The sequence below is a fragment of the Salvelinus namaycush genome, unplaced genomic scaffold (assembly GCF_016432855.1).
Source record: "Salvelinus namaycush isolate Seneca unplaced genomic scaffold, SaNama_1.0 Scaffold725, whole genome shotgun sequence".
NCBI classification, from domain to species: domain Eukaryota; kingdom Metazoa; phylum Chordata; class Actinopteri; order Salmoniformes; family Salmonidae; genus Salvelinus; species Salvelinus namaycush.
This window is the reverse complement of record NW_024061448.1, coordinates 1-70,088: the sequence shown is the minus strand read 5'-3', so window position 1 is coordinate 70,088 and position 70,088 is coordinate 1. Positions and strand designations below refer to the sequence as shown.

The 70,088-nt window shown below is 48.5% G+C and overlaps 3 protein-coding genes and 2 non-coding genes across 6 annotated transcripts in view; 4 read left to right on the top strand and 1 right to left on the bottom strand.

Annotated features, from left to right (window-relative positions):
- LOC120042593 (RNA-binding protein 26-like) overlaps positions 1-10,990 on the top strand; it is a 21,188-nt gene extending 10,198 nt beyond the window's left edge. Inside the window, exons 10-13 of the mRNA XM_038987416.1 lie at positions 3,932-4,043; positions 9,538-9,721; positions 10,415-10,729; positions 10,976-10,990. Of these exons, the coding sequence (XP_038843344.1) occupies positions 3,932-4,043; positions 9,538-9,721; positions 10,415-10,729; positions 10,976-10,990 (626 nt within the window). The remainder of the gene's footprint in view (positions 1-3,931; positions 4,044-9,537; positions 9,722-10,414; positions 10,730-10,975) is intronic.
- A 26,185-nt stretch (positions 10,991-37,175) lies between these two features.
- LOC120042598 (translationally-controlled tumor protein homolog) lies at positions 37,176-43,609 on the top strand. Its single transcript, XM_038987422.1, has 6 exons — positions 37,176-37,308; positions 37,782-37,855; positions 38,099-38,286; positions 39,065-39,170; positions 39,619-39,735; positions 43,133-43,609. The coding sequence occupies exons 1-6, from the start codon at positions 37,281-37,283 to the stop codon at positions 43,133-43,135; spliced, it is 516 nt and encodes a 171-aa protein (XP_038843350.1). The 5' UTR covers positions 37,176-37,280; the 3' UTR covers positions 43,136-43,609.
- LOC120042599 lies at positions 39,365-39,442 on the top strand. The gene has a single exon (XR_005476173.1). It is a non-coding gene; the product is annotated as a small nucleolar RNA SNORD58 (small nucleolar RNA).
- On the top strand, positions 41,591-41,726 carry LOC120042601. The gene has a single exon (XR_005476175.1). It is a non-coding gene; the product is annotated as a small nucleolar RNA SNORA31 (small nucleolar RNA).
- A 2,753-nt stretch (positions 43,610-46,362) lies between the features above and the next one.
- LOC120042594 (general transcription factor IIF subunit 2-like) lies at positions 46,363-63,359 on the bottom strand. Of its 2 annotated transcripts, XM_038987417.1 has the most exons (10): positions 63,175-63,359; positions 62,918-62,991; positions 62,765-62,783; positions 62,481-62,625; positions 62,012-62,023; positions 58,295-58,354; positions 54,366-54,447; positions 52,650-52,749; positions 52,149-52,292; positions 46,363-47,270 (listed from the first exon to the last, which is right to left on the bottom strand). In XM_038987417.1, the coding sequence occupies exons 1-10, from the start codon at positions 63,238-63,240 to the stop codon at positions 47,139-47,141; spliced, it is 834 nt and encodes a 277-aa protein (XP_038843345.1). In that variant the 5' UTR covers positions 63,241-63,359; the 3' UTR covers positions 46,363-47,138. The 2 variants fall into 2 exon arrangements, with proteins under 2 accessions (XP_038843345.1, XP_038843346.1); XM_038987418.1 differs by lacking the exon at positions 58,295-58,354.
- Positions 63,360-70,088: the final 6,729 nt, after the last annotated feature.

Genomic DNA, 70,088 nt, shown 5'->3' with positions numbered 1-70,088 from the left:
AGAGGGGAGGGGAGGAAGAGAGAGAGAGAGAGGGGAGGGGATGAGAGAGAGGATGAGAGAGGGGAGGGGAGGAGAGAGAGAGAGAGAGAGAGGGAGGGGAGAGGAAAGAGAGAGAGGGAAGAGAGAAGGGGAGGAAGAGAGAGAAGAGAGAGGGGGAGGAAGAGAGAGGGAAGAGAGAAGGGGAGGAAGAGAGAGAAGAGAGAGGGGGGGGAGGAAGGAGAGAGAGAGAGAGAGGGGAGGGAGGAAGAGAGAGAGAGAGAGAGGGGAGGGGAGGAAGAGAGAGGGGAGGGGAGGAAGGAGAGAGAGAGAGAGAGGGGAGGGGAAGAAGAGAGAGAGAGAGAGGGAGGAAGAGAGAGAGAGAGAGAGGGGAGGGGAGGAAGAGAGAGAGAGAGAGGGGAGGGGAGGAAGAGAGAGAGAGAGGGAGGGGAGGAAGAGGAGAGAGAGGGGAGGGGAGGAAGAGGGGGAGGGAGGGGGAGGGGGGGGAGGGAGGGGAGGAGGGGGAGAAGAGGGGAGGAGGGGGGAGGAGGGGAGGGAGGGGAGGAAGAGAGAGAGAGAGAGAGAGGGCGAGGGGAGGAAGAGAGAGAGAGAGAGGGGAGGGGGAGGAGAGAGAGAGAGAGAGGGAGGGGAGGAAGAGAGAGAGAGAGAGGGGAGGGGAGGAAGAGAGAGAGAGAGAGGGGAGGGGAGGAAGAGAGAGAGAGAGGGAGGGGAGGAAGAGAGAGAGAGAGGGAGGGGAGGAAGAGAGAGAGAGGGGAGGGGAGGAAGAGGGGGGGGGAGGGGGGAGGGGAGGAGGGAGGGGGAGGAAGGGGGGAGGAGGGGAGGAAGAGGAGGAGAGGGGAGGAAGAGAGAGGAGAGGGGGAGGAAGAGAGAGGGGAGGAAGAGAGAGGGAGGGGAGGAAGAGAGAGGGGAGGAAGAGGGGGAGGGAGGGGAGGAAGAGGGGGAGGGAGGGGAGGAAGAGGGGGAGGGAGGGGAGGAAGAGAAGAGGAGAGGGGAGGAAGAGAGGAGGAAGAGGGGAGGAAGAGAGAGGAGGGGGAGGAAGAGAGAGGGGAGGAAGAGAGAGGGGAGGAAGAGGGAGGAAGGGGAGGGAGGGAGGAAGGGGAGGGAGGAAGGGGAGGGAGGGAGGGAGGGGAGGAAGAGGGAGGGGAGGAAGAGGGAGAGAGAGGAGGAAGAGAGAGGAGAGGGGAGGGAGGGAGGGGACGAAGAGGGAGGGAGGGGAGGAAGAGAGAGAGGAGGAAGAGGGAGAGGGAGGGGAGGAAGAGGGAGGGAGGGAGGGGAGGAAGAGGAAGAGAGAGGGGAGGAAGAGAGAGGGGAGGAAGAGAGAGAGGAGGAAGAGGGGGAGGGAGGGGAGGAAGAGGGAGGGGAGGAAGAGAGAGAGGAGGAAGAGAGAGAGGAGAGAGAAGAGAGAGAGGAGGAAGAGAGAGAGGAGGAGGAGAGAGAGAGGAGAGGGAAGAGAGAGAGAGGAGAGGGAAGAGAGAGAGGGGAGGGGAGGAAGAGAGAGAGGGGAGGGGGAGAGAGAGGGGAGGAAGAGAGAGGGAGGGGAGGAAGAGAGAGAGGGGAGGGGAGGAAGAGAGAGAGGGGAGGGGAGGAAGAGAGAAGGGAGGGGAGGAGAGAGAGAAGAGAGAGGAGGGGAGGAAGAGGAGAGGGAGGGGAGGAAGAGAGAGAGGGGAGGGGAGGAAGAGAGAGAGGGGAGGGGGGAAGAGGGGAGGGAGGGAGGGGAGGAAGAGGGGGAGGAAGAGGGGGAGGGAGGGGAGGAAGAGAGAGAGGAGGAAGAGAGAGAGGAGGGGAGGAAGAGAGAGAGGGGAGGGGAGGAAGAGAGAGAGGGGAGGGGGAGGAAGAGGGAGGGGAGGAGAGAGGAGGGAGGGGGAGGAAGAGAGAGAGGGGAGGGGAGGAAGAGAGAGAGGGGAGGGGAGGAAGAGAGAGAGGGGAGGAAGAGAGAGAGGGGAGAAGAGAGAGGAGAGGGAGGAAGAGAGAGGAGAGGGGAGGAAGAGAGAGGGGAGGGGAGGAAGAGAGAGGGAGGGGAGGAAGAGAGAGGGGAGGGAGGAAAGAGGAGGGGAGGGGAGAGAGGAGAGAGAGGGGAGGGAGGGGAGGAGGAGCGAGAGAGGAGAGAGAAAGAGAGAGAGAGGGAGGAAGAGAGAGGGAGGAAAGAGAGAGAGGGGAGGAAGAGAGAGGGGAAGGAGAGAAGAGAGAGGGGGAGGAAGAGAGAGAGGAGGAAGAGAGAGGGGAGGAAGAGAGAGGGGGAGGAAGAGAGAGAGAGGAGGGGAGGAGAGAGAGAGGGGGGGAGGAAGAGAGAGAGGGGAGGGAGGAAGAGAGAGAGGGGAGGGGGAGGGGAGGAAGAGAGAGAGGGAGGGGAGGAGAGAGAGAGGGGAGGGGAGGAAGAGAGAGAGGGGAGGGGAGAAGAGAGAGAGAGAGGGAGGAAGAGAGAGGAGAGGGGAGAAGAGAGAGAGGGGAGGGGAGGAAGAGAGAGAGGGGAGGGAGGAGAGGAAGAGGGGGGGGGAGGGAGGGAGGGAGGGGAGGAAGAGAGAGGGGAGGGGAGGAGGAGAGAGGGGAGAAGAGAGAGGGGAGGGGAGGAGGAGAGAGAGAGAGAGGGGAGGGGAGGAAGAGAGAGAGAGAGGGGAGGAAGAGAGAGAGGGAGGAAGAGGAGAGGGAGGAAGAGAGAGGGGAGGAAGAGAGAGGGGAGGAAGAGAGAGGGGAGGAAGAGAGAGAGGAGGAAGAGAGAGGGAGGAAGAGAGAGAGAGGGGAGGAAGAGAGAGAGAGGAGGGGAGGAAGAGAGAGAGGGGAGGGGAGGAAGAGAGAGAGGGGAGGGGAGGAAGAGAGAGAGGGGAGGGAGGGGAGGAAGAGAGAGAGAGGGGAGGGGAGGAAGAGAGAGAGGGGAGGGGAGGAAGAGAGAGAGGGGAGGGGAGGAAGAAGAGAGGAGAGGGGAGGAAGAGAGAGGAGAGGGGAGGAAGAGAGAGAGGGGAGGGGAGGAAGAGAGAGAGGGGAGGGGAGGAGAGGAAGAGGGGGAGGGAGGGAGGGAGGGGAGGGAAGAGGGGGAGGAAGAGGGGGAGGGAGGGGAGGAAGAGAGAGGAGGGGAGAAGAGAGAGAGGAGGGGAGGAAGAGAGAGAGGGGAGGGGAGGAAGAGAGAGGGGAGGAAGAGAGAGGAGAGGGGAGGAAGAGAGAGGGGAGGGGAGGAAGAGAGAGAGGGGAGGGGAGGAAGAGAGAGAGGGGAGGGGAGGAGAGAGAGGAGGGAGGGAGGAAGGGAGAGAGCAGAGAGAGGAGGGAGAGAGGGGAGGGGAGGAAGAGAGAAGGGGAGGGGAGGAAGAGAGAGAGGAGGGGAGGAAGAGAGAGAGGAGAGGGAGGAGAGAGAGAGAGGAGGAAGAGAGAGGAGAGGGGAGAAGAGAGAGGGCAGGAGAAGAGGGAGGGAGGGGAGGAAGAGAGGGAGGGGAGGAAGAGAGGGAGGGGAGAAGAGAGAGAGGGAGGGGAGGAGAGAGAGAGGGGAGGGGGGAAGAGAGAGGGAGGGGAGGAAGAGCGAGAGGGAGAGAGGAAGAGAGAGCGAGAGGGAGGGGAGGAAGAGAGAGCGAGAGGGAGGGGAGGAAGAGAGAGCGAGAGGGAGGGGAGGAAGAGAGAGCGAGGGGAGGGGAGGAAGAGAGAGCGAGAGGGAGGGGAGAAGAGAGAGCGAGCGGGAGGGGGAGGGGAGGAAAGAGAGGGGGGGGAGGAAGAGAGAGGGAGGGGAGGAGAGAGAGGGAGGGGAGGAAGAGAGAGAGAGAGGGAGGGAGGAAGAGAGAGAGAGAGGGAGGGGGAGGAGAGAGAGAGAGAGGGAGGGGAGGGAGAGAGAGAGGGAGGGGAGGAAGAGAGAGAGAGGGGGGAGGGAGAAGAGGGAGAGGTTCTCTAACCTGACTGGTCAAGGCCTCGTCTGATCTAGCCAATCCCGTCACATCGTTGTTTAATGAATTCCCAGATCAGATGCCCAACAGCAACAGAATGAGGATCGTTCTGGACTCGGCCTCTAGGAAGAGATCTGATGTCTCACACCACGGAGCGATGCCCCTCAAGAAACCCTGGGCCGACAAGTAAGAACACACACACACACACACACACACACACACACCCTGATTCGTTATATACCTGGGGGTTCATACAGAACATTACACCATCATAGACCACAACAGGTAATATACCTGGGGGTTCATACAGAACATTACACCATCATAGACCACAACAGGTAATATACCTGGTGGTTCATACAGAGCATTACACCATCATAGACCACAACAGGTAATATACCTGGGGGTTCATACAGAGCATTACACCATCATAGACCACAACAGGTAATATACCTGGGGGTTCATACAGAGCATTACACCATCATAGACCACAACAGGTAATATACCTGGGGTGCATACAGACATTAACCATCATAGACCACAACAGGTAATATACCTGGGGGTCATACAGAGCATTACACCATCATAGACCACAACAGGTAATATACCTGGGGGTTCAACAGAGATTACCATCATAGACCACAACAGGTAATATACCTGGTGGTTCATACAGAACATTACACCATCATAGACCACAACAGGTAATATACCTGGGGGTTCATACAGAACATTACACCATCATAGACCACAACAGGTAATATACCTGGGGGTTCATACAGAACATTACACCATCATAGACCACAACAGGTAATATACCTGGGGGTTCATACAGAACATTACGCCATCATAGACCACAACAGGTAATATACTGGGGTTCTACAGAACATTACGCCATCATAGACCACAAAGGTATATACCGGGGGTTCATACAGACATTACACCATCATAGACCACAACAGTAATATACCTGGGGTTCATACAGGACATACACCATCATAGACCACAACAGGTAATTTACCTGGGGGTTCATACAGGAACATTACACCATCAAGACAACAACAGGTAATATACCTGGGGGTTCATACAGGACATTACACCATCATAGACCACAACAGGTAATATACTGGGGGTTATACAGGACATTACACCATCATAGACCACAACAGTAATATACCTGGGGGTTCATACAGGACATTACACACATCATAGACCAACAACAGGTAATATACCTGGGGGTTCATACAGGACATTACACCATCATAGACCACAACAGGTAATATACCTGGGGGTTCATACAGAACATTACACCATCATAGACCACAACAGGTAATATACCTGGGGGTTCATACAGAACATTACACCATCATAGACCACAACAGGTAATATACCTGGGGTTCATACAGAGCATTACACCATCATAGACCACAACAGGTAATATACCTGGGGGTTCATACAGAGCATTACACCATAGACACAACAGGTAATAACCTGGGGGTTCATACAGAACATTACACCATCATAGACCACAACAGGTAATATACCTGGGGGTTCATACAGAAACATTACACCATCATAGACCACAACAGGTAATATACCTGGGGGTTCATACAGAGCATTACACCATCATAGACCACAACAGGTAATATACCTGGGGGTTCATACAGGACATTACACCATCATAGACCACAACAGGTAATATACCTGGGGGTTCATACAGGACATTACACCATCATAGACCACAACAGGTAATATACCTGGGGGTTCATACAGAACATTACACCATCATAGACACAACAGGTAATATACCTGGGGGTTCATACAGAACATTACACCATCATAGACCACAACAGGTAATATACCTGGGGGTTCATACAGAACATTAAACCATCATAGACCACAACAGTAGAAGGACAACAGTTTTAAGTCCCATTTTCATTTTCAGTTCGTATACCATGTCAATAACCTTTTTACACAAAGAACCTTGTAAACAACAAGCAGTACAGGAGCTGTTCCTGTGTAAACAACAAGCAGTACAGGAGCTGTTCCTGTGTAAACAACAAGCAGTACAGGAGCTGTTTCTTGAAACAAAGCAGTACAGGAGTGTTACTGTGTAAACAACAAGCAGTAAGAGCTGTTCCTGTGTAAACAACAAGCAGTACAGGAGCTGTTCCTGTGTAACAACAAGCAGTACAGGAAGCTGTTCCTGTGTAAAAACAGCAGTACAGGAGCTGTTTCCTGTGTAAACAACAAGCAGTACAGGAGCTGTTTCCTGTGTAAACAACAAGCAGTACAGGAGCTGTTTCCTGTGTAAACAACAAGCAGTAAGGACTGTTTCCTGTGTAAACAACAAGCAGTACAGGAGCTGTTCCTGTGTAAACAACAACAGTACAGGAGCTGTTCCGTAAACAACAAGCATAAGGAGCTGTTCTGTGTAAACAACAAGCAGTACAGGAGCGTTTCCTGTGTAAACAACAAGCAGTACAGGAGCTGTTCCTGTGTTACAACAACATACAGAGAGTTTCCTTAGTAAAACAAAGTACAGGAGCTGTTTCCGTGTAACAACAAGCAGTACAGGAGCTGTTTCCTGTGTAAACAACAAGCAGTACAGGAGCTGTGTCCTGTGTAAACAACAAGCAGTACAGGAGCTGTTTCCTGTGTAAACAACAAGCAGTACAGGAGTGTCTGTGTAAACAACAAGCAGTACAGGAGCTGTTCCTGTGTAAACAACAAGCAGTACAGGAGCTGTTCCTGTGTAAACAACAAGCAGTACAGGAGCTGTTTCCTGTGTAAACAACAAGCAGTACAGGAGCTGTTCCTGTGTAAACAACAAGCAGTACAGGAGCTGTTCCTTTGTAAACAACAAGCAGTACAGGAGCTGTTCCTGTGTAAACAACAAGCAGTACAGGAGCTGTTCCTTTGTAAACAACAAGCAGTACAGGAGCTGTTTCCTGTGTAAAAACAAGCAGTACAGTAGCTGTTCCTGTGAAACAACAAGCAGTACAGGAGCTGTTCCTGTGTAAACAACAAGCAGTACAGGAGCTGTTCCTTTGTAAACAACAAGCAGTACAGGAGCTGTTTCCTGTTGTAAACAACAAGCAGTACAGGAGCTGTTTCCTGTGTAAACACACAAGCAGTACAGAGCTGTTCCTGTGTAAACAACAAGCAGTACAGGAGCTGTTCCTTTGTAAACAACAAGCAGTACAGGAGCTGTTCCTTTGTAAACAACAAGCAGTACAGTAGCTGTTTCCTGTGTAAACAACAAGCAGTACAGGAGCTGTTTCCTGTGTAAACAACAAGCAGTACAGGAGCTGTTCCTTTGTAAACAACAGCAGTACAGGAGCTGTTCTGTGTAAACAACAAGCAGTACAGGAGCTTTTCTGTGTAAAAACAAGCAGTACAGGAGACTGTTCCTGTGTAAACAACAAGCAGTACAGGAGCTGTTCCTGTGTAAACAACAAGCAGTACAGGAGCTGTTCCTGTGTAAACAACAAGCAGTACAGGAGCTGTTCCTTGTAAACAACAAGCAGTACAGGAGCTGTTCCTTGTAAACAACAAGCAGTACAGGAGCTGTTCCTTTGTAAACAACAAGCAGTACAGGAGCTGTTCCTTTGTAAACAACAAGCAGTACAAGAGCTGTTCCTGTGTAAACAACAAGCAGTACAGGAGCTGTTCCTGTGTAAACAACAAGCAGTACAGGAGCTGTTCCTGTGTAAACAACAAGCAGTACAGGAGCTTCCTGGTAACAACAAGCAGTACAGGAGCTGTTCCTGTGTAAACAACAAGCAGTACAGGAGCTGTTCCTTTGTAAACAACAAGCAGTACAGGAGCTGTTTCCTGTGTAAACAACAAGCAGTACAGTAGCTGTTTCCTGTGTAAACAACAAGCAGTACAGTAGCTGTTCCTTTGTAAACAACAAGCAGTACAGGAGCTGTTCCTGTGTAAACAACAAGCAGTACAGGAGCTGTTCCTTTGTAAACAACAAGCAGTACAGGAGCTGTTTCCTGTGTAAACAACAAGCAGTACAGGAGCTGTTTCCTGTGTAAACAACAAGCAGTACAGGAGCTGTTCCTGTGTAAACAACAAGCAGTACAGGAGCTGTTCCTTTGTAAACAACAAGCAGTACAGGAGCTGTTCCTTTGTAAACAACAAGCAGTACAGTAGCTGTTTCCTGTGTAAAACAACAAGCAGTACAGGAGCTGTTCCTTGTAAACAACAGCAGTACAGAGCTGTTCCTGTGTAAACAACAAGCAGTACAGGAGCTGTTCCTGTGTAAACAACAAGCAGTACAGGAGCTGTTCCTGTGTAAACAACAAGCAGTACAGGAGCTGTTCCTGTGTAAACAACAAGCAGTACAGGAGCTGTTCCTGTGTAAACAACAAGCAGTACAGGAGCTGTTCCTGTGTAAACAACAAAGCAGTACAGGAGCTGGTCCTGTGAAACAACAAGCAGTACAGGAGCTGTTCCTGTGTAAACAACAAGCAGTACAGGAGCTGTTCCTGTGTAAACAACAAGCAGTACAGGAGCTGTTCCTTGAAACAACAACAGTACGGAGCGTTCCTTCAAGCAGTACAAGAGCTGTTCCTTTGTAACAACAAGCAGTACAGGAGCTGTTCCTGTGTAAACAAACAAGCAGTACAGGAGCTGTTCCTTGTGTAAACAACAAGCAGTACAGGAGCTGTTCCTGTGTAAACAACAAGCAGTACAGGAGCTGTTCCTTTGTAAACAACAAGCAGTACAGGAGCTGTTCCTGTGTAAACAACAAGCAGTACAGGAGCTGTTTCCTGTGTAAACAACAAGCAGTACAGGAGCTGTTCCTGTGTAAACAACAAGCAGTACAGTAGCTGTTTCCTGTGTAAACAACAAGCAGTACAGTAGCTGTTTCCTGTGTAAACAACAAGCAGTACAGGAGCTGTTTCCTGTGTAAACAACAAGCAGTACAGGAGCTGTTTCCTGTGTAAACAACAAGCAGTACAGGAGCGTTTCTGTGTAAACAACAAGCAGTACAGGAGCTGTTTCCTGTGTAAAACAACAAGCAGTACAGGAGCTGTTTCCTGTGTAACAACAGCAGTACAGGAGCTTGTTTCCTGTGAAACAACAAGCAGTACAGTAGCTGTTTCCTGTGTAAACAACAAGCAGTGCAGTAGCTGTTTCCTGTGTAAACAACAAGCAGTACAGGAGCTGTTCCTGTGTAAACAACAAGCAGTACAGGAGCTGTTTCTGTGTAAACAACAAGCAGTACAGGAGCTGTTTCCTGTGTAAACAAACAAGCAGTACAGGAGCTGTTCCTTTGTAAAACAAACAAGCAGTACAGGATCTGTTCCTGTGTAAACAAAGCAGTACAGTAGCTGTTTCCTTGTAAACAACAAGCAGTACAGGAGCTGTTTCCTGTGTAAACAACAAGCAGTACGGAGCTGTTCCTGTTGTAAACAACAAGCAGTACAGGAGCTGTTTCCTGTGTAAACAACAAGCAGTACAGGAGCTGTTTCCTGTGTAAACAACAAGCAGTACAGGAGCTGTTTCCTGTGTAAACAACAAGCAGTACAGGAGCTGTTTCCTGTGTAAACAACAAGCAGTACAGGAGCTGTTTCCTGTGTAAACAACAAGCAGTACAGGAGCTGTTCCTGTGTAAACAACAAGCAGTACAGTAGCTGTTTCCTGTGTTCTCCATGTGTTCTGTCAGACCTAACTTCAACCAGCAGAACCTCCAGGGTGGGTTCCACAACAAGAACCCTCATCACCAGAACCAGAAGGCGTCGTTCGGGTCTAACACCAAGCTGGCGGTCCGTCAGATCCCTCAGGGTCTCAACAACATCTCCAAGCTCAACGAACACTTCAGCAAGTTCGGGACTATCGTCAACCTGCAGGTTAGACTGATTGGCTAACGATACCTTTCTGCTTTAAGCTGTCATGTTTTTTTGGGGCATTATTGGCACACTACTTCCTATTTAGTGCACTACTTCTTAGTGAGGTGAGGGTTAACATAACCCTATCTTCCGTGCTTCCTCTCTTGCTCCTTCCTTCCTCCCTCCCCCTGCTCACCCTCCTTCCTGTCTTCCTTCCTCTCCTCTCTCTCTCCTCTCTCTGTCTGTGTCTCTCCTCTCTTTCTCTCCTCACTCTCTCCTCTCTCTCTCTCCTTTCTCTGTCTGTGTCTCCCTCCTCTCTCTCTCTCCTCTCTCTCCTTTCTCTGTCTGTGTCTCTCCTCCTCGCTCTGTCTCCTCTCTCTCTCCTCTCTCGGTGTCTATCTCTCTCTCCTCTCTCTCCTCCTTGCTCTGTCTCCTCTCTCCTCTCTCTGTCTGTGTCTCTCTCTATCGCTCTCTCTCCTCTCTCCTGTCTCTGTCTCTCTCCTCTCTATCTCTCTCTCCTCTTTCTCTGTCTATCTCCCTCCTCTCTCTCTCTCCTCCTTACTCTGTCTCCTCTCTCTCTCCTCACTCTCTCCTCTCTCTCCTCTCTCTGTCTGTGTCTCTCTCTATCGCTCTCTCTCCTCTCTCCTGTCTCTGTCTCTGTCTCTCTCCTCTCTATCTCTCTCTCCTCTCTCTCTGTCTCTCTCCCCCCTCTAGGTAACCTATGGTAATGACCCGGAGGGGGCCCTGATCCAGTTTGACAGTCATGAGGAGGCTAAGCGTGCTCTGCAGAGTCCTGAGGCCGTTCTCAACAACCGTTTCATTAGAGTCCTCTGGCACTGTGAGGACGGGATGGGACCGCAGGGAATGGGACCGCAGGGAATGGGACCGCAGGGAATGGGACCGCAGGGAATGGGACCGCAGGGAATGGGACCGCAGGGAATGGGACCGCAGGGAATGGGACCGCAGGGAATGGGACCGCAGGGAATGGGACCGCAGGGACAGCAACACCATCAACCACAGTCACTCATGGTAAGTCTACATCCCAAATATGGCAGCCTATTCCCTTTAAAAGTGCACTACTTTTCTACCAGAGACCAATGGACCCCGGTCAAAAGTGGTGCACTTGGATTTAGGAAGCACCTTTCAGCCATTTTGTCCAATGGTCATTCATTTATTAGTGGCCTCAGATCCAGTGTTTTTGCTGCTGGTCGGGGCGTACTGCAACACAGTTGGTCTTCTGTTATGTCGTTGACCTAGCCTGTTGTCGTTGCCCAGGCCTGTTGTCGTTGACCTAGCCTGTTGTCGTTGACCTAGCCTGTTGTCGTTGACCTAGCCTGTTGTCGTTGACCTGGCCTGTTGTCGTTGACCTGGCCTGTTGTCGTTGACCTGGCCTGTTGTCGTTGACCTAGCCTGTTGTCGTTGACCTAGTCTGTTGTCGTTGACCTAGCCTGTTGTCGTTGACCTAGCCTGTTGTCGTTGACCTAGCCTGTTGTCGTTGACCTAGTCTGTTGTCGTTGACCTAGTCTGTTGTCGTTGACCTGGCCTGTTGTCGTTGACCTGGCCTGTTGTCGTTGACCTGGTCTGTTGTCGTTGACCTGGCCTGTTGTCGTTGACCTGGCCTGTTGTCGTTGACCTGGCCTGTTGTCGTTGACCTGGCCTGTTGTCGTTGACCTGGCCTGTTGTCGTTGACCTAGTCTGTTGTCGTTGACCTAGTCTGTTGTCGTTGACCTAGTCTGTTGTCGTTGACCTAGTCTGTTGTCGTTGCCCTAGCCTGTTGTCGTTGACCTAGTCTGTTGTCGTTGCCCTAGCCTGTTGTCGTTGCCCTAGCCTGTTGTCGTTGCCCTAGCCTGTTGTCGTTGCCCTAGTCTGTTGTCGTTGCCCTAGCCTGTTGTCGTTGCCCTAGCCTGTTGTCGTTGCCCTAGCCTGTTGTCGTTGCCCTAGCCTGTTGTCGTTGCCCTAGCCTGTTGTCGTTGACCTGGCCTGTTGTCGTTGACCTGGCCTGTTGACCTAGCCTGTTTGTTGTCGTTGCCCTGGCCTGTTTGTTGTCGTTGCCCTGGCCTGTTTGTTGTCGTTGCCCTGGCCTGTTTGTTGTCGTTGCCCTGGCCTGTTTGTTGTCGTTGCCCTGGCCTGTTTGTTGTCGTTGCCCTGGCCTGTTTGTCGTTGCCCTGGCCTGTTGTCGTTGCCCTGGCCTGTTGTCGTTGCCCTGGCCTGTTGTCGTTGCCCTGGCCTGTTGCCGTTGACCTGGCCTGTTGCCGTTGACCTGGCCTGTTGCCGTTGACCTGGCCTGTTGCCGTTGACCTGGCCTGTTGTCGTTGACCTGGCCTGTTGTCGTTGACCTGGCCTGTTGTCGTTGACCTGGCCTGTTGTCGTTGACCTGGCCTGTTGTCGTTGACCTGGCCTGTTGTCGTTGCCCTGGCCTGTTGCCGTTGACCTGGCCTGTTGCCGTTGACCTGGCCTGTTGCCGTTGACCTAGCCTGTTGCCGTTGACCTAGCCTGTGTCGGTGACCTAGCCGTGGTTGCGTTGACTGCAAGTTTACGTTGACCTGGCAGTTGCCTCTCTCTCTCCTTCCCCCCTCCCTCTCTGCTCTCTCTTCCTCCCCTCCCTCTCGCCTCTCTCTCCTCCCCTCTCCCTCTCGCTCTCTCTTCCTCCCCTCCCTCTCGCTCTCTCCTTCCTCCTCTCCCTCTGCTCTCTCTTCCTCCCCTCCCTCTCGCTCTCTCTTTCCTCCCTCCCTCTCTCTTTCTCTCTCGCTCTCTCCTCCCCTCCCTCTCGCTCTCTTCCTCCCCTCCCCTCTCTTCCTCCCCTCCTCTCTTCCTCCCCTCCCTCTCCTCTCCTCCCTCTCTCTTCCTCCCCTCTCCTCTCTCTTCCTCCTCTCTCTCTCTTCCTCCTCCCCTCCCTCTCTCTCTTCCTCCCCTCCCTCTCTCTCTTCTCCCCTCCCTCTCTCTCTCCTCCCCTCCCTCTCTCCCTCCCTCTCCTCTCTCTCTTCCTCCCCTCTCCTCTCTCTCTTCCTCCCCTCTCCTCTCTCTCTTCCTCCCCTCCCCTCTCTCTCTTCCTCCCCTCCCCTCTCTCTTCCTCCCCTCTCCTCTCTCTTCCTCCCCTCTCTCTTCCTCCCCTCCCCTCTCTCTCTTCCTCCCCTCCTCTCTCTCTTCCTCCCCTCCTCTCTCTTCCTCCCCTCCCTCCCCCTCTTCCTCCCCCTCTTCCTCCCCTCCCTCCCTCCCTCCCCCTCTTCCTCTCCTCCCCTCCCCTCTCTCTCTTCCTCCCCTCCCCTCTCTCTCTTCCTCCCTCTCTTCTCTCTTCCTCCCTCTCCTCTCTCTTCCTTCCGTCTTCTCCCCTTACCTCTCTCTTCCTCCCCTCCCCTCTCTCTCTTCCTCCCCTCCCCTCTCTCTCTTCCTCCCCTCCCTCCCCTCTCTCTCTTCCTCCCCTCCCCTCTCTCTCTTCCTCCCCTCCCCTCTCTCTCCTCCTCCCCTCCCCTCTCTCTTCTCCCCTCTCTCCTCCTCCCCTCTCTCTTCCTCCTCTCTCCTACCCTCCTCCCCTCTCTCTTCCTCCTCTCTCCTACCCTCCTCCCCTCTCTCTTCCTCCTCTCTCCTCCCCTCTCTCTTCCTCCTCTCTCTCTCTCTCCTCCCCTCCTCCCCTCTCTCTCTCTCTTCCTCCCCTCCCCTCTCTCTTCCTCCCCTCCCCTCTCTCTTCCTCCCCTCCCCTCTCTCTTCCTCCCCTCCCTCCCTCCCTCCCCCTCTTCCTCTCCTCCCCTCCCCTCTCTCTCTTCCTCCCCTCCCCTCTCTCTCTTCCTCCCCTCTCCTCTCTCTTCCTCCCCTCTCCTCTCTCTTCCTCCCCTCCCCTCTCTCTCTTCCTCCCCTCCCCTCTCTCTCTTCCTCCCCTCCCCTCTCTCTCTTCCTCCCCTCCCTCCCCTCTCTCTCTTCCTCCCCTCCCCTCTCTCTCTTCCTCCCCTCCCCTCTCTCTCTTCCTCCCCTCCTCTCTCTCTCTTCCTCCCCTCTCTCTCTCTTCCTCCCTCTCTCTTCTCCTCTCTCTTCCTCCTCTCTCTTCCTCCCCTCTCTCCTCCTCCCCTCTCTCTTCCTCCCCTCTCTCTTCCTCCCCTCTCCCTCCCTCTCTCTCCTTCCCTCTCTCTGTCTCTCTTCCTCCCTCTCTCCCCTCTCTCTCTCTCTTCCTCCCCTCCCCTCTCTCTTCCTCTCCTCCCCTCTCTCTTCCTCCTCTCTCCTCTCTCCTCCCCTCCTCCCCTCTCTCTTCCTCCTCTCTCCTCTCTCTTCCTCCCCTCTCCTCTCTCTTCCTCCCCTCTCTCTCTTCCTCCCCTCTCTCTCTTCCTCCCCTCCCCTCTCTCTCTTCCTCCCCTCCCCTCTCTCTCTTCCTCCCCTCCCTCCCTCTCTTCCTCCCCTCCCTCTTCCTCCCCTCCCCTCTCTCTCTTCCTCCCCTCCCCTCTCTCTCTTCCTCCCCTCCTCTCTCTCTTCCTCCTCTCTCTCTTCCTCCCCTCCCTCCCCCTCTTCCTCCCCCTCTTCCTCCCCTCCCTCCCTCCCCCTCTTCCTCCCCTCCCCTCTCTCTCTTCCTCCCCTCCCCTCTCTCTCTTCCTCCCCTCCCCTCTCTCTCTTCCTCCCCTCTCCTCTCTCTTCCTCCCCTCCCCTCTCTCTCTTCCTCCCCTCCCCTCTCTCTCTTCCTCCCCTCCCCTCTCTCTCTTCCTCCCCTCCCTCCCTCTCTTCCTCCCCTCTCTCTTCCTCCCCTCCCCTCTCTCTCTTCCTCCCCTCCCCTCTCTCTCTTCCCTCTCCTCTCTCTCTCTTCCTCCTCCTCTCTCTCTCTTCCTCCTCCTCTCTCTCTTCCTCCTCCTCTCTCCCCTCTCTCTCTCTTCCTCTCTCTCTCTTCCTCCCCTCCCTCTTCCTCCCCTCCCTCCCCCTCTTCCTCCTCTCTCTCTTCCTCCCCTCTCTCTTCCTCCCCTCTCTCTTCCTCTTCCTCCCCTCCCTCCCTCTCCCTCTTCCTCCCCTCCCTCTCCCTCTTCCTCCTCTCTCTCTTCCTCCCCTCCCTCCCTCTTCGTCCCCTCCCTCCCTCCCCTCTCCTCTCTCTTCCTCCTCTCTCTCCCTCTTCCTCCCCTCCCTCTTCCTCCCCTCCCTCCCTCCCTCCCCTTCCTCCCTCCCCTTCCTCCCTCCCTCCCCTTCCTCCCTCTCCTCCTCCCCTCTCTCTTCCTCCCCTCTCTCTTCCTCCCCTCTCCTCTCTCTTCCTCCCCTCTCCTCTCTCTTCCTCCCCTCTCCTCTCTCTTCCTCCCCTCCCTCCCCCTCTTCCTCCCCTCCCTCCCCCTCTTCCTCCCCTCCCTCCCCCTCTTCCTCCCCTCTCTCTTCCTCCCCTCTCCTCTCTCTTCCTCCCCTCTCTCTTCCTCCCCTCTCCTCTCTCTTCCTCCCCTCTCCTCTCTCTTCCTCCCCTCCTCCCCCTCTTCCTCCCCCTCCCTCCTCCTCCCCTCCCCCCCCTCTTCCTCCCCTCCCCTCTCTCTCTCTTCCTCCCCTCCCCTCTCTCTCTCTCTTCCTCCCCTCCCCTCTCTCTCTCTCTCTTCCTCCCCTCCCCTCTCTCTCTCTCTCTTCCTCCCCTCCCCTCTCTCTCTCTCTCTTCCTCCCCTCCCCTCTCTCTCTCTCTCTTCCTCCCCTCCCCTCTCTCTCTCTCTCTCTTCCTCCCCTCCCCTCTCTCTCTCTCTCTCTCTTCCTCCCCTCCCTCCCCTCCTCCCCTCCCTCCCCCTCTTCCTCCCCCTCCTCCCCTCCCTCCCCCCCCTCCCCCTCCCCTCCCCCTCTTCCTCCCCTCCCCTCTCTCTCTCTTCCTCCCCTCCCCTCTCTCTCTCTCTTCCTCCCCTCCCCTCTCTCTCTCTCTCTTCCTCCCCTCCCCTCTCTCTCTCTCTCTTCCTCCCCTCTCTCTCTCTCTCTTCCTCCCTCCCCTCTCTCTCTCTCTCTCTTCCTCCCCTCCCCTCTCTCTTCCTCCCCTCCCCTCTCTCTCTCTCTCTCTTCCTCCCCTCCCCTCTCTCTCTCTCTCTCTTCCTCCCCTCCCTCTCTCTCTCTCTCTTCCTCCCCTCCCCTCTCTCTCTCTCTCTTCCTCCCCTCCCCTCTCTCTCTCTCTCTCTTCCTCCCCTCCCCTCTCTCTCTCTCTCTCTTCCTCCCCTCCCCTCTCTCTCTCTCTCTCTTCCTCCCCTCCCCTCTCTCTCTCTCTCTCTTCCTCCCCTCCCCTCTCTCTCTCTCTCTTCCTCCCCTCCCCTCTCTCTCTCTCTCTTCCTCCCCTCCCCTCTCTCTCTTCCTCCCCTCCCCTCTCTCTCTCTCTCTTCCTCCCCTCCCCTCTCTCTCTCTCTCTTCCTCCCCTCCCCTCTCTCTCTCTCTCTTCCTCCCCTCCCCTCTCTCTCTCTCTCTTCCTCCCCTCCCCTCTCTCTCTCTCTCTTCCTCCCCTCCCCTCTCTCTTCCTCCCCTCCCCTCTCTCTTCCTCCCCTCCCCTCTCTCTTCCTCCCCTCCCCTCTCTCTTCCTCCCCTCCCCTCTCTCTCTCTCTTCCTCCCCTCCCCTCTCTCTCTCCTCTAAGTAACTAATATAACAACATCCACAGTTTACACTTTGACCAGTCAGGTTAGAGAACCTCATCTCTATTCTCTCTTCCCTATATTTTATATTTGAGATTCTTCAAAGTAGCCACCCTTTGCCTTGACAGCTTTGCACACTTGGCATTCTCTCAACCAGCTTCATGAGGTAGTCACCTGGAATGCATTTCAATTAACATTTGTGCCTTTCTGGAATTTCTTTCCTTCTTAATGCGTTTGAGCCAATCTCTCTTCTCCCTCTCCTCCCTCTCTAATATAACAACACATTGCAGTCCCACCTTCCCTCTGAATCCACATCCAGACTGGTTGTGTTTAGGTGTTGTACCTCTGTGAGGCAGGTCGTCCCCCATCGTCAGTCCTATGAGGTTGGGTCTTTGGGCGTTGACTCTGTGGCGATATACAGGCCTGGATGTGTTGGTGAGGCTGGGGTCTTCAGGGTTATACATGTCAGAGTCATACTGGTCTGGGAGAGAGACCACAACACAGACTTAACAGAGAGACAAAACATTTCCCCTTCCCCTCTGAAAGACACACGGATACAGAGGTTGGAGAGGTAGATAACAACGGTACAATGTGGCCTATAGTTAACTTCTTATGGCTGCAGGGGCAGTATTGAGTAGCTTGGATGAAAGGTGCACAGAGGTGCCCAGAGTAAACAGCCTGCTCCTCAGTCATAATTGCTAATATTTGCATATTATTATTAGTATTGGATAGAAAACACTCTAATGTTTCTAAAACTGTTTGAATTATGTCTGTGAGTATAACAGAACTCATATGGCAGGCAAAAATCTGAGAAAAAATCCAAACCGGAAGTGAGAAATCTGAGGCTGGACGATTTTCAACCAAGATCCTATTGAAATTACAGCGAGATACGGATGAGTTTGCACTTCCTATGGCTTCCACTAGATGTCAACAGTCTGTAGAACCTTGTCTGATGCCTCTACTGTGAAGGGGGGCCGAATGAGAGGGGAATTAGTCAGGTCTGCCATGACCTGACCATGCTTTCACCATGCGCGTTCACATGAGAGGGAGCTCTGTTCCATCGCTCATCTGAAGTCAATGTAATTCTCCGGTTGGAACGTTATTCAAGATTTATGTTAAAAACATTCTAAAGATTGATTTAATACATTGTTTGACATGTTTCTACTGACTGTTACGGAACTTTTGGACATTTCGTCTGCTTTTAGTGAACGCGCTTCCTGACGTTGGATTTGTTTACCAAACACGCAAACAAAAATAGCTATTTGGACATAAATGATGGACATTACCGAACAAAACTAACATTTCTTGTGGAAGTGGGAGTCCATTCTGACGAAGATCAGCAAAGGTAAGATTTATTATGCTTTTATGAGTTTTGCTGACTGCACAATTTGGCGGGTAACTGTATTGCTTCCTTTTGTGGCTGAACGCTGTTCTCAGATGATTGAATATTGTGTTTTGCCATAAAGCTTTTTGAAATCTGACACAGCGGTTGCATTAAGAACAAGTGTATCTTTAATTCTATGTAAAACATGTATCTTTCATCAAAGTTTATGATGAGTATTTATGTTATTTGACGTGGCTCTGCAATTTCTCCGGATATTTTGGAGGCATTTCTGAACATGGCGCCAACGTAAACTGAGGTTTTTGGATATAAATATGAACTTTATCGAACAAGACATATATGTATTGTGTAACATGAAGTCCTATGAGTGTCATCTGATGAAGATCATCAAAGGTTAGTGATTAATTTTATCTCTATTTGTGCTTTTTGTGACTCCTCTTTGGCTGGAAAAATGGCTGAATTTTTCTGTGGTTTTGTGGTGACCTAACATAATCGTTTGTGGTGCTTTCGCTGAAAAGCCTATTTGTAATCGGACACTTTGGTGGGATTAACAACAAGATTACCTTTAAAATGATATAAGACACGTGAATGTCTGGCTGTTGTCATATCGGTCCCGATATCGGGACTGCAGCCATAAGAAGTTTTAAGAGGACTAAATGCTTTTGCTCAAGGGCACAACGGCAGGAGATTGCACCTAGGATTTGATACTTAGAGACAACCCCTCTGGTTGTCAACACACACACACACACACACACACACACACACACACACACACACACACACACACACACAGCTCCGTCTCATCCCTACCTGGTGAGAAGAGAGGAGGTGGAGGCTGGGGGATGGAGGGTCGTGTCCCTGTGGTTACAATAGTGGGAACAGAGCTGGTGATGGAGTTAGGAGGAGCGTCCATCCCTGATGCCTGGAGAGAGGGACCTGGGGGGGGGGACACAGAATTAAATAAAACACCAGAATGGTTCCTGACCAAGATGGCTGCCATTATCACAACATTCTAGAACGACATCAACACACTCCAGTGAATTATAGTCTCTAGGGAGATCTTTAAAAAAGGAAGGCTAACACCCTATTGGCTATGGTCAATAGCAGCTCACCCTATAGGGAAGAGGGTTCCATTTGGAATGCCAACAAACGTGTCTTAAGTCACGGACTCGTTATGACAAGATGGATCTACTGAATTCCTACCTGGTGGCAGGCTGGGTGGCAGGCTGGGTGGCAGGCTGGATGGCATGGGCACGGGGGGACGGAGGTTGACGGGCGGTGGGGTCATGAGAGGGGGAGGTCCTGGGGGGGGCGGTAGGCCGGGCGGGGGCTGGGCGACCCCCGGGATAGGGGGAGGGGCTTGGAACATGTTTGGTAGATTAACGTCCTCCACCACCACTGGATCGATGCCGTGGTCGAACGGGCAGATGTCTCCGCGCATACAGAAGCCCTTCTCTGGAACACATCGATGATATACAGGACCAGTCAAATGTTTGGACACACCAACTCAAAGGTTTTTCTTTATTTTTTACTATTTTCTACATTGTAGAATAATAGTGAAGACATCAAAACTATGAAATAACACATATGGAATCATGTAGTAACCAACAACAGTGTTAAACAAATCGAAATATATTTTAGATTTTATATTCTTCACAGTAGCCACCCTTTGCCTTGATGACAGCTTTGCACACTTGGCATTCTCTCAACCAGCTTCATGAGGTAGTCACCTGGAATGCATTTCAATTAATCTACTTGGTACTCATCCCGGATCCGGGAGCACCCTCATCAGTAAAAAAGCTGACTAGCATAGCCTAGCATAGCGCCACAAGTAAATACTAGCATCTAAATATCATGAAATCACAAGTCCAAGACACCAGATGAAAGATACACATCTTGTGAATCCAGCCATCATTTCCGATTTTTAAAATGTTTTACAGGGAAAACACAATATGTATTTTATTAGCTAACCACCATAGCAAAAGACTCAACCGCATATTTTCACAATTTTTTTACTGCATAGGTAGCTATCACAAATTCGACCAAATAAAGATATAAATAGTCACTAACCAAGAAACTTCATCAGATGACAGTCTGATAATATATTTATTGTATAGCATATGTTTTGTTAGAAAAAATTTCATATTTCAGGTATAAATCATAGTTTTACATTGCAGCCACCATCACAAATCTAACCAAAGCAGCTAGAATAACTACAGAGACCAACGTGAAATTCCTAAATACTCATCATAAAACATTTATGAAAAATACACAGTGTACAGCAAATGAAAGACAAACATCTTGTGAATCCAGCCAATATTTCAGATTTTTTAAGTGTTTTACAGCGAAAACAAAATATAGCGTTATATTAGCTTACTACAATAGCCTACCACACAACCGCATTCATTCAAGGCAACGTTAGCGATAGCGAATAAACCAGCAAAATATAAATTTTTTCACTAACCTTCTCAAACTTCATCAGATGACAGTCCTATAACATCATATTACACAATACATATATGGTTTGTTCGAAAATGTGCATATTTAGCGGCACAAATCGTGGTTGAACAATGTGAATACGTAGCCAAAATGCACAAAATTATCCGGATATATTTCTGACACACATCATCTAATCAAATAACTAATCATAAACTTTACTAAAAATACAGGTTGGACAGCAAATGAAAGATACACTAGTTCTTAATGCAACCGCTGTGTTAGATTTTTAAAAATAACTTCAGTACGACATACAGCTTACGTTATAGCGAGACAGCGCCCAAAATCGGGGCGGAATATACGTCTAAACATTTGACAGAAATACGAAATAACATCATAAATGGTTCCTACTATTTGATGAGCTTCCATCAGAATCTTGTACAAGGTGTCCTTTTTCCAGAATAATCGTTGTTCGGTTGTAGAATGTCGTCTTCATCTGTCGATTTAGCTAACGGCGGGCCATGCGGCACAGAAGTGTCCAACTCACCATAACGCATAAAAGAAAATCGCAATAAACTGATATAAGTCGGTTTAATATAACTAGTTTATGATGTTTTTAACACATATATCAAATAAAATCAGAGCCGGATATATCTAACGTCTATAACGAAAGCTTTTCAGAACGCAATCCTGAGGTCCCTCTCGCGCCAAGCTGAACGGTGAAAAGACTAGACCCAATGTTCCAAGAGGTCTTGTTCGGCCTCAGATAGAGCTATACACCCCATTCCAACTCTCACTGCCTACTGACATCTAGTGGAAGGCGTATGCAGTGCATGTAGACCCATAGATTCCATGCAAATTAATAGGCTGACCCTGGAACAGAGCCCCCGATTTCAGATTTCTCACTTCCTGACAGGAAGTTTGCTGCAAAATGAGTTGTTTTACTCACAGATATAATTCAAACGGTTTTAGAAACTAGAGAGTGTTTTCTATCCAATAGTAATAATAATATGCATATTGTACGAGCAAGAATTGAGTACGAGGCAGTTTAATTTGGGAACGATTTTTTACAAAGTGAAAACAGCACCCCCCCTATTGAGAAAAGGTTAACAGGTGTGCCTTGTCTAAAGTACATTTGTGGAATTTCTTTCCTTCTTAATGCATTTGAGCCAATCAGGTGTGTTGTGACAAGGTAGGGGTGGTATACAGAACATTGCCTTATTTGGTGAAAGACCAAGTCCATATTATGGCAAGAACAGCTCAAATAAGCAAAGAGAAACGACAGTCCATCAATACTTTAAGACATGAAGGTCAGTCAATACGGAACATTTCAAGAACTTTGAACGTTTCTTCAAGTGCCTTCGCAAAAACCATCAAGCACTATGATGAAACTGGCTCTCATGAGGACCACCACAGGAAAGGAAGACCCAGAGTTACCTCTGCTGCAGAGGACAAGTTCATGAGAGTTACCAGCCTCAGAAATTGCAGCCCAAATAAATGCTTCACAGAGTTCAAGTAACAGACACATCTCAACATCAACTGTTCAGAGGAGACTGTGTGAATCAGGCCTTCATGGTCGAATTGCTGCAAAGAAACCACTACTAAACCACTCCCATCTGGTTTGCGCTTAGTGGGACTATCGTTTGTTTTTCAACAGGACAATGACCCAACACACCTCCAGGCTGTGTAAGGGCTATTTGACCAAGAAGGAGAGTGATGGAGTGCTGCATCAGATGACCTGGCCTCCACAATCACACGACCTCAACCCAATTTTAGATGGTTTGGGATGAGTTGGACCGCAGAGTGAATGAAAAGCAACCAACAAGTGCTCAGCATATGTGGGAACTCCTTCAAGACTGTTGGAAAACCATTCCAGATGAAGCTGGTTGAGAGAATGCCAAGAGTGTGCAAAGCTGTCATCAAGGCAAAGGGTGGCTACTTTGAAAAATGTCAAATATATAGGTTTGATTTGTTAAACACTTTTTTTGGTTACTACATGATTCCATAATGTGTTATTTCATAGTGTTGATGTCTTCACTATTATTCTACAATGTAGAAAATAGTAAAAATTAAAGAAAAACCCTTGAATGAGCAGGTGTGTCAAAACTTTTGACTGGTACTGTACATTAAACAGATAGAGGATAGTTAGATACCAATCTGTTATATCTCCATACATACAGAAGTCCTTCTCTGGAAGACAACAATAATATATAGTAACACAGCTAAAGGACAGTTAGATACCATCTGTTAGACACCAGCTGTTACATCTCCACACATACACAACAACCCATTGTGAAGAAGCACAAATAGAGTTAGATACAGAAGGCCTTTTCCAGGAACAGACAGACAGAAAGAAAACAAAAATCCCTCCAAACATCCTCCTTGTCCTGCACATCTGTCAGTCATACTGATCCCGGGACACTAAAAGACACGTCTCGCTGTAAAAACTAAAAAAAAAAACATCTCAGGCGCGTCAACTTCCTTCCTGCTTACCGTCGTAGTCACGGCAACGTTTCCTTTGCTGAGGGGGCGGACCCCGGTTGAAGGGCGGTGGCGGAAGAGGCCGGTCCAGTGACTGATCCGGGTGGAAGTCCGACCAGCTGTCCGTCACCGAGGTGATGCTGTTGCTGTGGTTACCCTGAGGGGCGATCACCGTGATGGTGCTGCTGAGGGTCGGCACGGGGAACGTGGTGGTTGCCGTGGGGATCGGCAGGAGGCCTTCGCCAGCTCCAACCTCCGTCCCCCGGTCTCCTCGGTCGGGCTCATACTTTGACTTCCCAGCATCCCGCTCTGTGATCAGAAGGATTAGTGGCAGGAAACAGGAAACAGGAAACAGTCATCTAGAGCAGGTGTAGAGCTGTTGGATGTGCATGCTTTTGTTCCACCCCAACACTAGTCTAACAGCCGGACATACTGACTTACAATATAAATCAACAAATTATAGTCTTATGTGTAAACCTTGATTATTTGAATCAGGTGTGCTGGGCAGGAACAAAAACCTGCACACAACCAGCGTTGTTCTGTCTCCCTCTCACCTCTGCTCTTGGAGTGGCTCCTGCTGTGACTCCTGCTACCGCGGTCTCTGTCTCTCTCCCGGTCCCTGGCCCGGTCCTTGCTCCTGCTGTGACTCCTGCTACTGCGGTCTCGGTCTCTCTCCCGGTCCCTGGCCCGGTCCTTGCTCCTGCTCCTACTGCGGCTGTAGCTACCGCTACGACCCCTCCTCCGGTTGTAACGGTCCCGGTACGAGTCCCGTCTCGGGGGGATGCGGTCGTAATCATTTCGCTTCCTGGTACGGTCCTCCCTTTTACGGCCATCCCCTCGTCTGACAAATGACAGAGAAGGGGAGAAGGGGAAGAGAGAGAAGGGTGGACAGAGAGAGAGAAGGGTGGAGAGAGAGAGAGAAGGGTGGAGAGAGAGAGAGAGAAGGGTGGAGAGAGAGAGAGAGAAGGGTGGAGAGAGAGAGAGAAGGGTGGAGAGAGAGAGAGAAGGGTGGAGAGAGAGAAGTCACTTAGCCAACATCCCAGTGAACAGTAGTGGAGGACAGAGACCGGTAGACAGGAACATTTAAGGATCCGTCTCATATAGCACCCTATATAATATAGATAGTGTACTACTATTGACCAGGTCCAGTAGAGCAATTTAAAAAGGGAACTATGTCCCTCACCTGTTGTCAATGGGGGGCTGTAGTTCACACTGACCTGCTGTCTCTGCTGTAGTTCACACTGACCTGCTGTCTCTGCTGTAGTTCACACTGACCTGTCGTCTCTGCTGTAGTTCACACTGACCTGCTGTCTCTGCTGTAGTTCACACTGACCTGCTGTCTCTGCTGTAGTTCACACTGACCTGCTGTCTCTGCTGTAGTTCACACTGACCTGCTGTCTCTGCTGTAGTTCACACTGACCTGCTGTCTCTGCTGTAGTTCACACTGACCTGCTGTCTCTGCTGTAGTTCACACTGACCTGCTGTCTCTGCTGTAGTTCACACTGACCTGCTGTCTCTGCTGTAGTTCACACTGACCTGCTGTCTCTGCTGTAGTTCACACTGACCTGCCGTCTCTGCTGTAGTTCACACTGACCTGCCGTCTCTGCTGTAGTTCACACTGACTTGCTGTCTCTGCTGTAGCGGGAGCTGCACGGGGGGCTGTAGTTCACACTGACCTGCTGTCTCTGCTGTAGCGGGAGCTGGACGGGGGGCTGTAGTTCACTCTCCTGGAGAACTTCTTGCCCCAGTCCTCCTCACGACTTGGCTGGAAAACACAAGTTTGAACTCTAAGATCCTGAAAGTAACAGTAGATAAACTGCATTGATCTCATCCTGTTTACAAATATCCCACTTGCTGTTTACAAAGAATACGATTGGACAATAGATGTCTACTGTCAGACTGTGGTGTGTAACCTTCCATGCCAGTTGTGTGGAGGCACTAAACTCTACCACAGCTGTTTCCTGTAGCATCACTGTTAAGGTAAACATGAGTAAACATTCCCTTTAAGTGGCGGTGCCTTTAAACATGACTCTGCCAGTCACCTCGTCTTTCCTCTGGTCGTCTTTGTCCGTCCTGGTCAGGTGTACCGCCGCTTTGGCCCCGGGGCCTGGCTGATGGTCCTGCTGCTGAGGTAGGTAGTAGCTTTTGGTGTTGACAGCTTCAAACAGTCTATCGACAAAGGTCTGCGTCTCTGGGGAGAAGACAGGAGAGGGAACGAAGGGTGGTTGATGAAGGGGAGGAGGACAAGGGGGCATGAATAGTGGGGCTGACACCAACACATTGCATATTAGGTAACCAATGAGTATCAGTCACTGTGTGTATAGTTCCAAATGGAACACTATGACCAATTTAGTGCACTACTTTTAACCAATGTAATGCACTATAAAAAGAGAATAGGATGCATCCCCAGTCACAGTCTGTGAAAAAAAGTACCTCTGCTTTTCTTGACTTAAGAGGCAGATGACGGCAACGTCACCACCACTTATTGTCACAACTATAAAAATGTGTTTTAAATAAGTAACGTTACCTTTCTGTAGAAATACGTCCAACTGGTCGATACACAGGGCTTTGAGTTCCGTCTCACTTTTGTCTTTCTTCACCAAGGCAACGACGTATTTAGCGAGGGCAGAAGGATCCGCATCACAACTATAACAGGGACAGTGTCAACACAAACACACAGTTAGCCATGCCAACTCTAGCTATACAACAACAAATTAGCTAGAATATATCCTTACCATACTAAGAAGACCAATCTATTACAAGATTTCAATCAATTTATCAACTATAAACTGCTATTTTGTTTTGAAATATCTAGTCACACGATAGAAACATTAACGAGCTAGTCAGTTAGCATCCAAACGATACTAGCCTTGTCTTCAGTCGTGTTGTTGCATCTGATGCTTGCAAGCTAATGTTGCTAAACGGTTAGCCACCTAAGTTAGCTACTTACATGGGTTCGAGGGTTTTGAAAAGCCACGTTTTCAAGGAATCTAGGTTTTCAATGATCATTTTCAGACACCGGTCAACTTCTGTTCCACTCAGTAGCCAGGGTTAATTCTCCCTCGGGAATGTCTCTTAATGACAAGATACTGTAAGTCCAAAGACAAGAAGTCAACAAGCTAACGTTAGCTGTTAGTTACCGCCTTCTCTCTCAAACCTGCATGACTACTCAACACAAAAGGCCCAACGACTTGTTGTAGCTAGCTAGATTGTCTTGAGTGTGTTTCTTGCTTTTTAAATTCTTGCAATACAAAGGGGGAAGACAATTTGTTCACTGTTAAACTATTCCCTCAACTAGTTTGAATGTTCAGGCAATGCAGGCCTTCCCTCATTGCAAATAAATGGAGAATATTTACTCTCGTGTATTCCCGCTGATAGATATCGCGAGAATAAGAACGGACATGTCACATTGTAACTTGGCGTAGTTGGTATTTATTAGGATCCCCATTGGCCGCTTCAAAAGCATCAGCTACTCTTCCTGGGGTCCACATGAAACATAATGACATAATACATAGTACATAACATTAATAGTCAAGGACTGAAATACATACATTTAAAATGTCACACATAGCCTCCATGTACATCTAAGTGTGATACGTGCTGCTTTGTTTCTGGACCAACTGCAATTTACCAATGTCCTTCTTTGCTGCACATAACCACACAGCTGGGCCTGTAGTCCAGGAGTGACAAAACTAGGGCCTGTAGGACCTGTCTGGTCGACTGAGACGTCAAGAAGGCAGAGCAACGGCCTAACATGGACAGACCTCTTCCCATCTTATCAACCATTGAGTCTATATGTTTTGGCCATGACAGCTTGCTATCTAGGGTGACACCCAGCAGTTTAGTCTCCTCAACTTGCTCAAAAGCCACATTATTCAGATCTACACGAGGTTTAACGTTGAGCGAGGGATTTGTCCCAAAAATTATGATTATAGGTTTTTATTTATTTAGCACCAGCCTGTTTCTAGTTACCCGTTCTAAAACTGACTGGAGCTCTATGTTAAACCTGTTTCTAGTTACCCGTTCTAAAACTGACTGGAGCTCTATGTTAAACCTGTTTCTAGTTACCCGTTCTAAAACTGACTGGAGCTCTATGTTAAACCTGTTTCTAGTTACCCGTTCTAAAACTGACTGGAGCTCTATGTTAAACCTGTTTCTAGTTACCCGTTCTAAAACTGACTGGAGCTCTATGTTAAACCTGTTTCTAGTTACCCGTTCTAAAACTGACTGGAGCTCTATGTTAAACCTGTTTCTAGTTACCCGTTCTAAACTGGCTGGAGCTCTATGTTAAACCTGTTTCTAGTTACCCGTTCTAAAACTGACTGGAGCTCTATGTTAAACCTGTTTCTAGTTACCCGTTCTAAAACTGACTGGAGCTCTATGTTAAACCTGTTTCTAGTTACCCGTTCTAAAACTGACTGGAGCTCTATGTTAAACCTGTTTCTAGTTACCCGTTCTAAACTGACTGGAGCTCTATGTTAAACCTGTTTCTAGTTACCCGTTCTAAAACTGACTGGAGCTCTATGTTAAACCTGTTTCTAGTTACCCGTTCTAAAACTGACTGGAGCTCTATGTTAAACCTGTTTCTAGTTACCCGTTCTAAAACTGACTGGAGCTCTATGTTAAACCTGTTTCTAGTTACCCGTTCTAAAACTGACTGGAGCTCTATGTTAAACCTGTTTCTAGTTACCCGTTCTAAACTGGCTGGAGCTCTATGTTAAACCTGTTTCTAGTTACCCGTTCTAAACTGACTGGAGCTCTATGTTAAACCTGTTTCTAGTTACCCGTTCTAAAACTGACTGGAGCTCTATGTTAAACCTGTTTCTAGTTACCCGTTCTAAAACTGACTGGAGCTCTATGTTAAACCTGTTTCTAGTTACCCGTTCTAAAACTGACTGGAGCTCTATGTTAAACCTGTTTCTAGTTACCCGTTCTAAAACTGACTGGAGCTCTATGTTAAACCTGTTTCTAGTTACCCGTTCTAAACTGACTGGAGCTCTATGTTAAACCTGTTTCTAGTTACCCGTTCTAAACTGGCTGGAGCTCTATGTTAAACCTGTTTCTAGTTACCCGTTCTAAAACTGACTGGAGCTCTATGTTAAACCTGTTTCTAGTTACCCGTTCTAAAACTGACTGGAGCTCTATGTTAAACCTGTTTCTAGTTACCCGTTCTAAAACTGACTGGAGCTCTATGTTAAACCTGTTTCTAGTTACCCGTTCTAAAACTGACTGGAGCTCTATGTTAAACCTGTTTCTAGTTACCCGTTCTAAAACTGACTGGAGCTCTATGTTAAACCTGTTTCTAGTTACCCGTTCTAAACTGACTGGAGCTCTATGTTAAACCTGTTTCTAGTTACCCGTTCTAAAACTGACTGGAGCTCTATGTTAAACCTGTTTCTAGTTACCCGTTCTAAAACTGACTGGAGCTCTATGTTAAACCTGTTTCTAGTTACCCGTTCTAAAACTGACTGGAGCTCTATGTTAAACCTGTTTCTAGTTACCCGTTCTAAAACTGACTGGAGCTCTATGTTAAACCTGTTTCTAGTTACCCGTTCTAAACTGACTGGAGCTCTATGTTAAACCTGTTTCTAGTTACCCGTTCTAAACTGGCTGGAGCTCTATGTTAAACCTGTTTCTAGTTACCCGTTCTAAAACTGACTGGAGCTCTATGTTAAACCTGTTTCTAGTTACCCGTTCTAAAACTGACTGGAGCTCTATGTTAAACCTGTTTCTAGTTACCCGTTCTAAAACTGACTGGAGCTCTATGTTAAACCTGTTTCTAGTTACCCGTTCTAAACTGACTGGAGCTCTATGTTAAACCTGTTTCTAGTTACCGTTCTAAAACTGACTGGAGCTCTATGTTAAACCTGTTTCTAGTTACCCGTTCTAAAACTGACTGGAGCTCTATGTTAAACCTGTTTCTAGTTACCCGTTCTAAAACTGACTGGAGCTCTATGTTAAACCTGTTTCTAGTTACCCGTTCTAAAACTGACTGGAGCTCTATGTTAAACCTGTTTCTAGTTACCCGTTCTAAAACTGACTGGAGCTCTATGTTAAACCTGTTTCTAGTTACCCGTTCTAAACTGACTGGAGCTCTATGTTAAACCTGTTTCTAGTTACCCGTTCTAAAACTGACTGGAGCTATATGTTAAACCTGTTTCTAGTTACCCGTTCTAAAACTGACTGGAGCTCTATGTTAAACCTGTTTCTAGTTACCCGTTCTAAAACTGACTGGAGCTCTATGTTAAACCTGTTTCTAGTTACCCGTTCTAAAACTGACTGGAGCTCTATGTTAAACCTGTTTCTAGTTACCCGTTCTAAAACTGACTGGAGCTCTATGTAAAACCTGTTTCTAGTTACCCGTTCTAAAACTGACTGGAGCTCTATGTTAGACCTGTTTCTAGTTACCCGTTCTAAACTGACTGGAACTCTATGTTAAACCTGTTTCTAGTTACCCGTTCTAAAACTGACTGGAGCTCTATGTTAAACCTGTTTCTAGTTACCCGTTCTAAAACTGACTGGAGCTCTATGTTAAACCTGTTTCTAGTTACCCGTTCTAAAACTGACTGGAGCTCTATGTTAAACCTGTTTCTAGTTACCCGTTCTAAAACTGACTGGAGCTCTATGTTAAACCTGTTTCTAGTTACCCGTTCTAAAACTGACTGGAACTCTATGTTAAACCTGTTTCTAGTTACCCGTTCTAAAACTGACTGGAGCTCTATGTTAAACCTGTTTCTAGTTACCCGTTCTAAAACTGACTGGAGCTCTATGTAAAACCTGTTTCTAGTTACCCGTTCTAAAACTGACTGGAGCTCTATGTTAAACCTGTTTCTAGTTACCCGTTCTAAAACTGACTGGAGCTCTATGTTAAACCTGTTTCTAGTTACCCGTTCTAAACTGACTGGAGCTCTATGTTAAACCTGTTTCTAGTTACCCGTTCTAAACTGACTGGAGCTCTATGTTAAACCTGTTTCTAGTTACCCGTTCTAAAACTGACTGGAGCTCTATGTTAAACCTGTTTCTAGTTACCCGTTCTAAACTGACTGGAGCTCTATGTTAAACCTGTTTCTAGTTACCCGTTCTAAAACTGACTGGAGCTCTATGTTAAACCTGTTTCTAGTTACCCGTTCTAAAACTGACTGGAGCTCTATGTTAAACCTGTTTCTAGTTACCCGTTCTAAAACTGACTGGAGCTCTATGTTAAACCTGTTTCTAGTTACCCGTTCTAAAACTGACTGGAGCTCTATGTTAAACCTGTTTCTAGTTACCCGTTCTAAAACTGACTGGAGCTCTATGTTAAACCTGTTTCTAGTTACCCGTTCTAAAACTGACTGGAGCTCTATGTTAAACCTGTTTCTAGTTACCCGTTCTAAAACTGACTGGAGCTCTATGTAAAACCTGTTTCTAGTTACCCGTTCTAAAACTGACTGGAGCTCTATGTAAAACCTGTTTCTAGTTACCCGTTCTAAAACTGACTGGAGCTCTATGTTAAACCTGTTTCTAGTTACCCGTTCTAAAATTGACTGGAGCTCTATGTTAAACCTGTTTCTAGTTACCCGTTCTAAAACTGACTGGAGCTCTATGTTAAACCTGTTTCTAGTTACTCATTCTAAAACTGACTGGAGCTCTATGTTAAACCTGTTTCTAGTTACCCGTTCTAAACTGACTGGAGCTCTATGTTAAACCTGTTTCTAGTTACCCGTTCTAAAACTGGCTGGAGCTCTATGTTAAACCTGTTTCTAGTTACCCGTTCTAAAACTGACTGGAGCTCTATGTAAAACCTGTTTCTAGTTACCCGTTCTAAACTGACTGGAGCTCTATGTTAAACCTGTTTCTAGTTACCCGTTCTAAAACTGACTGGAGCTCTATGTTAAACCTGTTTCTAGTTACCCGTTCTAAAACTGACTGGAGCTCTATGTTAAACCTGTTTCTAGTTACCCGTTCTAAAACTGACTGGAGCTCTATGTTAAACCTGTTTCTAGTTACCCGTTCTAAAACTGACTGGAGCTCTATGTAAAACCTGTTTCTAGTTACCCGTTCTAAACTGACTGGAGCTCTATGTTAAACCTGTTTTTAGTTACCCGTTCTAAAACTGACTGGAGCTCTATGTTAAACCTGTTTCTAATCCACACTACCTATCTTACTAGTTCAACTAGTTAACCAGTTATTCACTACCTAGCTTACTAGTTCAACTAGTTAACCAGTTATTCACTACCTAGGTTACTAGTTCAACTAGTTAACAAGTTATTCACTACCTAGTTTACTAGTTCAACTACTTAACCAGTTATTCACTACCTAGCTTACTAGTTAAACTAGTTAACCAGTTATTCACTACCCAGGTTACTAGTTCAACTACTTAACCAGTTATGCACTACCTACCTTACTAGTTCAACTAGCTAACCAGTTATTCACTACCTATCTTACTAGTTCAACTAGTTAACCAGTTATTCACTACCTAGGTTACTAGTTCAACTAGTTAACCTGTTATTCACTACCTAGGTTACTAGTTCAACTAGTTAACCAGTTGTTAACTAGTAAATACAAGTAAATACAATATAGCAAGTAAAACACTGGAATGGCTGATTTGCAGTGGAAGAATGTGCAAAGTAGAGAGAAATAATGGGGTGCAAAGGAGCAAAATAAATAAATAAATACAGTAGGGAAAGAGGTAGTTGTTTGGGCTAAATTATAGATGGGCTATGTACCGGTGCAGTAATCTGTGAGCTGCTCTGACAGCTGGTGCTTAAAGCTAGTGAGGGAGATAAGTGTTTCCAGTTTCAGAGATTTTTGTAGTTCGTTCCAGTCATTGGCAGCAGAGAACTGGAAGGAAACTGTCCAAATTTCACTAACAAACCTTTTAGCCTGGAAACGATGTTATGTCCATAACCTCATGCAAAACACTTCTGTGGAAAAAACAAAGATATTATTGTTAAAAACTATTTCTTATTCTTCCCTAAGTGGTTTGATAGAAATATTATATTTGCGGTAGATTTTTTCAGTGCTCCTGAACGGTGCAGCGGTCTGCTTTACATATAACTTCCCAATACATTATAAAAGATCGCAATACCTTCTGGCGTTACTCAATTAATGAAATCTCATTCGTGTTTTGGAGACCATTTTCAAGATCGATGCACACGTTATGTTAGAAGGTCGCCCCCTGCTGGATAAGACATGTAATTACACATTCTTAATAAGGGAACTTTTTCTCTCCTACAGGGAAACTCTTCTGGAACGCACATATTACTGAAATCGAATGAAAGAACGCTCGGTTGCTTCCTCACAAATTTTGTATATAAAATAAAGTAACATTTATTCTCTTTAAAAAAAATCTTGCTCAATATATACCCTTGTAATAACTTGTCTAAATGTATGAACTTAAAGGACATATTTATTTTTTGTTGATAAAGTGGAAACTATTGTACACGTTTTTTTTTATGATTGTGACTCTGACATTATCTTGAGAGAAAAAAAGTAATTACATTTTTAATTTCATTAATAAGACCCATGAATTTACAATGAAATATGTAATATGTTATTATTTAAATGAAAACAGGACTATTGAATTAGTGGTTCATGTCTTCATTCTCTCGGGTAAATTTAACATACACAGAAACAAGTGTTTGAAATCTGTCCCCTAAATGCAATATATTTTTTACTTGAAATCAAATATTTAATAAAATCTCTAGAAATAGTCAATAACAAAAAATACTATTCCTACAAGTCTATCATAGGTTTATACAGCTGTAACCCCTGACCTTCTGATAACTCATCATGGGTTTATATTAGCTGTAACCCCTGACCTTCTGATAACTCTATCATAGGTTTATACAGCTGTAACCCCTGACCTTCTGATAACTCATCATGGGTTTATATTAGCTGTAACCCCTGACCTTCTGACAACTCTATCATAGGTTTATACAGCTGTAACCCCTGACCTTCTGACAACTCTACCATAGGTTTATACAGCTGTAACCCCTGACCTTCTGATAACTCTACCATAGGTTTATACAGCTGTAACCCCTGAACTTCTGATAACTCTATCATAGGTTTATACAGCTGTAACCCCTGACCTTCTGATAACTCTATCACAGGTTTATACAGCTGTAACCCCTGACCTTCTGATAACTCTACCATAGGTTTATACAGCTGTAACCCCTGACCTTCTGATAACTCTATCATAGGTTTATACAGCTGTAACCCCTGACCTTCTGATAACTCTATCATAGGTTTATACAGCTGTAACCCCTGACCTTCTGACAACTCTATCATAGGTTTATACAGCTGTAACCCCTGACCTTCTGATAACTCTATCATAGGTTTATACAGCTGTAACCCCTGACCTTCTGATAACTCTATCATAGGTTTATACAGCTGTAACCCCTGACCTTCTGATATCTCTATCATAGGTTTATACAGCTGTAACCCCTGACATTCTGATAACTCTATCATAGGTTTATACAGCTGTAACCCCTGACCTTCTGACAACGCTATCATAGGTTTATACAGCTGTAACCCCTGACCTTCTGACAACTCTATCATAGGTTTATACAGCTGTAACCCCTGACCTTCTGACAACTCTATCATAGGTTTATACAGCTGTAACCCCTGACCTTCTGACAACTCTATCATAGGTTTATACAGCTGTAACCCCTGACCTTCTGATAACTCTATCATAGGTTTATACAGCTGTAACCGGGGGAGATTAGAAACAAAACTTGAGAACAGAAAACACTGGTATGACCTGACAAGACAAACAGGAAACACTGGTATGACCTGACAAGACAAACAGGAAACACACTGGTATGACCTGACAAGACAAACAGGAAACACTGGTATGACCTGACAAGACAAACAGGAAACACACTGGTATGACCTGACAATACAAACAGGAAACACTGGTATGACCTGACAAGACAAACAGGAAACACTGGTATGACCTGACAAGACAAACAGGAAACACACTGGTATGACCTGACAAGACAAACAGGAAACACACTGGTATGACCTGACAAGACAAACAGGAAACACACTGGTATGACCTGACAAGACAAACAGGAAACAGACAAACAGAAAACACAGGTATAAATACACAGGAGATAACGGAGAAAAATGGGAGACACCTGGTGGGCGCGGTGGAGACAAACACAAGACAGGTGAAACAGATCAGGGAGTGACAAAATACAGAGGTGAACTATCAATTCATAGAATTTATTTGCATAAATTTAACCTGCTATCTAATCAATAGACCAAGTAGTGGACATAAGTCATTACTGAAGTAGAATTGCAGGAAATTCATTGTAAAACTGCCATAAAATCAATCTTTTGGTGTTGGTGTATTCATTTATCTCAATAAACTATAACCTGAATGCATTATAACCTTTAACTTGGGACAATTCACATTGTCCACTTGTCCACCCTGACATATCAAGCTAGACTGGACCCTGCGTCTCAACCAATAGCCAGTAGAGGCTACATATCCCTACAGCAACTTCCAGAGAGGGTCAGGCTCCTTGGGCTTTGCAATGGCCACTCTGGTCTGGTCCGCTGCGGACGTGCCTTTTAAAGCTTGTGGTTGTGAACATGTTGTTTATAATGCTGGATGGGAACTGCTGGTGATTATTTTTTTTTCAACGTTCTGATTGGCCCAAGTGGTCAAGCCTCTGACAGGCGTCCGCAGCGCAACACGAACGTAGCCGACAGTTCTTCATCATTCTCGCCACGGCCAGAGAGAACACTGGGAAGAAACCACCGTTTACCGACACTTCCCATAGGACAAACCTTTTTGGCTCCGGGTAGAACACGTTTTGGTTCCAGGTAGAACCCTTTTGGATTCCATGTAAAACCCTCTGTGGAAAGGGTTCTACATGGAACCAAAAGGGTTATATTCCACCTGGAGTCAAATAGGGTTCTTCAAAGGGTTCTCCTATGGGGTACAACTGAGGTTCTAGATGGCACCTTTGTTTCTAAGAGTGTACCACTATGCTGATATACAGTCGTGGCCAAAAGTTTTGAGAATGACACAAATATTAATTTTCACAAAGTCTGCTGCCTCAGTTTGTATGATGGCAATTTGCATATACTCCAGAATGTTACGAAGAGTGATCAGATGAATTACAATTAATTGCAAAGTCCCTCTTTGCCATGCAAATGAACTGAATCCCCCCAAAAACATTTCCACTGCATTTCAGCACTGCCACAAAAGGACCAGCTGACATCATGTCAGTGATTCTCTCGTTAACACAGGTGTGAGTGTTGACGAGGACAAGGCTGGAGATCACTCTGTCATGCTGATTGAGTTCGAATAACAGACTGGAAGCTTCAAAAGGAGGGTGGTGCTTGGAATCATCGTTCTTCCTCTGTCAACCATGGTTTCCTGCAAGGAAACATGTGCCGTCATCATTGCTTTGCACAAAAAGGGCTTCACATGCAAGGATATTGCTGCCAGTAAGATTGCACCTAAATCAACCATTTATCGGATCATCAAGAACTTCAAGGAGAGCGGTTCAATTGTTGTGAAGAAGGCTTCAGGGCGCACAAGAAAGTCCAGCAAGCGCCAGGACCGTCTCCTAAAGTTGATTCAGCTGCGGGATCGGGGCACCACCAGTACAGAGCTTTCTCAGGAATGGCAGCAGGCAGGTGTGAGTGCATCTGCACGCACAGTGAGGCGAAGACTTTTGGAGGATGGCCTGGTGTCAATAAGGGCAGCAAAGAAGCCACTTCTCTCCAGGAAAAACATCAGGGACAGACTGATATTCTGCATGCCAGGGCGGATTGCAGAGGTCTTGAAAAAGAAGGGTCAACACTGCAAATATTGACTCAACTTCATGTAAAAGCCTTTGACATTTATGAAATGCTTGTAATTATACTTCAGTATTCCATGGTAACATCTGACAAAAATATCTAAAGACACTGAAGCAGCAAACTTTGTGGAAATTAATATTTGTGTCATTCTCAAAACTTTTGGCCACGACTGTACATAGGTTTTTGATTTTTCATTCTATTTGTCATTTTTCATGAAATTTTAGTGGTAATTAAGGCCAGGCACTACAGGCAAAAAAAAGTGATTTTGCTTCCATCTGTCAATTTTCAGACTTTGGGATATTTTGCAACCATACTTGCAACGGCAATAATGTATATAAATACTTTATTTTGTATCACGTCAACTACATCTTCCGTAAATGTCGTTCTTGATTTCATGTTTCATGTAGAACTTCATCCGCTATTTTTTAAAACTCTCCATGTTGAATCATCGATCATTCAAAACGCTCGTTTTCCGGACCACATCGTTAGCTCGTCCATATATGGCTATATCCTTTTGTAGACGTCGTGCTTCGTGCTGAAATATTAGTCATTTCCTGACATCCGATTGGTTACTGGCATTTAAATGCCCTTTCCGGGAACCTGATTGGTTAAAATGCCTCATGTCCCGCGCACTGCACTTCCTTGTTTGATCATTTTCCCCGCGAAGAATCAAAGTAAAGAGAGACAAAATGAGAAAACCTCGAAGAATATACCGACAGTATGTGAATAAAAATTAGCGATGCGAAGAAAATCAGTGAATGAAAGAAAAAATGTGCCTGATCCACCGATCGAGGTACATAATTAATGTGACATAAATGGTCATATTTATGGTAAGCACATTTTAATTGCACTATCTTTATCGGCCATTTTCTCAAAATGACATGTTCCCGGTGCGCCAATTCATTTTTCTCAGTCTTCAAAGTACGTACATTCCCATTATTCCACACAAAGGTTCTTAGGTCTTATAGTCAGACTTTTACAGAGGCTTTTTTTTAAATATCTTGTGTCGTTTTGATTTTAAGTGTCATTTTATGTGTAAATATATGCAAAATATGCATCCGTCATACATATGAATAGTGTTTTTAAATAATTCCATGAAATTACAATATTTTGATAAACCGATCTGTAGAAGTCTGACCATTGAGTGTCTTATCACAATAAAACAAAACAAAAAAATTCTGCCTTGAAGCAATGTGTTGAAAAACAGATTCTCATAATATGCAAATTCGCGCATATTTAAGGACTGTTTGCCTCATTTGCATATTTTAATTTTTAAATATCTTGTATTTATGTATACTTTCAACTGGTAAAGTTTCAGTCTGATGAGAGTAAAGAAAAAAATCCCTATTATCCTGTGGTGCCTGGCCTTAAATATAATTAATTTAAAATGTATCCGAATACAAATTTCAGAAATAGCACTGAGCTGGTAAAACTTTCTCAAATTGGAAAAAAAAATGGGGTGGCGACGCTTCCCGGCAGCACAATAAAACCTGACTGGGAGAGTACTGCAGGGTAGATTTTTATATTGTGTTATGTTTGTTTATTCCATGTGTAACTCTGTGTTGTTGTTTTTATCTTGACCAGGTCGCAGTTGTAAATTAGAACTTGTTCTCAACTAGCCTACGTGGTTAAATAAAGGTGAAATTTATATATATATATATAATAAATATATAATATATAAAATATATAAAAAAGGAGTGGCCAACACAACGTCAACCCGCCCGACTCCTCGACTGCTTAAAACCTGAGACTAAATAAGAAGTGCAGGCTGCAACGCACCCGGAGAAGCGGCACCGCGCAACATGTCCTCAAGGGGGCGACTGTGACCCATATTTGCAGACCGTTCGGCGTGACGTCACTAGTACCGCTGCTATCTAAGTTGGGGAACCGCTGTTTTCTGTCCTTTTCCATACGAGTCCTGAGACGGGTAGGGATCCAAAACCATCTTCCCTTGAACGTCACATCTACAATCCAACAAAAATGATAATCTACAAGGATATCATCACCGGTAAACTAACGTTTTTATTATCAGTACTCTGTTATTATTTTTTCATAAATATCACTTTTTTTGTTGTTGGTCTGCATTTGTAGTGTGTTTATTGGGGCCTACCGGAAGTTCTACGGCCTTTTGTGCCAACGATGTGGTGGAAATTACTTTTTAAACTTCGTCGTAGTCCCCGTGGTATTCTGTACCGTGATCTATCCAATTTATATTTTATATGTACTGTATAACGGAGTAAACCGGTAGACTGTGTTTAGGTTTACCGAAGAGTTAGCATTTCCCTGCTAGTTAGCGAGGCCTACCGGCATTTGGCTAACTAGCTAGCATTAACTGGCTAGCTAGGTAACAAGCTATACTAACTGCCCTGTTTCTATTGTAAACAGCTGATTTTTTTAGTTAGCCTACTAACTCACACAATAGTTATCTACCGTTTCAACTCCAAGTTTGGGTATGCGTTGGCTAATAATGATGTATTTCAGGAGATGAGCTATTCACCGAGGTTTACAAAATCACGGAGATCTGCGACGGTATGCTGTACGAGGTACAGGGAAAGGTACGTTAAACTAACGTCCACTAAGTTACTTTACCGTTTCAATACAGTTATCTTCCTTAGCTGTTAGCATCTTGGCTAGCTATTCCATTTATTTCACTAACTTAAAACAAATACAAGAGGGTTATGAAACACGTTTGGCAATTTCGGCTTGTTAAACGGACCTGCTAGGTAACTATGATGACGTGTTGATACCGTTGTAACGTTAGCCTGCTAGCCTAACCAGAATCTCCCCCCCCCTTCCAGCTCACTTCAAGATCGGAGGACGTCGACGGTGCTTTGATCGGTGCCAACGCCTCTGCAGAGGGCGGAGATGAGGGCAGTGAAGCAGCCACAGTCAGTGGAGTTGACATTGTGCTCAACAGCAAACTGCAGGAGACCTCAGCCTACAACAAGAAGGCCTACCAGAGCTACATCAAGGGCTATATGAAGGCGTAAGTGTCTTTTGTCATATAATCTGTTTTTACATTTCTTATTTACAACGACGGCCTATCGGGTTAACAGTGGGTTTAACTACCTTGTTCAGGGGCAGAAAGACACTTATTTACCATGTCAACTCTGGGATTCGATCCAGCAACCTTTCAGTTATGGGCCCAACGTCAGTAACAGGGCGAGAGTGATATTTAAACCGTAAATAAAACTTAACTGTCAGGCCAATAAATGCATGTTGACAACCTGGGCACCTTCTCTCTGGTGACACCCAGGGGGTTTTGGTAACTGTGTGATACTAGTGGCATCAAATGTCCCTTGCACTTTCTACACGGCCTGCTAGGACATCTCGGATTGAATAGGGAAGGTGTTCCATTATGGGTCTCAAATGGGTGTTAATACCTGTTAAACCACGGGGAGTCGATATGGATCAGTCCAGTCTAAATGGGTGTAAATACCTGTTAAACCACGGGGAGTCGATATGGATCAGTCCAGTCTAAATGGGTGTAAATACCTGTTAAACCACAGGAAGTTGATATGGATCAGTCCCGTCTAAATGGGTGTTAAACCACAGGGGGTCTATATGGTCCATTTCCAGTCTCTCCTGTAACTATTCCCCGGGTCGTTGCTGTCAATGAGAATGTGTTCTCAGTCAACTTGACCCAGATAAAATATGGGTAATGAAATGAACAAGTGCACAAGCAGGGTTCTGTTTTCTGGGAGTATCAGGAAGCCCGTTGGGGAATGTTGTGAATGTAACATGTCTGTCCGTCCCCCCCCCAGAGTCAAGGCAAAGCTGGAGGAGCAGAATTCTAAGAGGGTCCAGGCCTTCGTGGCTGGAGCTCCAGCAGCTGTTAAGATGATCCTGGGTAACCTCGATAAATACCAGGTGAGAGAAACCTCCCCCCTGATCGCATGTCCGAGTCCCAAATGTATCCCTTTTCCCCTGTCCAAGGTCCATATTTAGTGCACTATAAAGGGGAAATGGGGGGGGGGGGGGCGGCATTTGGGACGTGTGTGTTATGAACACTCTCCCGTTTTTATATTGGATGAATGAGGGCGAGTTAAAATGGCCGCTGGAACGTACAGTGATGACAATCTTAGGACACCTTTAGAGGCTGTGACCTATGAAACTAACATCTGTAATTTAACCTGAGTACGTTGTCAAGTCACTGGCTTACACTTTGACTTTTGGAATAGAAGGACGGTGTGTGTGTGTGTGTGTGTGTGGTTTGTTCCAAAAGAAGGCCGCTCGTCTTCCTCATTTGTGTGAAACTATGAATGAACAGTGTCTCCTTGTATGTCCTCTTGAACACGTTGCCCGCTCCTCCTTCCAGTTTTTCACCGGTGAGTCCATGAACTGTGACGGCGCCATCGGCCTGCTAGACTACCGCGAGGACGGAGTCACACCGTTCTTCGTTTTCTTCAAAGACGGCATCGAGATCGAGAAATACGTAAGTTACCATGACGATGGATGACTGTCTGGTTTTCTATAGGGGATGTAGTTACCACCATGACGATGGAGGACTGTCTGGTTCTCTATAGGGGATGGAGGACTGTCTGGTTCTCTATAGGGGATGTAGTTACCACCATGACGATGGAGGACTGTCTGGTTCTCTATAGGGGATGTAGTTACCACCATGACGATGGAGGACTGTCTGGTTCTCTATAGGGGATGTAGTTACCACCATGACGATGGAGGACTGTCTGGTTCTCTATAGGGGATGTAGTTACCACCATGACGATGGAGGACTGTCTGGTTCTCTATAGGGGATGTAGTTACCACCATGACGATGGAGGACTGTCTGGTTCTCTATAGGGGATGTAGTTACCACCATGACGATGGAGGACTGTCTGGTTCTCTATAGGGGATGTAGTTACCATGACGATGGAGGACTGTCTGGTTCTCTATAGGGGATGTAGTTACCATGACGATGGAGGACTGTCTGGTTCTCTGTAGGGGATGTAGTTACCACCTTGACGATGGAGGACTGTCTGGTTCTCTATAGGGGATGTAGTTACCACCATGACGATGGAGGACTGTCTGATTCTCTATAGGGGATGTAGTTACCATGACAATGGAGGACTGTCTGATTCTCTATAGGGGATGTAGTTACCATGACGATGGGGGACTGTCTAGTTCTCTATAGGGGATGTAGTTACCACTGAATTCACATAGGAAATTACATGTGGCACCCTATTCCCTATATAGTGCACTACTTTAAACCAGGGCCCTATAGAACCCTATATAGTGCACTACTTCAGACCACTGGTGTGCCATTTGGGACAAAATAATTCAAAAACATTCTGATCGTTGCAGATAGAAATAGAATGACTAGAACAGACAAATCCCTGGGTTCTACACGCCAGATAAATCCCCCGCAACCCATTTCTATCGGAACTCTGTAACGTTACATATCCCCCATTAAAACACTCTGGCTCTGCCTGCCTAGTGAGTGGGGTTGGGAGTTTAAAATGCCTCATGACAATGAAACGCCAACACCCACGGGCACAGCCACGTCAGTCAGAGGGGAAGAATGCACAGGGTGTGGCATGTACATCCACTATTACTGCGTCAGGAACACAGAGGGGGTCACGGGTGGTTGAATGGTGGCTTTACCCTCAGCTTTAAGGGAGGGGGTCACGGGTGGTTGAATGGTGCATTTACCCTCAGCTTTAAGGGAGGGGGTCACGGGTGGTTGAATGGTGCATTTACCCTCAGCTTTAAGGGAGGGGGATCACGGGTGGTTGAATGGTGCCTTTACCCGTAGCTTTAAGGGAGGGGGTCACGGGTGGTTGAATGGTGCCTTTACCCTCAGCTTTAAGGGAGGGGGATCACGGGTGGTTGAATGGTGCCTTTACCCTCAGCTTTAAGGGAGGGGATCACGGGTGGTTGAATTGTGCCTTTACCCTCAGCTTTAAGGGAGGGGGATCACGGGTGGTTGAATGGTGCCTTTACCCGTAGCTTTAAGGGAGGGGGATCACGGGTGGTTGAATGGTGCCTTTACCCTCAGCTCTAAGGGAGGGGGTCACGGGTGGTTGAATGATGCCTTTACCCGTAGCTGTAAGGGAGAATATCACGGGTGGTTGAATGTTGCATTTACCCTCAGCTACAACTACTTTAGAGGAATGTGGTCCAATCAGCACTAGAAACAGCCATAGAACATGTAACTATGGGCTCTGATCTAAAGTAGTGCACTATATAGGGAATAGGGTTCTATAGGGCCCTGGTCTAAAGTAGTGCACTATATATAGGGAATAGGGTGCTATTTAAGATACCAGTCACACCACGCTCTGTCTACTAAGCCCACGCATTCATCTGATAGACCTGAAGTTCTCCACCGTGACTTCTGGGTTTGCAATTGGATGCTAAATGAAATCTTCCCTTGACTTTCCCCGACTGCCTGACTGAGTGGCTGTACGGATAGAGAAGAGGAACACACAAAGGTGTTTACCAGAGGCGGTACTGCCCCCGACAGAGGCGGTACTGCCCCCGGACAGAGGCGGTACTGCCCCCGACAGAGGCGGTACTGCCCCCGACAGAGGCGGTACTGCCCCCGACAGAGGCGGTACTGCCCCCGACAGAGGCGGTACTGCCCCCGACAGAGGCGGTACTGCCCCCGACAGAGGCGGTACTGCCCCCGACAGAGGCGGTACTGCCCCCGACAGAGGCGGTACTGCCCCCGACAGAGGCGGTACTGCCCCCGACAGAGGCGGTACTGCCCCCGACAGAGGCGGTACTGCCCCCGACAGAGGCGGTACTGCCCCCGACAGAGGCGGTACTGCCCCCGACAGAGGCGGTACTGCCCCCGACAGAGGCGGTACTGCCCCCGACAGAGGCGGTACTGCCCCCGACAGAGGCGGTACTGCCCCCGACAGAGGCGGTACTGCCCCCGACAGAGGCGGTACTGCCCCCGACAGAGGCGGTACTGCCCCCGACAGAGGCGGTACTGCCCCCGACAGAGGCGGTACTGCCCCCGACAGAGGCGGTACTGCCCCCGACAGAGGCGGTACTGCCCCCGACAGAGGCGGTACTGCCCCCGACAGAGGCGGGAGCCACACGTGCACGTTGATTAGGGGTTTTGTCCCAAATGGCACCCCTATTCACTTTCTAGTTGACTACTTTTGACTAGGGACCAATCAGACACACCTAATAGTGTCTCCTCTATCCATCTCCACATGGGTAATAGTCTCTCCTGTGTCTCCTCCATCCATCTCCACGTGGGTAATAGTCTCTCCTGTGTCTCCTCTATCCATCTCCACATGGGTAATAGTATCTCTGTCTCCTCTATCCATCTCCACGTGGGTAATAGTCTCCTGTGTCTCCTCTATCCATCTCCACGTGGGTAATAGTCTCTCCTGTGTCTCTCTATCCATCTCCACGTGGGTAATAGTCTCTCCTGTGTCTCTATCCATCTCCACGTGGGTAATAGTCTCTCCTCTCTCTATCCATCTCCACGTGGGTAATAGTCTCTCCTGTGTCTCCTCTATCCATCTCCACGTGGGTAATAGTCTCTCCTGTCTCCTCTATCCATCTCCACGTGTGTAATAGTCTCTCCTCTGTCTCTATCCATCTCCACGTGGGTAATAGTCTCTCCTGTGTCCTCTATCCATCTCCACGTGGGTAATAGCCTCTCCTGTGTGTCCTCTATCCATCTCCACGTGGGTAATAGCCTCTCCTGTGTCTCCTCTATCCATCTCCACGTGGGTAATAGTCTCTGTCTCCTCTATCCATCTCCACGTGGGTAATAGTCTCTGTCTCCTCTATCCATCTCCACGTGGGTAATAGTCTCTGTCTCCTCTATCCATCTCCACGTGGGTAATAGCCTCTCCTCTGTCTCCTCTGTGCAGTAAACCATCTGGACGTCTAACAGAAGTGCCTGGATCGGGAGGGAGCGTGTCTGCTTGTTACCATAGCTACAACCGCCCTGATCATGGACAGACTGACCCGACCCCGCCTGCTTGTTACCGTAGCGACCTCCGCCCTGATCATGGACAGACTGACCCTGCCTGTATCCCGCCCCAACACCTGGAACAGACTTTCTGTAATCAAGTTTTAACCAACCACCACCTTCTCTTCGTCCCCCGCATCTGGCCTCCGAGGGAGACGCCAGGCCTCTGTTTCTAAACGGACGGTCGCCGGGTCAGGACCGTCCCCCTCTCACCACCATGGATGGATGGATTGAACCGGCTTGGCTGCTGTGTGCGTGTGACGACTTCCCATCAGATGTCCAGCGACATTAAGCTCCCACCTTGCTCTCTCACACAATTGTAAAGGACTCATTGACACTATGTTGTGAAATAAATGGGCCTATTGGCCGAAATACATCCGTCCTCTGTGCAGTCTACGTTCACTCTGATACAGTACCTCCCCAGATTAACGTTGGGTTCTGGGCCCTGAGCAGCGGGTCAGGAAACCCTGTTCTGATGGGGTCTGTTTGGGTCCATTAACATTGGGGTCTGGTCCCTGAGCAGAGGGTCAGGAAACCCTGTTCTGGTTGGGTCCATACTGTGTTGATTAACATGGGGTTCTGGTCCCTGAGCAGAGGGTCGGGAAACCCTGTTCTGATGGGGTCTGGTCCCTGAGCAGCGGGTCAGGAAACCCTGTTCTGGTCCCTGAGCAGCGGGTCAGGAGACCCTGTTCTGATGGGGTCAGGAAAAACTGTTCTGGTCCCTGAGCAGCGGGTCAGGAAACCCTGTTCTGATGGGGTCTGGTCCCTGAGCAGCAGGTCAGGAAACCCTGTTCTGATGGGTTCTGGTCCCTGAGCAGCAGGTCAGGAAACCCTGTTCTGATGGGTTCTGGTCCCTGAGCAGCGGGTCAGGAAACCCTGTTCTGATGGGGTCTGGTCCCTGAGCAGAGGGTCAGGAAACCCTGTTCTGATGGGGTCTGGTCCCTGAGCAGCGGGTCAGGAAACCCTGTTCTGATGGGGTCTGGTCCCTGAGCAGCGGGTCAGGAAACCCTGTTCTGATGGGGTCTGGTCCCTGAGCAGCGGGTCAGGAAACCCTGTTCTGATGGGGTCTGGTCCCTGAGCAGCGGGTCAGGAAACCCTGTTCTGATGGGTTCTGGTCCCTGAGCAGAGGGTCAGGAAACCCTGTTCTGATGGGGTCTGGTCCCTGAGCAGTGGGTCAGGAAACCCTGTTCTGATGGGGTCTGGTCCCTGAGCAGCGGGTCAGGAAACCCTGTTCTGATGGGGTCTGGTCCCTGAGCAGCGGGTCAGGAAACCCTGTTCTGATGGGTTCTGGTCCATGAGCATAGGGTCAGGAAACCCTGTTCTGATGGGGTCTGGTCCATGAGCAGAGGGTCAGGAAACCCTGTTCTGATGGGGTCTGGTCCCTGAGCAGAGGGTCAGGAAACCCTGTTCTGATGGGGTCTGGTCCCTGAGCAGCGGGTCAGGAAACCCTGTTCTGATGGGGTCTGGTCCCTGAGCAGAGGGTCAGGAAACCCTGTTCTGATGGGGTCTGGTCCCTGAGCAGAGGGTCAGGAAACCCTGTTCTGATGGGGTCTGGTCCATGAGCAGCGGGTCAGGAAACCCTGTTCTGGTTGGGTCCATACTGTGTTGATTTAACATTGGGTGCGTTCGGCATGGCGGCTGACTGATCACTTTGCATCGTGTGTATAACTGCTCGATATTATTTGTACATCGGTCAGTCCCGATTTACCCATGATACATCAGTTTTGATGCTCTCAAACACGGCCATTCACTCTGGGCTGGGTTCAACCAGATATAAATCTATAGTTTTTAAAACATCTGACATGAAGGAATCCCATCCGGGGGCTGTATTTACCAACGTCTCAGTAGGACGGCTGGTCTCGGATCAGTTTCAGATTTCCACGGATAGGTGGGATCTGTTCCTGGGTCAGCGCTCCTACTGAGACACTTCATACAGATGACCTGCGTTCTATTGGTGGATTTTCTATCAGGAACAGTTCAGTTATCCTACTGCACACACCAAGTCATTCCACAGGTATCCTACTGCACACACAGCAAGGCATTCCACAGGTATCCTACTGCCCAGGACCTTCCACAGGTATCCTACTGCACACACCAAGTTATTCCACAGGCATCCTACTGCACACACCAAGTCATTCCACAGGTATCCTACTGCACACACCAAGTTATTCCACAGGTATCCTACTGCACACACCAAGTCATTCCACAGGTATCCTACTGCACACACCAAGTCATTCCACAGGTATCCTACTGCACACACCAAGTCATTCCACAGGTATCCTACTGCACACCCCAAGTCATTCCACAGGTATCCTACTGCACACCCCAAGTCATTCCACAGGTATCCTACTGCACACACCAAGTCATTCCACAGGTATCCTACTGCACACCCCAAGTCATTCCACAGGTATCCTACTGCACACACCAAGTCATTCCACAGGTATCCTACTGCACACACCAAGTCATTCCACAGGTATCCTACTGCACACACCAAGTTATTCCACAGGTATCCTACTGCACACACCAAGTCATTCCACAGGTATCCTACTGCACACACCAAGTCATTCCACAGGTATCCTACTGCACACACCAAGTTATTCCACAGGTATCCTACTGCACACACCAAGTTATTCCACAGGTATCCTACTGCACACACCAAGTTATTCCACAGGTATCCTACTGCACACACCAAGTTATTCCACAGGTATCCTACTGCACACACCAAGTTATTCCACAGGTATCCTACTGCACACACCAAGTCATTCCACAAGTATCCTACTGCACACACCAAGTCATTCCACAGGTATCCTACTGCACACACAGCAAGTCATTCCACAGGTATCCTACTGCACACACCAAGTCATTCCACAGGTATCCTACTGCACACACCAAGTCATTCCACAGGTATCCTACTGCACATGGATTTGTCATCTGACTGGGGTAACCTAAGTGTTTTAGTAGGGGTGTGTTGTGACTGGGGTAACCTAAGTGTTTTAGTAGGGGTGTGTTGTGACTGGGGTAACCTAAGTGTTTTAGTAGGGGTGTGTTGTGACTGGGGTAACCTAAGTGTTTTAGTAGGGGTGTGTTGTGACTGGGGTAACACCTCATTTCAAAAGGAAAGCAGACGAGTACATTTTTACAAAAAATGTTTATTCCAACAGTCATTAAATCCCATTTTAAAAACAACTTGTAGCTATTGACCCGTGGTTGCCGTGTTACAAGCCGTGTGTCTGTAAGCTGAACACGTCTGAAGGATCCCTGATTGAAAGTAACGGTCAGATCACACAAACACAGGAATAGACGTCAGTCAAACCGGCTCATAGTAGGAATCCCAGGTGAGATGAACCTAAAGCACCTCACTGCTCAGAATAGTAGGAATCCTTCAAAACGTGGCACCCTATTCTCTAAATAGTGCCCTAAATTTGACCAGGGTCCTGGTTTAAAGTAGTGCACTATATAGGGATTAGGGTGCCACTTGGGACTTCACCGACATGTAGTATAGGGCCAGTGATCCGGTCCTAACTGGCCAACTAAACACATCAGTAGCTTGACAACTTCTCTGCATCATTAAAAAAAACATTTTTGAAGTCTATAAAAAAACAAAACGACACTCCAATCTACTGGTGAGCTTTCTAGGGAGGTCCCAGACCAGGCTAGTGGTGAGCTCTCTAGGAGGCTGGAGGTCCCAGACCAGGCTAGTGGTGAGCTCTCTAGGAGGCTGGAGCTCCCAGACCAGGCTAGTCGTCAGTCTCCTAGTGGCGAACTCTCTAGGAGGCTGGAGCTCCCAGACCAGGCTAGTCGTCCTCCTCCTAGTGGTGAACTCTCTAGGAGGCTGGATCTCCCAGACCAGGCTAGTCGTCCTCCTAGTGGTGGGGCTCCAGCCTCCTAGAGAGCTCCAGACCAGGCTAGTCGTCAGTCTCCTTCTCCTCCTCTCCTCCCTGGTAGTGTCGGTACTCTGGCTTCAGCTCCCACGTGTTCTTGTGGGTTCCCTTCACGTTGTAGATGCCGATGTCACGCAGAATCTCTTTCAGGTAACTCTGAATGAGGGCGGAGGAGGAGAGACAAGCGAGAGTTAAGAGGTGTTGTATTATAATATAGACTGCGATCAGACAGGAATAGGGAGCCGGAAAGAGCGTTGAGTTTCCAGTCTAGAATTCCCTGTTGAATCTTCTACAAAAAGGAAATATTGTGTAGAAATTATTACATCACTAACTTGACAAAAATCCACCTGATTGAAACAAACCACCACAGACGACCCGTTTATTAGACAGCCGTCTCTACGGCGGCAGATTGACGAGGCCACCACAGTCGACCCGTTTATTAGACAGCCGTCTCTACGGCGGCAGATTGACGAGGCCACCACAGTCGACCCGTTTATTAGACAGCCGTCTCTACGGCGGCAGATTGACGAGGCCACCACAGTCGACCCGTTTATTAGACAGCCGTCTCTACGGCGGCAGATTGACGAGGCCACCACAGACGACCCGTTCAATAGACTGCCGTCTCTACGGCGGCAGATTGACGAGGCCACCACAGACGACCCGTTCAATAGACTGCCGTCTCTACGGCGGCAGATTGACGAGGCCACCACAGACGACCCGTTCAATAGACTGCCGTCTCTACGGCGGAAGATTGACGAGGCCACCACAGACGACCCGTTTATTAGACAGCCGTCTCTACGGCGGCAGATTGACGAGGCCACCACAGACGACCCGTTTATTAGACAGCCGTCTCTACGGCGGCAGATTGACGAGGCCACCACAGACGACCCGTTTATTAGACAGCCGTCTCTACGGCGGCAGATTGACGAGGCCACCACAGACGACCCGTTTATTAGACAGCCGTCTCTACGGCGGCAGATTGACGAGGCCACCACAGACGACCCGTTTATTAGACAGCCGTCTCTACGGCGGCAGATTGACGAGGCCACCACAGACGACCCGTTCAATAGACTGCCGTCTCTACGGCGGCAGATTGACGAGGCCACCACAGTCGACCCGTTTATTAGACAGCCGTCTCTACGGTGGCAGATTGACGAGGCCACCACAGACGACCCGTTTATTAGACAGCCGTCTCTACGGCGGCAGATTGACGAGGCCACCACAGACGACCCGTTCAATAGACTGCCGTCTCTACGGCGGAAGATTGACGAGGCCACCACAGACGACCCGTTTATTAGACAGCCGTCTCTACGGCGGCAGATTGACGAGGCCACCACAGTCGACCCGTTCATTAGACAGCCGTCTCTACGGCGGCAGATTGACGAGGCCACCACAGACGACCCGTTTATTAGACAGCCGTCTCTACGGCGGCAGATTGACGAGGCCACCACAGACGACCCGTTTATTAGACAGCCGTCTCTACGGCGGCAGATTGACGAGGCCACCACAGACGACCCGTTTATTAGACAGCCGTCTCTACGGCGGCAGATTGACGAGGCCACCACAGACGACCCGTTTATTAGACAGCCGTCTCTACGGCGGCAGATTGACGAGGCCACCACAGTCGACCCGTTCATTAGACAGCTGTCTCTCTTTTCTGTAGTCAATAGGCTGGACATAAAATGGATGACAATGTTTCACGAGAGACGGACACTTTTTAAATCCTGCATGTGTAACAGTATAACTTTAAACCGTCCCCTCGCCCCGACACGGGCGCGAACCAGGGACCCTCTGCACACATCAACAACTGACACCCACGAAGCGTCGTTACCCATCGCTCCACAAAAGCCGCGGCCCTTGCAGAGCAAGGGGCAACACTACTTCTAGGTTTCAGAGCAAGTGACGTAACTGATTGAAATGCTACTAGCGCGTACCCGCTAACTAGCTAGCCATTTCACATCCGTTACACGTTTCTCTGAAAAATAGCCTGTACCTAAAATGGCAACGAAAAAACAAGTTAAAATGGACAATCACAACTGTTGTCCAGGAGTTTCAGCCCATTGTCATGATCAGTGGCTTCAAGTTTGTATCTGTCAAATTATTTTTGACAAGTTGATTTATAGAGAAAATTAAATACGTCTGCATTTCCCGCTGTGTAAACACATTGTAAAATAAGCTTGCGATAACTCCTAATAAAGTTGGGTAGCTGATATTCAGAGTTTAAAATAGACGAAATTGATTAGTCACAGGAATCAGGACTAATAAAGCCAATGCAGCGGCCTGTTTTACAAACAGTGTGTCTGCCACATGGATGGACATTCATACAATTGAGGGGCGACATGGTTGGCTACACCCCAGTAAGCACAACGTCTTTCTGACGTTAAAAATACGTATTTTCCAGATGTTGATATCAGGTTCATTTTTGGTTCTGAATGAAAGTTGAAAATAAGTCATTTATAGACGTCAATGTTTGGGCCAAATCAAGGTTCCCCCACGGCGCCCCTCTCCCCCCCCCCACGGCGCCTCACTCCCCCCCCACGGCGCCTCACTCCCCCCCCCACGGCGCCTCACCCCCCCACAGTAAGTATCATTCCTCACCACAGGTTATTTGGTGACGTCCACCAGGTCCTTGATGTTGTAATACCGGGTGTTTCTAGTAGTAAACAGTATATAGTAGTATCTCACCACAGGTTGTTTGGTGACGTCCACCGGGTCCTTGACGTTGTAATACCGGGTGTTTCTAGTAGTAAACAGTATATAGTAGTATCTCACCACAGGTTGTTTGGTGACGTCCACCGGGTCCTTGACGTTGTAATACCGGGTGTTTCTAGTAGTAAACAGTATATAGTAGTATCTCACCACAGGTTGTTTGGTGACGTCCACCGGGTCCTTGATGTTGTAATACCGGGTGTTTCTAGTAGTAAACAGTATATAGTAGTATCTCACCACAGGTTGTTTGGTGACGTCCACCAGGTCCTTGATGTTGTAATACCGGGTGTTTCTAGTAGTAAACAGTATATAGTAGTATCTCACCACAGGTTGTTTGGTGACGTCCACCAGGTCCTTGATGTTGTAATACCGGGTGTTTCTAGTAGTAAACAGTATATAGTAGTATCTCACCACAGGTTGTTTGGTGACGTCCACCAGGTCCTTGATGTTGTAATACCGGGTGTTTCTAGTAGTAAACAGTATATAGTAGTATCTCACCACAGGTTGTTTGGTGACGTCCACCAGGTCCTTGATGTTGTAATACCGGGTGTTTCTAGTAGTAAACAGTATATAGTAGTATCTCACCACAGGTTGTTTGGTGACGTCCACCGGGTCCTTGATGTTGTAATACCGGGTGTTTCTAGTAGTAAACAGTATATAGTAGTATCTCACCACAGGTTGTTTGGTGACGTCCACCGGGTCCTTGATGTTGTAATACCGGGTGTTTCTAGTAGTAAACAGTATATAGTAGTATCTCACCACAGGTTGTTTGGTGACGTCCACCAGGTCCTTGATGTTGTAATACCGGGTGTTTCTAGTAGTAAACAGTATATAGTAGTATCTCACCACAGGTTGTTTGGTGACGTCCACCGGGTCCTTGATGTTGTAATACCGGGTGTTTCTAGTAGTAAACAGTATATAGTAGTATCTCACCACAGGTTGTTTGGTGACGTCCACCAGGTCCTTGATGTTGTAATACCGGGTGTTTCTAGTAGTAAACAGTATATAGTAGTATCTCACCACAGGTTGTTTGGTGACGTCCACCGGGTCCTTGATGTTGTAATACCGGGTGTTTCTAGTAGTAAACAGTATATAGTAGTATCTCACCACAGGTTGTTTGGTGACGTCCACCAGGTCCTTGATGTTGTAATACCGGGTGTTTCTAGTAGTAAACAGTATATAGTAGTATCTCACCACAGGTTGTTTGGTGACGTCCACCAGGTCCTTGATGTTGTAATACCGGGTGTTTCTAGTAGTAAACAGTATATAGTAGTATCTCACCACAGGTTGTTTGGTGACGTCCACCAGGTCCTTGATGTTGTAATACCGGGTGTTTCTAGTAGTAAACAGTATATAGTAGTATCTCACCACAGGTTGTTTGGTGACGTCCACCAGGTCCTTGATGTTGTAATACCGGGTGTTTCTAGTAGTAAACAGTATATAGTAGTATCTCACCACAGGTTGTTTGGTGACGTCCACCGGGTCCTTGATGTTGTAATACCGGGTGTTTCTAGTAGTAAACAGTATATAGTAGTATCTCACCACAGGTTGCTTGGTGACGTCCACCAGGTCCTTGATGTTGTAATACCGGGTGTTTCTAGTAGTAAACAGTATATAGTAGTATCTCACCACAGGTTGTTTGGTGACGTCCACCAGGTCCTTGATGTTGTAATACCGGGTGTTTCTAGTAGTAAACAGTATATAGTAGTATCTCACCACAGGTTGTTTGGTGACGTCCACCAGGTCCTTGATGTTGTAATACCGGGTGTTTCTAGTAGTAAACAGTATATAGTAGTATCTCACCACAGGTTGTTTGGTGACGTCCACCAGGTCCTTGATGTTGTAATACCGGGTGTTTCTAGTAGTAAACAGTATATAGTAGTATCTCACCACAGGTTGTTTGGTGACGTCCACCAGGTCCTTGATGTTGTAATACCGGGTGTTTCTAGTAGTAAACAGTATATAGTAGTATCTCACCACAGGTTGTTTGGTGACGTCCACCGGGTCCTTGATGTTGTAATACCGGGTGTTTCTAGTAGTAAACAGTATATAGTAGTATCTCACCACAGGTTGCTTGGTGACGTCCACCAGGTCCTTGATGTTGTAATACCGGGTGTTTCTAGTAGTAAACAGTATATAGTAGTATCTCACCACAGGTTGTTTGGTGACGTCCACCAGGTCCTTGATGTTGTAATACCGGGTGTTTCTAGTAGTAAACAGTATATAGTAGTATCTCACCACAGGTTGTTTGGTGACGTCCACCAGGTCCTTGATGTTGTAATACCGGGTGTTTCTAGTAGTAAACAGTATATAGTAGTATCTCACCACAGGTTGTTTGGTGACGTCCACCAGGTCCTTGATGTTGTAATATTGATGTTTCTCAAAAGCCGAGAACAACATGTCCAACACCTGCTGCTTGTCGGCCCTCGCTCTTTTACCTTCGTCCTTCTTCTTCCTGTCATACTCCAGCTGGACACACACACACACACTGTATTAGTCCAACTCAGGGGAGGGAGGGAGGGAGGGAGGGAGGGGGGGGAGGGAGGGAGGGGGAGAGAGGGGGGAGAGAGGGAGGGAGGGGGAGAGAGGGAGGGGGAGAGAGGGAGGGAGAGGGAAAGAGGGAGGGAGAGAGGGAGAGAGGGAAAGAGGGAGGGAGGGAGGGAGGGAGGGAGGGAGGGAAAGAGGGAGGGAGGGAGGGAAAGAGAGAGGGAGGGAATGTCTGGCTGTTTTTTTTGTTGTTGTTGAAGGGGCATAAAATGTGTACAGACAGCGCACATCGTCGTAACAGAGAAACGACCGCTCGTGCAGCCAGCCAAGGCTCCTTACGTTGTAGGAATGGTTGGCCACTGGTTTGTAGTTGGTGGTAACAGCCTTTTCTAGTTGCTGAGACAATCTCACTGGCTTGGATAACTCTTCTATCTGCAGTCTGGGGACACGAGACAGCAGTGAGAGTCAGCGAGAGAGAGAGTCAGCAAGAGAGAGAGTCAGCAAGAGAGAGAGTCAGCAAGAGAGAGAGAGTCGGCGAGAGAGAGAGTCGGCGAGAGAGAGAGTCGGCGAGAGAGAGAGAGTCAGCGAGAGAGAGAGAGAGAGTCAGCGAGAGAGAGAGAGAGAGTCAGCGAGAGTCAGCGAGAGTCAGGGGAGAGTCAGAGAGTCAGCGAGAGAGAGAGAGAGTCAGCGAGAGAGAGAGAGAGTCAGCGAGAGAGAGAGTCAGCGAGAGAGAGAGTCAGCAAGAGAGAGAGAGAGAGAGAGAGAGAGAGAGAGAGAGAGAGTCAGCAAGAGAGAGAGTCAGAGAGAGAGAGAGAAAGAGAGAGAGAGAGTCAGCAAGAGAGAGAGTCAGCAAGAGAGAGAGTCAGCAAGAGAGAGAGAGAGAGAGAGAGAGAGAGTCGGCGAGAGAGAGAGTCGGCGAGAGAGAGAGTCGGCGAGAGAGAGAGAGTCAGCGAGAGAGAGAGAGAGAGTCAGCGAGAGAGAGAGAGAGAGTCAGCGAGAGAGAGAGAGAGAGTCAGCGAGAGAGAGAGAGAGAGTCAGCGAGAGTCAGAGAGAGTCAGCGAGAGTCAGCGAGAGAGTCAGAGAGTCAGCGAGAGAGAGAGAGAGTCAGCGAGAGAGAGAGAGAGTCAGCGAGAGAGAGAGAGAGAGTCAGCGAGAGAGAGAGAGTCAGCGAGAGAGAGAGAGTCAGCGAGAGAGAGAGAGTCAGCGAGAGAGAGAGAGAGTCAGCGAGAGAGAGAGAGAGTCAGCGAGAGAGAGAGAGAGTCAGCGAGAGAGAGAGAGAGTCAGCGAGAGAGAGAGAGAGTCAGCGAGAGAGAGAGAGAGTCAGCGAGAGAGAGAGAGAGTCAGCGAGAGAGAGAGAGAGTCAGCGAGCGAGAGAGAGAGTCAGCGAGCGAGAGAGAGAGTCAGCGAGCGAGAGAGAGAGTCAGCGAGCGAGAGAGAGAGTCAGCGAGAGAGAGAGAGTCAGCGAGAGAGAGAGTCAGCGAGAGAGAGAGTCAGCGAGAGAGAGAGTCAGCGAGAGAGAGTCAGTCAGAGAGAGAGTCAGTCAGAGAGAGAGTCAGTCAGAGAGAGAGTCAGTCAGAGAGAGAGAGAGAGGCAGCGAGAGAGAGAGAGGCAGCGAGAGAGAGAGTCAGCGAGAGAGAGAGAGAGAGTCAGCGAGAGAGAGAGAGAGAGTCAGCGAGAGAGAGAGAGAGAGTCAGCGAGAGAGAGAGAGTCAGCGAGAGAGAGAGAGAGAGTCAGCGAGAGAGAGAGAGAGAGTCAGCGAGAGAGAGAGAGAGTCAGCGAGAGAGAGAGAGAGTCAGCGAGAGAGAGAGAGAGTCAGCGAGAGAGAGAGAGAGTCAGCGAGAGAGAGAGAGAGTCAGCGAGAGAGAGAGTCAGCGAGAGAGAGAGAGAGTCAGCGAGAGAGAGAGAGAGTCAGCGAGAGAGAGAGAGAGTCAGCGAGAGAGAGTCAGCGAGAGAGAGTCAGCGAGAGAGAGTCAGCGAGAGAGAGAGTGAGTCAGCGAGAGAGAGAGAGTGTGTGTGTGTGTGTGTGTGTGTGTGTGTGTGTGTGTAGGTACGTACCTCTTGAGTTTCATGTAGTTCTCGCTGGCAGCAGGTCTACACTCTGCTCTCTGCACCACCAGGCCCTCCAGGGAGATTCTGTCTGTAGAAGGGAGAACCAGTGACGTCACTGTGTGTTGTTGACTCTCTCACTTGGCAACATCATTTCATCTGTTTTAATGTGATATTCCTCAGTGGCAGTACGACGCCACACAGCCAGGAGGAGAGAGACCAGCTGGTCACTAGGGTCGTCTAACGGGAGAAGAGACCAGCTGATCACTAGGGTCGTCTAACAGGAGAAGAGACCAACTGATCACTAGGGTCGTCTAACGGGAGAAGAGAGACCAACTGATCACTAGGGTCGTCTAACGGGAGAAGAGAGACCAACTGATCACTAGGGTCGTCTAACAGGAGAAGAGAAACCAACTGATCACTAGGGTCGTCTAACAGGAGAAGAGAAACCAACTGATCACTAGGGTCGTCTAACAGGAGAAGAGAGCCCAACTGATCACTAGGGTCGTCTAACTGGAGAAGAGAGACCAACTGAACACTAGGGTCGTCTAACGGGAGAAGAGAGACCAACTGAACACTAGGGTCGTCTAACTGGAGAAGAGAGACCAACTGATCACTAGGGTCGTCTAACTGGAGAAGAGACCAACTGATCACTAGGGTCGTCTAACGGGAGAAGAGAGACCAACTGATCACTAGGGTCGTCTAACGGGAGAAGAGAGACCAACTGATCACTAGGGTCGTCTAACTGGAGAAGAGACCAACTGATCACTAGGGTCGTCTAACTGGAGAAGAGAGACCAACTGATCACTAGGGTCGTCTAACGGGAGAAGAGAGATCAACTGATCACTGGGGTCGTCTAACGGGAGAAGAGAGCCCAACTGATCACTAGGGTCGTCTAACGAGAGAAGAGAGACCAACTGATCACTAGGGTCGTCTAACGGGAGAAGAGAGAACAACTGATCACTAGGGTCGTCTAACAAGAGAAGAGACCAACTGATCACTAGGGTCGTCTAACAGGATAAGAGAGACCAACTGATCACTAGGGTCGTCTAACAGGAGAAGAGACCAACTGATCACTAGGGTCGTCTGACGGGAGAAGAGAGACCAACTGATCACTAGGGTCGTCTAACTGGAGAAGAGAGACCAACTGATCACTAGGGTCGTCTAACGGGAGAAGAGAGATCAACTGATCACTGGGGTCGTCTAACGGGAGAAGAGAGCCCAACTGATCACTAGGGTCGTCTAACGAGAGAAGAGAGACCAACTGATCACTAGGGTCGTCTAACGGGAGAAGAGAGAACAACTGATCACTAGGGTCGTCTAACAGGAGAAGAGACCAACTGATCACTAGGGTCGTCTAACAGGATAAGAGAGACCAACTGATCACTAGGGTCGTCTAACAGGAGAAGAGACCAACTGATCACTAGGGTCGTCTGACGGGAGAAGAGAGACCAACTGATCACTAGGGTCGTCTAACGGGAGAAGAGAGACCAACTGATCACTAGGGTCGTCTAACGGGAGAAGACCAACTGATCACTAGGGTCGTCTAACGGGAGAAGTGAGACCAACTGATCACTAGGGTCGTCTGACGGGAGAAGAGAGACCAACTGATCACTAGGGTCGTCTAACGGGAGAAGAGAGACCAACTGATCACTAGGGTCGTCTAACGGGAGAAGAGACCAACTGATCACTAGGGTCGTCTAACGGGAGAAGAGACCAACTGATCACTAGGGTCGTCTAACAGGAGAAGAGACCAACTGATCACTAGGGTCGTCTGACGGGAGAAGAGAGACCAACTGATCACTAGGGTCGTCTAACTGGAGAAGAGAGACCAACTGATCACTAGGGTCGTCTAACGGGAGAAGAGAGATCAACTGATCACTGGGGTCGTCTAACGGGAGAAGAGAGCCCAACTGATCACTAGGGTCGTCTAACGAGAGAAGAGAGACCAACTGATCACTAGGGTCGTCTAACGGGAGAAGAGAGAACAACTGATCACTAGGGTCGTCTAACAGGAGAAGAGACCAACTGATCACTAGGGTCGTCTAACAGGATAAGAGAGACCAACTGATCACTAGGGTCGTCTAACAGGAGAAGAGACCAACTGATCACTAGGGTCGTCTGACGGGAGAAGAGAGACCAACTGATCACTAGGGTCGTCTAACGGGAGAAGAGAGACCAACTGATCACTAGGGTCGTCTAACGGGAGAAGACCAACTGATCACTAGGGTCGTCTAACGGGAGAAGTGAGACCAACTGATCACTAGGGTCGTCTGACGGGAGAAGAGAGACCAACTGATCACTAGGGTCGTCTAACGGGAGAAGAGAGACCAACTGATCACTAGGGTCGTCTAACGGGAGAAGAGACCAACTGATCACTAGGGTCGTCTAACGGGAGAAGAGACCAACTGATCACTAGGGTCGTCTAACAGATCACTAGGATCGTCTAACGGGAGAAGAGAGACCAACTGATCACTAGGGTCATCTAACGAGAGAAGAGACCAACAGATCACTAGGGTCGTCTAACAGGAGAAGAGACCAACTGATCACTAGGGTCGTCTAACAGGAGAAGAGAGACCAACTGATCACTAGGGTCGTCTAACGGGAGAAGAGAGACCAACTGTTCACTAGGGTCGTCTAACGGTAGAAGAGAGACCAACTGATCACTAGGGTCGTCTAACGGGAGAAGAGAGACCAACTGATCACTAGGGTCGTCTAACCGATCAACATTCTCTACCAGACAGAGGCCTAACCTCCAGCCTCCTGCCCAGGCTCCACACCTCTCACCAACCTCCACCAGACAGAGGCCTAGCCTCCACCAGACAGAGGCCTAACCTCCAGCCTCATGCCCAGGCTCCACACCTCTCACCAACCTCCACCAGTCAGAGGCCTAACCTCCACCAGACAGAGGCCTAACCTCCAGCCTCATGCCCAGGCTCCACACCTCACCAACCTCCACCAGACAGAGGCCTAGCCTCCACCAGACAGAGGCCTAACCTCCAGCCTCATGCCCAGGCTCCACACCTCACCAACCTCCACCAGACAGAGGCCTAGCCTCCACCAGACAGAGGCCTAACCTCCAGCCTCATGCCCAGGCTCCACACCTCTCACCAACCTCCACCAGTCAGAGGCCTAACCTCCACCAGACAGAGGCCTAACCTCCACCAGACAGAGGCCTAGCCTCCACCAGACAGAGGCCCAACCTCCAGCCTCATGCCCAGGCTCCACACCTCTCACCAACCTCCACCAGTCAGAGGCCTAGCCTCCACCAGACAGAGGCCCAACCTCCAGCCTCATGCCCAGGCTCCACACCTCTCACCAACCTCCACCAGACAGAGGCCTAACCTCCAGCCTCATGCCCAGGCTCCACACCTCTCACCAACCTCCACCAGACAGAGGCCTAGCCTCCACCAGACAGAGGCCCAACCTCCAGCCTCATGCCCAGGCTCCACACCTCACCAACCTCCACCAGTCAGAGGCCTAGCCTCCACCAGACAGAGGCCTAACCTCCAGCCTCATGCCCAGGCTCCACACCTCTCACCAACCTCCACCAGACAGAAGCCTAACCTCCACCAGACAGAGGCCTAACCTCCACCAGACAGAGGCCTAACCTCCAGCCTCATGCCCAGGCTCCACACCTCTCACCAACCTCCACCAGACAGAGGCCTAACCTCCAGCCTCATGCCCAGGCTCCACACCTCTCACCAACCTCCACCAGACAGAGGCCTAACCTCCACCAGACAGAGGCCTAGCCTCCACCAGACAGAGGCCTAGCCTCCACCAGACAGAGGCCTAACCTCCAGCCTCACGCCCAGGCTCCACACCTCTCACCAACCTCCACCAGCCAGAGGCCTAACCTCCACCAGACAGAGGCCCAACCTCCAGCCTCATGCCCAGGCTCCACACCTCTCAGTGGGGAAGAGACTGAAGGGACTCACCTGGGCCTGTCCCCGCCCGCGAAACTGAGATGCTGCCATCAGATCTCTCTTCTGACTGGCCTACAGGGAGGGAGGGAGGAGAGGGTGGGCCAATAAGAAACAACACCAGGGTTTAGACTAGCCGCTTTCTGGCGAAGAGGCAGTAACCACGGAGATGAACTGCCCGGCAACGACGGTTGGTCTTCAACGCGTTGCGGAACAACACATCTGACGGTGGCCAGACTTCACACTCAAACCAGGAAGTATCTCAAACAGAACTTTAGAAACTGTCTACAACTCACATACAAGGATAAACCATGAGCTTCACACTGACACACTGACACACCCTCGAGGGAGGGAGAGGAGAGAGGAAGGACGGAGAGGACGGGGACGTGCACATTAGAAGAGGCATCAAGATCATGCACAAATCATGACGTCAAACCAAGCACTCCACACCAGATCAATACCATCATATTGATTGGTTTGTTTACGTTATTAACGAGCTCCACATATCATTCAGCAGTAGATCATATCCACACTGCTGAGCTGATCGATTAACAGTGGTTCTGATCCGAGCAGAGAGACAGCCAGCGGAGTTACTGAGACAAGCAGAGAGACAGCCAGCGGAGTTACTGAGACAAGCAGAGAGACAGCCAGCGGAGTTACTGATCCGAGCAGAGAGACAGCCAGCGGAGTTACTGATCCGAGCAGAGAGACAGCCAGCGGAGTTACTGAGACAAGCAGAGAGACAGCCAGCGGAGTTACTGAGACAAGCAGAGAGACAGCCAGCGGAGTTACTGAGACAAGCAGAGAGACAGCCAGCGGAGTTACTGAGACAAGCAGAGAGACAGCCAGCGGAGTTACTGAGACAAGCAGAGAGACAGCCAGCGGAGTTACTGATCCGAGCAGAGAGACAGCCAGCGGAGTTACTGAGACAAGCAGAGAGACAGCCAGCGGAGTTACTGATCCGAGCAGAGAGACAGCCAGCGGAGTTACTGATCCGAGCAGAGAGACAGCCAGCGGAGTTACTGAGACAAGCAGAGAGACAGCCAGCGGAGTTACTGAGACAAGCAGAGAGACAGCCAGCGGAGTTACTGATCCGAGCAGAGAGACAGCCAGCGGAGTTACTGAGACAAGCAGAGAGACAGCCAGCGGAGTTACTGAGACAAGCAGAGAGACAGCCAGCGGAGTTACTGATCCGAGCAGAGAGACAGCCAGCGGAGTTACTGATCCGAGCAGAGAGACAGCCAGCGGAGTTACTGATCCGAGCAGAGAGACAGCCAGCGGAGTTACTGAGACAAGCAGAGAGACAGCCAGCGGAGTTACTGAGACAAGCAGAGAGACAGCCAGCGGAGTTACTGATCCGAGCAGAGAGACAGCCAGCGGAGTTACTGATCCGAGCAGAGAGACAGCCAGCGGAGTTACTGAGACAAGCAGAGAGACAGCCAGCGGAGTTACTGAGACAAGCAGAGAGACAGCCAGCGGAGTTACTGAGACAAGCAGAGAGACAGCCAGCGGAGTTACTGATCCGAGCAGAGAGACAGCCAGCGGAGTTACTGATCCGAGCAGAGAGACAGCCAGCGGAGTTACTGAGACAAGCAGAGAGACAGCCAGCGGAGTTACTGATCCGAGCAGAGAGACAGCCAGCGGAGTTACTGAGACAAGCAGAGAGACAGCCAGCGGAGTTACTGAGACAAGCAGAGAGACAGCCAGCGGAGTTACTGAGACAAGCAGAGAGACAGCCAGCGGAGTTACTGAGACAAGCAGAGAGACAGCCAGCGGAGTTACTGAGACAAGCAGAGAGACAGCCAGCGGAGTTACTGAGACAAGCAGAGACAGCCAGCGGAGTTACTGATCCGAGCAGAGAGACAGCCAGCGGAGTTACTGATCCGAGCAGAGAGACAGCCAGCGGAGTTACTGAGACAAGCAGAGAGACAGCCAGCGGAGTTACTGATCCGAGCAGAGAGACAGCCAGCGGAGTTACTGAGACAAGCAGAGAGACAGCCAGCGGAGTTACTGAGACAAGCAGAGAGACAGCCAGCGGAGTTACTGAGACAAGCAGAGAGACAGCCAGCGGAGTTACTGATCCGAGCAGAGAGACAGCCAGCGGAGTTACTGATCCGAGCAGAGAGACAGCCAGCGGAGTTACTGATCCGAGCAGAGAGACAGCCAGCGGAGTTACTGAGACAAGCAGAGGACCTTCATCTGTTCTGCTGTGGCAACATAAATTAAACACGCAGCCCGCAACAAAGACAGAGAGATGGAGAGAGATGGGAAGAGGCAGAGAGAGAGATGGGAAGAGATGGGAAGGGGCAGAGAGAGATGGGAAGGGGCAGAGAGAGATGGAGAGAGATGGGAAGAGGCAGAGAGAGAGATGGGAAGAGATGGGAAGGGGCAGAGAGAGATGGGAAGGGGCAGAGAGAGATGGGAAGGGGCAGAGAGAGAGATGGGAAGAGATGGGAAGGGGCAGAGAGAGATGGGAAGGGGCAGAGAGAGATGGAGAGAGATGGGAAGAGGCAGAGAGAGAGATGGAGAGAGACGGGAAGGGGCAGAGAGAGATGGAGAGAGATGGGAAGGGGCAGAGAGAGATAGAGAGAGATGGGAAGGGGCAGAGAGAGAGATGGAGAGAGGCGGGAAGGGGCAGAGAGAGATGGAGAGAGATGGGAAGGGGCAGAGAGAGACGGGAAGGGGCAGAGAGAGATGGAGAGAGATGGGAAGAGGCAGAGAGAGATGGGAAGGGGCAGAGAGAGAGAGATGGAGAGAGATGGGAAGGGGCAGAGAGAGAGATGGAGAGAGATGGGAAGGGGCAGAGAGAGACGGGAAGGGGCAGAGAGAGATGGAGAGAGATGGGAAGAGGCAGAGAGAGATGGGAAGGGGCAGAGAGAGAGAGATGGAGAGAGATGGGAAGGGGCAGAGAGAGAGATGGAGAGAGGCGGGAAGGGGCAGAGAGAGAGATGGAGAGAGGCGGGAAGGGGCAGAGAGAGAGATGGAGAGAGGCGGGAAGGGGCAGAGAGAGAGAGACGGGAAGGGGCAGAGAGAGATGGAGAGAGACGGGAAGGGGCAGAGAGAGAGATGGAGAGAGACGGGAAGGGGCAGAGAGAGAGATGGAGAGAGACGGGAAGGGGCAGAGAGAGAGATGGAGAGAGACGGGAAGGGGCAGAGAGAGAGATGGAGAGAGACGGGAAGGGGCAGAGAGAGAGACGGGAAGGGGCAGAGAGAGAGACGGGAAGGGGCAGAGAGAGAGACGGGAAGGGGCAGAGAGAGAGACGGGAAGGGGCAGAGAGAGAGACGGGAAGGGGCAGAGAGAGAGACGGGAAGGGGCAGAGAGAGAGACGGGAAGGGGCAGAGAGAGAGACGGGAAGGGGCAGAGAGAGAGATGGGAAGGGGCAGAGAGAGAGATGGAGAGAGACGGGAAGGGGCAGAGAGAGAGACGGGAAGGGGCAGAGAGAGAGACGGGAAGGGGCAGAGAGAGAGACGGGAAGGGGCAGAGAGAGAGATGGGAAGGGGCAGAGAGAGAGATGGGAAGGGGCAGAGAGAGAGATGGGAAGGGGCAGAGAGAAAGATGGAGAGAGACGGGAAGGGGCAGAGAGAGAGACGGGAAGGGGCAGAGAGAGAGATGGAGAAGGAGAGAGAGGCGGAGGGATACACACAGTACTACTTACCCTGAGGCGGAGGGATACACACATACACACAGTACTACTTACCCCGAGGCGGAGGGATACACACAGAACTACTTACCCTTAGATGACTCTAATGGGTGAAAGGACAACACAAGGTATTTAGACAGTGAATATTATCTGACTACACATTCAAATAGAGGTTATGACTCAAACAACATGGCTTTCAGGTTATGGTCACTCAAACAGCACTTTACCCCCATACACCTAGGCGGCACGGCGCCCCGCGCACACTTAGGCGGCACGGCGCCCCGCGCACACTTAGGCGGCACGGCGCCCCGCGCACACTTAGGCGGCACGGCGCCCCGCGCACACTTAGGCGGCACGGCGCCCCGCGCACACTTAGGCGGCACGGCGCCCCGCGCACACTTAGGCGGCACGGCGCCCCGCGCACACAGGCGGCACGCACACTTAGATGGTATGGCGCCATTTAGCACACAGCTCCTGGGTGCACCAAAATAGACCAACATTTCTTCATCATCATCATCATCATCATGTTTACAACTGGAGGCCAGGGAACTGTTCCTTACCTGACTGGGTCTCGGTGAACACGGCCAGGGTCTGTCCTCCTACAGTCTGCATGGTGAACGGGTGGTCCCTGGGTGCCTGCACCCCCGATGGCTTGTCCCCCAGGCCGTCAATCATCGTCAGGTCTTCGTTCAGAGTGAATTCCACCTGGTGCCACAACAGAGTGTAAGTTATATCAGTTTGGGGCCAGGACACTGTTGACTGAGTTGGGATCAATATTCCATAGAAATGCAATTCATCCGTGTCTGTGCATTGACTCGTCAGACACCATAGTCAGTATTATTACCTCTGCTTTCCCTTGGTTCCTAACGCAAAAGAAGAAAACAACTGATTAGCTAAATCCCCTAAGCTAGCTACTTCTTTTTAGCCAGCAGAGAAAGTAAACAACGATGGTGATTACCAACAAACAATAATACAGGAACGAGCCAATTCTACATACTTGCCGATCCGGAGCTTCCCCACCTCTCCCCTGCCTGATGCTTTGGCCCATTGCTGGGACAGGTATTTGGGCACCTGTGGGCACAGACACTGGTTGTTAGCTAGCTAGCCAACTTGTGCAGTGTGATGATAATGATAGTTACTGTAGTCTACTTCAATAGATCGCTTGTCTCGTCCTCATCCATCCGCGCTGCCACTAGCTTGCTAACGTGTTAGCCGCTAGCTAGCTACTGTTTATACCCTACATTTCCAACGTACCTTGACCAGCCACACGCCCGTGTTCTGTTTAGCACCAGTTAAATCCACTTCGCCTTTCTCTGACATGTTTAAAACGTTGAAATCACCTCTTACACGTTACCATTACAATTCGTTTGGCGTTATGAGGTAGGCTAGCTAACGTTACCTAAACAACACACGGTCCGGTAAAATGAACAAACCATAACTACGGAGGCGCAAGAGAGACAGAAAGGACGCGCGAAACAAAAAATACAAGAACTCGAAGTTCGGTGGTCAATGAAAAAATGTATTGTTCGAATATATTTTAATCAAATAACTCATATTCATACCTACAGGGGCGCCGATTCTAAGGACCTGTGACTGACAGGGGCCCTAAAAAATTATTAGAACATTAGGTTTAAAAAAATCTATATTAAATTATTAACCTATCATCATTAATATAATATTTTATTTACAATGTAAATAAATTGAATTGCGAGTGAGGAGTGCTGGTGTGAGCATCATGTCTCAAATTCCTAAAGAAAAATCTGGCTTCCAAAAACTAAACGAAAGAAAATAAAGACAATTTTTCACAAAGGAAGGAGGGTGTAGTCAGTGGTGGAAATTATCCTGTCAGCTTAGTCCGTAGTGAAAAGGCTACTTTTGCTCCCCTAACATTAGTTACTTAATATATTCACAGATAATTCTGAGTGTTTACAATTTCGCTCCTCTTTTAACCAACATTTAATCAATGCAGGCAAACTTTTAGCAAGCTATTCATACTAAATCAGTTGTCCCTGTCTGGTGCCAGGCCCAACAGATGCAGCTTCAGGCTCACCAGTCCTGTCTCCCCATCCCCCTGAACCAGTCCTGTCTCCCCATCCCCATACCCCTGAACCAGTCCTGTCTCCCCATACCCCTGAACCAGTCCTGTCTCCCCATCCCCCTGAACCAGTCCTGTCTCTCCATCCCCATACCCCTGAACCAGCCCTGTCTCCCCATACCCCTGAACCAGCCCTGTCTCTCCATCCCCATACCCCTGAACCAGCCCTGTCTCCCCATCCCCATACCCCTGAACCAGTCCTGTCTCTCCATCCCCATACCCCTGAACCAGCCCTGTCTCCCCATCCCCATACCCCTGAACCAGTCCTGTCTCTCCATCCCCATACCCCTGAACCAGCCCTGTCTCTCCATCCCCATACCCCTGAACCAGCCCTGTCTCTCCATCCCCATACCCCTGAACCAGCCCTATCTCTCCATCCCCATACCCCTGAACCAGTCCTGTCTCTCCATACTCCTGAACCAGCCCTGTCTCTCCATCCCCCTGAACCAGCCCTGTCTCTCCATCCCCCTGAACCAGCCCTGTCTCCCCATACCCCTGAACCAGTCCTGTCTCCCCATACCCCTGAACCAGCCTTGTCTCCCCATCCCCATATCCCTGAACCAGCCCTGTCTCTCCATCCCCATACCCCTGAACCAGCCCTGTCTCTCCATCCCCATACCCCTGAACCAGCCCTGTCTCTCCATCCCCATACCCCTGAACCAGCCCTGTCTCTCCATCCCCATACCCCTGAACCAGCCCTATCTCTCCATCCCCATACCCCTGAACCAGTCCTGTCTCTCCATACTCCTGAACCAGCCCTGTCTCTCCATCCCCCTGAACCAGCCCTGTCTCCCCATACCCCTGAACCAGTCCTGTCTCCCCATACCCCTGAACCAGCCCTGTCTCCCCATCCCCATATCCCTGAACCAGCCCTGTCTCTCCATCCCCATACCCCTGAACCAGTCCTGTCTCCCCATACCCCTGAACCAGTCCTGTCTCCCCATACCCTGAACCAGCCCTGTCTCTCCATCCCCATACCCCTGAACCAGCCCTGTCTCCCCATCCCCCTATCCCTGAACCAGCCCTGTTTCTCCATCCCCATACCCCTGAACCAGCCCTGTTTCTCCATCCCCATACCCCTGAACCTGCCCTATCTCCACATCCCCATACCCCTGAATCTGTCTGTATGTAGCCTCTCTACCTTTATAGCCTCGCTACTGTATATAGCCTGTCTTTTTACTGTTGTTTTATTTCTTTACCTACCTATTGTTCACCTAATACCTTTTTTTGCACTATTGGTTAGAGCCTGTAAGTAAGCATTTCACTGTGAGGTCTACTACACCTGTTGTATTCAGCATTTCACTGTGAGGTCTACTACACCTGTTGTATTCAGCATTTCACTGTGAGGTCTACTACACCTGTTGTATTCAGCATTTCACTGTGAGGTCTACTACACCTGTTGTATTCAGCATTTCACTGTAAGGTCTACTACACCTGTTGTATTCAGCATTTCACTGTAAGGTCTACACATGTTGTATTCAGCATTTCACTGTAAGGTCGACTACACCTGTTGTATTCAGCATTTCACTGTAAGGTCTACTACACCTGTTGTATTCAGCATTTCACTGTGAGGTCTACTACACCTGTTGTATTCAGCATTTCACTGTGAGGTCTACTACACCTGTTGTATTCAGCATTTCACTGTAAGGTCTACTACACCTGTTGTATTCAGCATTTCACTGTAAGGTCTACTACACCTGTTGTATTCAGCATTTCACTGTGAGGTCTACTACACCTGTTGTATTCAGCAGTTCACTGTAAGGTCTACTACACCTGTTGTATTCAGCATTTCACTGTGAGGTCTACTACACCTGTTGTATTCAGCATTTCACTGTGAGGTCTACCTACACCTGTTGTATTCAGCAGTTCACTGTGAGGTCTACTACACCTGTTGTATTCAGCATTTCACTGTGAGGTCTACTACACCTGTTGTATTCAGCAGTTCACTGTGAGGTCTACTACACCTGTTGTATTCAGCATTTCACTGTAAGGTCTACTACACCTGTTGTATTCGGCACACGTGACAAATACACTTTGATTTGATTTTCATTTCCATTTTGTTTTCCCATTTTCCTTTTCCAGCTGCTTATTGTCTCGTTGGTATCTATACTTACTAAAAAAAAATTTGCTGCTGATTGTATTATTTTCATTTTTATATCATTCAATAGATGATAATGTTCATTTATTTTATTTGAAGAGGTTATAATGTATATTTCAGTTATATTTATTTTTACGTTATTCATTAACGTTAAGAGAATTTTCCATTCAAGAATTTGACCATTTAAAAAGACATTTAGACTGTAAAAAAAAAAAGTCCTTTAGCACATTTCTTATAGAAGGTATCAGTCCTGCATCGAATAGTGAATTCCACTGTATGCAGAATGTTGCATGCATGTCTGTCTGCAGTGTTATATTATCACAGCTCACTGTCAGTAAATATCATACAGTAAATATTGGGACGACAAGAGAGTTGCAAGCCTGCAAAGGTAGAGTTATTCAAAGCTTTGAATGGGTCGATTGGGTTCTGGAGGTGTGTGGTTACAGGTAGGAGTTATTTAAAGCTTTGAATGGGTCGATTGGGTTCTGGAGGTGTGTGGTTACAGGTAGGAGTTATTTAAAGCTTTGAATGGGTCGATTGGGTTCTGGAGGTGTGTGGTTACAGGTAGGAGTTATTTAAAGCTTTGAATGGGTCGATTGGGTTCTGGAGGTGTGTGGTTACAGACAGAGAGTTATTTAAAGCTTTGAATGGGTCGATTTGGTTCTGGAGGTGTGTGGTTACAGACAGAGTTATTTAAAGCTTTGAATGGGTCGATTGGGTTCTGGAGGTGTGTGGTTACAGGTAGTTATTTAAAGCTTTGAATGGGTCGATTGGGTTCTGGAGGTGTGCGGTTACAGGTAGTTATTTAAAGCTTTGAATGGGTCGATTGGGTTCTGGAGGTGTGTGGTTACAGGTAGTTATTTAAAGCTTTGAATGGGTCGATTGGGTTCTGGAGGTGTGTGGTTACAGGTAGTTATTTAAAGCTTTGAACGGGTCGATTGGGTTCTGGAGGTGTGTGGTTACAGGTAGAGAGTTATTCAAAGCTTTGAACGGGCCGATTTGGTTCTGGAGGTGTGCGGTTACAGGTAGAGAGTTATTTAAAGCTTTGAATGGGTCGATTGGGTTCTGGAGGTGTGTGGTTACAGGTAGAGAGTTATTTAAAGCTTTGAATGGGTCGATTGGGTTCTGGAGGTGTGTGGTTACAGGTAGAGAGTTATTTAAAGCTTTGAATGGGTCGATTGGGTTCTGGAGGTGTGTGGTTACAGGTAGAGAGTTATTTAAAGCTTTGAATGGGTCGATTTGGTTCTGGAGGTGTGTGGTTACAGACAGAGAGTTATTTAAAGCTTTGAATGGGTCGATTGGGTTCTGGAGGTGTGTGGTTACAGGTAGAGAGTTATTCAAAGCTTTGAATGGGTCGATTGGGTTCTGGAGGTGTGTGGTTACAGGTAGAGAGTTATTTAAAGCTGTGAATGGGTCGATTGGGTTCTGGAGGTGTGTGGTTACAGGTAGAGAGTTATTTAAAGCTTTGAATGGGTCGATTGGGTTCTGGAGGTGTGTGGTTACAGGTAGGAGTTATTTAAAGCTTTGAATGGGTCGATTGGGTTCTGGAGGTGTGCGGTTACAGGTAGAGAGTTATTTAAAGCTTTGAATGGGTCGATTGGGTTCTGGAGGTGTGCGGTTACAGGTAGAGAGTTATTTAAAGCTTTGAATGGGTCGATTGGGTTCTGGAGGTGTGTGGTTACAGGTAGAGAGTTATTTAAAGCTTTGAATGGGTCGATTGGGTTCTGGAGGTGTGTGGTTACAGGTAGAGAGTTATTTAAAGCTTTGAATGGGTCGATTGGGTTCTGGAGGTGTGTGGTTACAGACAGTTATTTAAAGCTTTGAATGGGTCGATTGGGTTCTGGAGGTGTGTGGTTACAGGACAGTTATTTAAAGCGTTGAATGGGTCGATTGGGTTCTGGAGGTGTGTGGTTACAGGTAGTTATTTAAAGCTTTGAATAGGTCGATTGGGTTCTGGAGGTGTGTGGTTACAGGTAGTTATTTAAAGCTTTGAACGGGTCGATTGGGTTCTGGAGGTGTGTGGTTACAGGTAGTTATTTAAAGCTTTGAATGGGTCGATTGGGTTCTGGAGGTGTGTGGTTACAGGTAGTTATTTAAAGCTTTGAATGGGTCGATTGGGTTCTGGAGGTGTGCGGTTACAGGTAGTTATTTAAAGCTTTGAATGGGTCGATTGGGTTCTGGAGGTGTGTGGTTACAGGTAGTTATTTAAAGCTTTGAATGGGTCGATTGGGTTCTGGAGGTGTGTGGTTACAGGTAGTTATTTAAAGCTTTGAATGGGTCGATTGGGTTCTGGAGGTGTGTGGTTACAGGTAGTTATTTAAAGCTTTGAATAGGTCGATTGGGTTCTGGAGGTGTGTGGTTACAGGTAGAGAGTTATTTAAAGCTTTGAATGGGTCGATTGGGTTCTGGAGGTGTGTGGTTACAGGTAGAGAGTTATTTAAAGCTTTGAATGGGTCGATTGGGTTCTGGAGGTGTGTGGTTACAGGTAGAGAGTTATTTAAAGCTTTGAATGGGTCGATTGGGTTCAGGAGGTGTGTGGTTACAGGTAGAGAGTTATTTAAAGCTTTGAATGGGTCGATTGGGTTCTGGAGGTGTGTGGTTACAGGTAGAGAGTTATTTAAAGCTTTGAATGGGTCGATTGGGTTCTGGAGGTGTGTGGTTACAGGTAGTTATTTAAAGCTTTTGAACGGGTCGATTGGGTTCTGGAGGTGTGCGGTTACAGGTAGTTATTTAAAGCTTTGAATGGGTCGATTGGGTTCTGGAGGTGTGCGGTTACAGGTAGTTATTTAAAGCTTTGAATGGGTCGATTGGGTTCTGGAGGTGTGCGGTTACAGGTAGTTATTTAAAGCTTTGAATGGGTCGATTGGGTTCTGGAGGTGTGTGGTTACAGGTAGTTATTTAAAGCTTTGAATGGGTCGATTGGGTTCTGGAGGTGTGTGGTTACAGGTAGTTATTTAAAGCTTTGAATAGGTCGATTGGGTTCTGGAGGTGTGTGGTTACAGACAGTTATTTAAAGCGTTGAATGGGTCGATTGGGTTCTGGAGGTGTGTGGTTACAGGTAGTTATTTAAAGCTTTGAATAGGTCGATTGGGTTCTGGAGGTGTGTGGTTACAGGTAGTTATTTAAAGCTTTGAATGGGTCGATTGGGTTCTGGAGGTGTGCGGTTACAGGTAGTTATTTAAAGCTTTGAATGGGTCGATTGGGTTCTGGAGGTGTGTGGTTACAGGTAGTTATTTAAAGCTTTGAATGGGTCGATTGGGTTCTGGAGGTGTGTGGTTACAGGTAGTTATTTAAAGCTTGAATGGGTCGATTGGGTTCTGGAGGTGTGTGGTTACAGGTAGTTATTTAAAGCTTTGAATAGGTCGATTGGTTTCTGGAGGTGTGTGGTTACAGGTAGAGAGTTATTAAAGCTTTGAATGGGTCGATTGGGTTCTGGAGGTGTGTGGTTACAGGTAGAGAGTTATTTAAAGCTTTGAATGGGTCGATTGGGTTCTGGAGGTGTGTGGTTACAGGTAGAGAGTTATTTAAAGCTTTGAATGGGTCGATTGGGTTTCAGGAGGTGTGTGGTTACAGGTAGAGAGTTATTTAAAGCTTTGAATGGGTCGATTGGGTTCTGGAGGTGTGTGGTTACAGGTAGAGAGTTATTTAAAGCTTTGAATGGGTCGATTGGGTTCTGGAGGTGTGTGGTTACAGGTAAGTTATTTAAAGCTTTGAACGGGTCGATTGGGTTCTGGAGGTGTGCGGTTACAGGTAGTTATTTAAAGCTTTGAATGGGTCGATTGGGTTCTGGAGGTGTGCGGTTACAGGTAGTTATTTAAAGCTTTGAATGGGTCGATTGGGTTCTGGAGGTGTGCGGTTACAGGTAGTTATTTAAAGCTTTGAATGGGTCGATTGGGTTCTGGAGGTGTGTGGTTACAGGTAGTTATTTAAAGCTTTGAATGGTCGATTGGGTTCTGGAGGTGTGTGGTTACAGGT

Coding starts and splice junctions, on each gene's coding strand:
- LOC120042594 (XM_038987417.1), bottom strand. CDS start 63,240: ATGTCAGAGAAAGGCGAAGTGGATTTAACTGGTGCTAAACAGAACACG. Junction 62,992..63,174: donor CGGGCGTGTGGCTGGTCAAG/GTACGTTGGAAA, acceptor CTGTGCCCACAG/GTGCCCAAATACCTGTCCCA. Junction 52,750..54,365: donor AACTACATGAAACTCAAGAG/GTACGTACCTAC, acceptor TCGTGTCCCCAG/ACTGCAGATAGAAGAGTTAT.
- LOC120042598 (XM_038987422.1), top strand. CDS start 37,281: ATGATAATCTACAAGGATATCATCACCG. Junction 37,309..37,781: donor CTACAAGGATATCATCACCG/GTAAACTAACGT, acceptor GATGTATTTCAG/GAGATGAGCTATTCACCGAG. Junction 38,287..39,064: donor ATCAAGGGCTATATGAAGGC/GTAAGTGTCTTT, acceptor TCCCCCCCCCAG/AGTCAAGGCAAAGCTGGAGG.